Source organism: Thalassophryne amazonica, chromosome 4, assembly GCF_902500255.1.
Source record: "Thalassophryne amazonica chromosome 4, fThaAma1.1, whole genome shotgun sequence".
In the NCBI taxonomy this organism is placed as follows: Eukaryota; Metazoa; Chordata; class Actinopteri; order Batrachoidiformes; family Batrachoididae; genus Thalassophryne; species Thalassophryne amazonica.
The window spans coordinates 64,974,291-65,046,379 of record NC_047106.1 but is presented as its reverse complement, the minus strand read 5'-3'; positions in this window follow the sequence as shown (position 1 = coordinate 65,046,379).

Sequence of the window (72,089 nt, the reverse complement as noted above, 5' to 3'; positions counted from 1 at the left end):
AGCTTTTTGGAGAACACAGGGATATTATAACAACAGTGAACAATGGACATTGATAATTAAATTCCTGACTCACACGCCATTCCAGCAGGGGGCAGTAAATCATCTACATATTTAAAGCCAAGTGTCGTGTGTGTACACGTATGTTGGCAGTTTCCTCGCTTGTGAGGATAGTGGGAAGGCCTTTTTTTTTTCTTTTTTTTTTTTTTTTTTCTTTTTTTTCTACAAGCCCTCTGGTGGCTGAAAAGTCCGATGCGGGGTGCACAAGACCTGTTACACTTGGGGCAAATGAACACTTGAGTAGGCTGGGCTTGTGCTGCTGCCCGCTCTTTCTGTCTTTGACGCTTCTGGCGTGAGGCCTCACTTCTTTCTGCCTCAAACTTCAGGCTGGCGGATTTGATGCTGGAACGCCAGCTGAGTCTATCTGTAGCTAGATGCTGCCATGACTGATGCTGAATGCCTGCAAGGGAGAGCTGTTTCTTCAGCTGGTCCTTATAGCACTTTTTGGGGGCCCCTTGGTTTCGTCTCCCTTCCTTGAGCTCGCCAAAGAGAATTAATTTTGGCATGCATGTATCATCCATCCTGGCTACGTGACCTGCCCAGCGAAGCTGTTGTTTGAGTATAATAGACTCCATGCTGGGCAATTTGAGTCTGGTAAGCATGTCCTCATTTGAGACGTAGTCCTGCCACTTGATCCCGAAGATGTTTTGGAGACAACGCTGATGAAAGCGTTCCAGTAATCTGATCTGCTGGCGATACAGAACCCAAGTTTCAGCTCCATACAGGAGGGTAGGGACCACAATGGCTCTGTAGACCTGCACTTTTATGGAAAGGCGCAGTGCATGATTCTGCCAGACTTTCTTAGAGAGTCGACCAGAAGAACTGCTGGCCTTGGCAAGGCGACTGTCTAGGTCCTTGGCAACAGATGCGTCGTTTGAGATAACACTTCTGAGATACGTGAAGTGCTCTACTGCATTCAGGCTGGTACCCTCGATGTTGATTTGGGGTGGGGTATATGCTGTATGGGGGACCGGTTGATATAGCACTTCTGTCTTTCTCAGGCTGATGGTGAGGCCGAAGGCTCTTGCTGCTTCAGCAAAACAGTTGACAATGTGCTGCAAGGCTTGCTCCGTATGGGCGGCGAGGGTGCAGTCATCTGCGAAGAGCAGCTCCATGATTAGCTGTTCTGTGATCTTAGTGTGGGACAGAAGGCGCCGCAAGTTAAACAGACTTCCGTCGGTTCTGAAGCGGATATAGATGCCGTCTGTCAAGTCTTCTTTGGCCTCACGAAGCATCATGCTGAAGAAGCTGGAGAACAGAGTGGGCGCAAGGATGCAAACTTGTTTGACGCCATTTGAGATGGGTAAGCTGTGTACACGTATACGTGCGTTTGTATCACCAGTTATCCATCTTTATGATGAAGTGGTATAGAGGAGGATTTTCTTAAAAAAGAAGATCTGAAAGTTTAGCTACAAATTGCCAGAAAGTACATCTGAGATGCAAGCCTGGATTTGATCTGTTTTGGTGAAAGAAAATCCTTTTCTGCTCTACTCCACTGTGAAGCTAAGAATAGTGATGCAAAATGCAAAGCCTGCACTGTGCACAATTTCTCCAATCACAGCCACATAAGCCCATAACTTCTCCTGGGTTGTCTGGGTGTCTTGGTGGCTTTCCTCAGTATTCTCCTTCTTGCACAGTTTTTGAGAACTGTCTACTCCATGCAGATTTACCATAAAGTGCCATATTGTTTGTATATCTTTGTAATTAATGTAAATAAAGTCCAAGACATATTCAGTGGTAGCTTCACCATCAGAGAGCCTCGTCCACAACTATCACAAAAGACTCCAAGTTGTCGTTGATGTTAAAGGGGGCAACACACGGTATTAAGAAAAGGAGTATGAAAACTATTGATCAGGATCATTTGGGTAGTTTGTGTTGTCATTATGACTTCAAAAGAATAAACACAGTTGTTTGACAATAAATGGCTTCACTCAACCAATAACCATGAGTGAAACAAAGTTTTTGTGTTATCATTCATATTCTTTGAAAAATGGCCAAAAAAAATACTATCTGCCATTGTATGTAAACGTTTGTGCACGACTGTACCTAAATATTCACACCCTTTGCTCAATATTTTTTGATCAACCTTTGGCTGTAATTACAGCCTCAAATCTATTTGAATATGATGCCACAAGCTTGGCGCACCTATCTTTAGGCAGTTTTGCCCATTCCTCTTTGCAGCACCTTTTAAGGTCCATCCAGTTGGATGGGGAGCTGGATTCAGTCAGATTCAGGTCTGGGCTCTGAATGGGCCATTTAAGGACAATCACAGAGTTGTTCTGAAGCCACTCCCTTGATATCTTAGTTGTGTGCTTAGGGTCATTGTCCTGCCGTAAGATGAACCATGGCCCCACTCTGAGGTCAAGAGCACCCTGGAGCAGGTTTTCATCCAGGGTGTCTGTTTCTTTCAATTCTGACTAGTCCCCCCAGTTCCTCACATCCTCACAGCATGATGCTGCTACCACCATGCGTCACTATAGGGATGGTGCTTTGTTTCCTCCAAACATCACAAGTGGCATTTACACCAATGAGTTCAGTCTTTGTTTCATCATGGTCAGAGTCCTTCAGATGACTTTTGGCAAACTCCCGGTCGGATTGCCATGCGCTTTTTACTAAGGAGTGCCTTCAGTTTGGCAACTCCACCATACAGGCCTGATTGGTGGATTGCTGCAGAGATGGTTGTCCTTCTGGAATGTTGTCCTCTCTCTACAGAGGAATGCTGGAGCTCTGACAGAGTGACCACTGGGTTCTTGGTCACCTCCCTGACTAGTCCCTTCTCTCCAATTTCTCAGTTTAGACAGGTGGCCAGCTCTTGGAAGTGTGCTGGTGGATCTGAATTTCTTCTATTTACAGATGATGGAGATCACTGTCCTCATTGGGACCTTCAAAGCAGCAGAAATGTTTCTGTACCATTCCCCAGATTTGTGCCTCAAGACAATCCTGTTTTGGAGGTCTTGGTTTCTGTTCTGTCATACACTTTTTGCTTCAATGCTTGATATGAGAAGGAGCAATGAAAGAAAAATAGCTGTTTCCAGACAAAGTAGTAAAGTTAAGAAATGTTGTCATTTTTAAACGTATGTTTGACTGTAACAGCATTAGTTTCCTAACAGGAATGTTTGTTATTGTCTGACAGGTTGAGCAATTTACAGTTTAGTCAAGACTTTGCCCTGATTCTTTTTTACGCTAAGGTTGTAAACATTTATATGACTTACAAGGAAGTGTTGCAATGACCCAGATATTGCTTCACTTTACCACATCAAAGATGTAACATCAATACTTTGATCAAAAGAGTATACCTTGCTTATTTTGGAGTACCACTTGGTGACCAGGACAAAATTGGGCACCTCACCAACTTTGCACAATTTGCGTAGAAACTCTGAGATCTCGGTCTCAAGCAAAGAATACTAAGCTCAAATTTGGTGTGCCAAATGTTTTGAGAGAACCAAAAACGCATTTAGATGACTGCTACTTCTGCATTGTAAATGTCAAGGGATTTAAAAAGGAAAAACAAACAGCACTTGCAGTACCCTAAATTACCATCTGCTATATGACCCCACAGTGATGAAATACCCGTACCCATTTTCACCAAGCTCCCAGGTATTGATGAGGACGAGTTTACTTTTTCCATGTCTTCATCCACTTCTGAAGATGAAGAAGAGGATATAGTGCATGAGGCATGGGATGCAGATCAAGTTTATTTGTATAGCCAATCCTACTACTGATCATTTTAAAGTGACAGTGTTACTTTTTCATGTATTTGTTGCATGCTTTTGGTTTGAAGCTGCAAATTTAATTCAGTGAGAAAGACAAAAAACTAAGAAAAAATTTGTTTTTTCAGTGGTGCCTTACCTGTGATGAGCATAATGCTCCAGATTATATTTTTTCAATATATTTCACTTGTTTAATATTTGTATACTGTGGTCAATAATGCTCAAAACGGTGCAAGCATAAATGTAGTTTTGGAAATGCCTTTTAAGGCAGTAGCTACCTTCCATTACAAACATTATTCCATATATGGATACTTAAATGCAATGTAATTTTTTTTTTTAACTTTCAGGAAAAAAATGTAAATAAAAAATAAGTTTTAATATTTCAAAAATGTGAAGAGATTGGCAAAAACTAACACTGGATTCAGAGCCACTAAATTACCCAAAATCTGTTGAAAAACCCATGCAAGAAAAATTGTTTTGGCCAGTGTTATCATTATTATTTTTATTTATTTATTTTTTTATTACTTGTATTTTGTAATTTGATTAAGTGGACCACAATGGAAATGATTTTCACTTTGTGTCATCCATGTATTTTTAAAATATTACGTACTTACTAATTAAATGACGTACACACGCATGCACTCTTAATATATATATGATTTACCACCCCCACCTGGAATGGTATGTGATTATAACATTGTTTAGTGTTGTTAGCTCATACACATAGTTTCTCCAAATAATATTAGTCCTATCAACTTTCTGTTTTGGCAGCGTTCATCCTTAACCCTAAATACATAGGCATAACAAATGGCAAATATCAGCTCTCCCCAGTTTGTCTGTGATCAAAGTCATACTCATGCACACTCACAGAACTTTTTTCCATTTCTGCATTCTGCTGCAAGCAGGTGCTTTTCATTTTATGCACCCACAGAGATGTGGCAGAGGACTACACTTTTCACTCATGGTAATGACAACGTGACAACACTCATGGTAATGGCAACATGATACTTAACTAATAGAACTGTTCAAAAAGTCAAATGTTACAAAATCTTTTGGGCCACATGTTGTTCTTGTTCCACTAATAAATTAAAAGATCTGTGCCAAATTTGATTGTAATTGGACTGTTATGGTTAGAGGTGCGGATGGAACTAAACCATTGCAGGCAATGGACCCAAATGCAGGGAGGTGGACACAGAACAGAGTTGTTGTTGTTGTTGTCCACTCAGCTGCTCTCATTTCATTCAGGGTCGCCACAGCGGATACAGCCAGACCAACATTGGCATTTGGCACAAATTTTACACCGGATGCCCTTCCTGACACAAGTCCAGTGTAACCTGGAGAAACACACACAGCTGCTGGTGCTCCTAAGAGGTCTCCCATCCAAGTACTAACCAGGCCCCACACTGCTTAGATTCTGAGATCAGATGGGATAAGGCTTAGACAGAGCAGACTGGCTGCATACACAGAACAGAGTACAAAGGAAAATATTTTTATTTATAATAAATAAAGCAAAGATGTTGTGCTGGGGTGCCTGCAGTGTGGAAAGATGGCCTGCCTCCTGTCGGTGACCTGAGGGAGCTGCAGGATCCCGAGCCAGTTCTGAAGGATAATATCAGCTAAGTTTTCAAGGTTCAGGACCAGGTTGAACGCTTGCCTCCACAACCAGGAACTATGGGGAATAAAGACACACAGAGTGAGTGAATGCACTTGTAACGCTGGAGCCTCAAAACAGTCACAGTTCATAAAAGGCTTAACACAGGTTGTTTCAGAGATCAGGAATTAAAGTTCTCCTCTTAAGAAATAAAGTTGACTGTTAAGGAATTGTTCATAAGTTGTATCCAAAGGTCAGAGATCAATTGTTGCGCATGGTAACGCAGTTCCAATTAAGCAGGACTTGATACAGCTGGGTTCTGAATTGTTTGATAGAGTTCATGCAGTTCTTAGGGAGAGTTCTTAGCACAGTTCTTTATCATAGCACAGTCAGAAACAGTTTTGAGTGAGAACAGGATCTCACTGAAGTGAGGAGGAACTTAACTGCCGTGTAGTCGAGACGTGCTCTGCGCCGATAGCCAAGGAGTTCCAAAGTGACATTGCTGTGCAGCTAGTCAGGGCCACGATCCAGGTCCGCTTGGGAGCCATACCGGAATCATCTGGATCATCAGGAAAAGGCAGTTCGCTCTAATACAGGAATTAGAGGGGAGGCCAGGTTACCTGAGCCTAAGCTGCAGTACGTTCCACGGTCTTAAGCGTACAGCTGGAAGACGCAGTCAAGGTCACAGGGCGGCATTCAGGTTTGATCCTCTTGAAGACGTCCTTGATTAAAGGCGGCTGTGGAAGCTGGCGAGGCAAAATGAGGCAAGCAAGCCAAACAAGTATCTGGAAATACATGAACAGAAAGTCAGGGTTTAAATAGTCCATCAATAATCAGCCCAGTCTCACTTTTTTTTTTTTTCGTGCTCCGGTCACGAAATGGGTCAAGTTTTGGTGACAGGGTTTTTAACTCACTATTACTAACCCTACTCCTACCCCCAACCTTAACCATAACCTAATCCTACTCCTTTCCCCAACCATAACCACCTCAACCCCGCCCCCCCCCGCTTCACTTTGAATTTTGTGCAGTCATCACAGAATGAATGCTACCATGACAAAAATTAGGTACTTTTTGTCACAATATCATGAACCAATACATTAATGTATATTTCGTGCTGCTGAATCACAACTTGCCGTGAGACCAGGTTGCAATAATCAGTCACTCATCCGATCTAGGTGTGAATCAAAACTGAGGGCGTCATCTGGTGGAGAAAGCAACACATGACACTGGCAAAACAGTGTCAAAACCAGGATCAGAGGGAAAATGTGTCACTCTGGGGGACATCTAAATCTTATATGATTGATGTAGCACCATGGCCTCGATTAGACTTGATTAAATAAAATATATTAATCCTGTCTCAACCACAAAAACCCACTTGAGACAGAGACTGCGTTTCCACCCCAGTTGACAAATTCCTAAGTCAAATTAATTTTGGACAAGTTAATTAAAATTACTGTCATGTCTGAAGTTTTATTAAGTGAAAATATCAGATATATGTTTTAGTTTTAAAGTAATGTGCTAATTTTTAAGGTTTTGTGAGCACATCCTGTGACCCACAATGCATTTTGGGTAGGATGATGTAATCTCAGTACATCACGACAGGACAAATGCATTTCAGACACTCTGTTCAGGCTCCACGGAAAACAGCATTAAACTCTAGTGTCTAAAACTCTCTTGAATATATTCTCTGCATTTATAGATGTTGGTTTTATTTGCGTTTGTTAAATTCCACGCATTTTAAATGTAGCAGACAGGGATTACTGTATCTGGAATTTTGTTTTCAAGGCCTCTACTGCCATCTACTGGTCAGTAGTGTTCACTAAGCATGTGGGAACCAGTAGATAGCAGTGTTCTATTTATTTTGACCCCGGTTATGTCAGATGATTGTCAAATCAACTTTTTGGCTTTGCAAATGGCTTTTTTTTGTGTGCAATGAATGTATACATTATACAAGTTTCACTTTTTTAATGGAATTACAACCTTATTTCTTTTTCAAATTCTCCCATTTTTTGCATCCAGCCTTATTTCCTTTAGAAATTTCCTTGACAAATAATATCAGTCTATTAGGACGTCAGGTGATGTGTTACACATATACATGTGTGTGTATATATTTTCCAACTGATTCCCATTGATGAAACTTTTCATTTTCTGCCTGAAAGCTTATTAGATGAGTGTGTTCAGGGCTCCGTTTGTTTACAAAATACACACACGTTACAGACCTTGAAATCCAACAGCAGGGATTGATATTATCCAAAGATTTATGAACATACAAATTAACATGCTTACGCTTTATCATGATTTTCTCCATTGTGAGATATAAAAGTGTCTTATCGTATCGTTTGTGTGTATATGCATTATAATGCAGCGCACGAACGACGTTACGATATTCTTCAGAACGACAACATATGCAACATGCATCCAGCAGCATACACGTTGCTGTCTTAGACAACTGCCTAAAGTTTTTTGGCAAGTTATAACTTTCTAAACAGCGTAATTTGTAATGAAAGCCGCTTCATTTGTGCGGCTCTTTCGGCACCATGTTTGTTTTTTCAGAGACAGCAGTAAGCTCCCCCTACCCCTCCGAATGGAGGGATTTGTAGCCCTTCGCCTTCCCCTCCGCCTCGCTCCAAAAAGAGAGACTCAGCCAGTGTTTAGCAGAGGCACTTTTACCCAGAATCCTTTGCGATCTGCCTGTTTGTTACAAAACCTCAGAATTAGTGCATTATTCAACATTAAAAGATATATGTTATATTTTAACTTTGTACAAATGACATAATTGACATTAATGGAGTTATTCTATCAGTATTAATGTTATTTATAATCAAAACCATAAGTCAGCATGACTTTATTTTTTAAGACCTGCGCCTGACCGGAGTGTTGTACGAGGTCTGTCCATCAAGTAACGGTCCTTCTTATTTTTTTCCAAAAACTATATGGCTTTCATTCATATGTTTTTATGTCAGACATGCTTGAACCTTCATGCGCATGCGTGAGTTTTTCCACGCCTGTTGGTGATGTCATTCGCCTGTGAGCACGCCTTGTGGAAGGAGTGGTCCCGCCCCCTCGTCGGATTTTCATTGTCTGGAATGGTGGAATGAAAAGAACTTTTTTTCCATCAGAATTTTTTCAGAAGCTGTTAGAGACTGGCACCTGGAAACCATTCGAAAAATTTATCTGGCTTTCGGTGAAAATTTTACGGGCTTCACAGAGAATAAGGACTTTAACTACAGCTTTAAGGACCCCTTTAAGGTCGGTCGGTGAGCCGCGCTCTGAGCTGTGACAATGAGGCACAAACCACTGGATTTCTTATATATATTGTAAATAAATTGTAAATGTTTCTACTGTGGTTTATTTTGTGTACAGAAGGAAACTCTTGGTCAACTGCATTGTGAGAATTCATGATTTTCAGATCAGAGATTGATGGAATTAAATCAGGACTAATTAATTCATTTGAGATTGATAAATTAATGTTTAAATTATAGTACTTATGCTATATAAAAAGAATAAGTGGTGCCCCATTAATGCTTAAATAATAAGTATTAAACCCTAAATTAATTATTTTGGTGACCCGTTATTTTGGGGCCTAATCCAATCTAATTCAGTTTCAATTTAATTCAACCGGGGGCTGTCCCGGTTGTGTCCATGGCGGCAGCGCCCTCTGGTGGTGGGCCAGCAGTACCTCCTCTTCTGGCGGCCCACACAACACAGTTTGGGAGTTTAATTACTTATTCACTCCAACTAAATGCTCCATATTGGGTCCCCATTGTGAGGCCTGACTATATGTAAAGCAAAGTATCTCCAATCAATAAAATAAAAATGCTACATATATTTTGGTGTGGCCGTGTGGAGACAAAGATTTAACCAAAATCACTACATATTTATTGGTGCTCCATGTGAGCGTGATTCAGTAAATAAATTAATAAATTTAATCCAATAAATTTATTAATATCGTTACATCTTCTGTTGCCCCATATGGAGGCTTTATTATTAAAACTGTTATATTGAGTTCAAATTTGGTTTGCACCTATAAAACCCCAAGTGGAACAAAAACAACATGTGGCTCGAAGTCTCCAATACCTTTTATTTTTTTCATATGAACAACCCTATTACCGAAACCAATTGAACTACAAAACACCATAAATTAATAACACTAACAGCACTGGTAAACTAACATGAACTACAATAACATTTAAAACCTCAGAACCCTGAACTCTCATGGTGCATTGCAGCACAATGTCCATTGTTCACCCTTGTTGCTAATATCGGTAATTCTCCAAAAATATGAGTCCTATCAACTTTTCATTTTTGCAGCTTTCATCCTCGACCCAAAATGCATAAGCATACCAAACGGCAAATCTCAGCTCCCACCAGTTTCTCCATGATCAAAGCCACACACACACATGCACACACACACACAGAGGCCACTTGGCTATTACAATATAAATAAGTAAAGCAATATTCTCCAGTTTCACTTCAGTATCTTGCATGTTATTGAAATAATCACATTGGAGGCAGAATTTTTCAGCCATCCTTGTGAAAGTGTCGTGACACGGACCCACAACAGGGGGCGTTAATGAACGGACAATGGATAAGCCAAAAAGTAACAATTTAATGTTGTGAATCACACAACGATGTACAGACAATAACAATACAGTGACTGTCAATCATACACCAGGTGACGTGTGGGCAGGCTCGACGATAGAAGACGCCTGGCGAGAGAAAAGCCGGATCCACACAGCTTCCACCGCCAACGTAGCTGAAGAACACCGGAGCCGCCAAGCCCTGCGCCCCAGGTGGCCGCCGTCTTCAGCAGTCAGACCCGGTACTGCTGGCAGAGAACAGAGACAGTCCAGATGAGTGTGAGGTCGCACACTCAGTAATCCCACAGTCTGTATTCAGTAAAGGAGGGAGAACCTCCACCTCCAATCACACACTCGTGCAGCTCCTGAGATAACCACTTATCTGGGTGGGGTGTGAGGCGAAGCCGTCGCAGTCCACACCAAACGCCAACTCCACAGACAGGGTATCCATCCCAGGAAAACGGCTGCAAAAAGAGATCAGACTAATACTCGAATTTGAGGTTTAGCAGAGAATTACCTGATTGGTAGTTGATTTCTCGGCGAGGAGGTGGAGTTGCAGTCCGGCCTTTATGGTGATGGTGACGAGATGAATGAGTGACAGCTGGTGCTGATGACGAGTAACGGCTGTCACTCCCGGTTGCAATGATGCCCTCTCATGCTTGAAGCCCGCACTCCAAGCAGGGCGCCATCTGGTGGTGGTGGGCCAGCAGTACCTCCTCTTCAGCGGCCCACACAACAGGACCCCCCCCCAACGGGCGCCTCCTGGCGCCCGACCAGGCTTGTCCGGGTGCCGGGCGTAGAAATCAGCCAGGAGGGCCGGGTCCAGGATGAAGCTCCTCTTCACCCAGAGCATTCTTCGGGTCCATATCTTTCCCAGTCCACCAAATACTGGAACCCCCGGCCCTTTCAACGAACGTCCAGGAGTCGGCGCACAGTCCAAGCTGGCTCCCCGTCGATGATCCGGGCAGGTGGCGGCGCCGGTCCGGGGGCACAGAGGGGAGAGGTGTGGCAGGGTTTGAGTCTGGAGACATGGAATACTGGATGTATCTGCAGTGAAGCTGAAGCTGCCAGCTGTGGCAGATGAAACTTGGCTATTATGAGCGTACTCGATCCAGGCCAGATGGTCACTCCAGGCCGTCGGGTGCGTGGAGGTCATGCAGCAGAGGGCCTGCTCCAGTTCCTGGTTAGTCCGCTCTGCCTGCCCATTCGTCTGGGGGTGGTACCCAGACGAGAGACTGACGGTGGCCCCCAGTTCCCTGCAGAAACTCCTCCAGACCTGGGAGGAGAACTGAGGACCACGATCCGAGACAATGTCTGATGGAATCCCATGCAGACGCACGACGTGGTGGACCAGGAGGTCTGCAGTCTCCTGGGCCGTCGGGAGCTTCGGGAGGGCCACGAAGTGGGCCGCCTTGGAGAACCAGTCCACTATCGTTAAGATGGTGATGTTGCCCTGGGACGGCGGGAGGCCCGTGACAAAGTCCAGGCCGATATGAGACCAGGGGCGACGAGGCACAGGCAGAGGCTGGAGGAGGCCTTGGGCCTTGTGATGGTCGGCTTTGCCCCTGGCACAGGTGGTGCAGGCCTGGACATACTCCCGGACGTCGGCTTCCATAGACGCCCACCAGAAGCGCTGCCGGACCACTGCCACTGTCCTTCGCACCCCTGGGTGACAGGAGAGCTTGGAACCGTGACAGAAGTCAAGGACCGCAGCCCTGGCCTCTGGTGGGACGTACAGTTTGTCCTTCGGACCTGTCCCCGGGTCCGGGCTCCGTGTCAGGGCCTCTCGGACGGTCTTCTCCACGTCCCAGGTAAGGGCGGCCACGACAGTGGACTTGGGGATGATGGTTTCAGGGGGGTCTGACAGCTCGGTCTTGACCTCCTCTTCGTGCACCCGGGACAGGGCGTCAGATCATTGGTTCTTTGTCCCGGGGCGGTAGGTGATCCGGAAGTCAAAACGCCCGAAGAACAGCGACCAGCGGGCTTGCCTGGGGTTCAGACGCTTCGCGGTCCGGATGTACTCCAGGTTCCGATGGTCCGTGAAAACCGTAAATGGTACCGATGCTCCCTCCAACAGGTGTCTCCACTCCTCAAGAGCCTCCTTCACCGCAAGAAGTTCCCGATTGCCGACGTCATATTTCCGTTCAGCTGGGGTCAACCTGCGGGAAAAGTAGGCACATGGATGGAGAACCTTGTCGGACTCCCCACTCTGGGACAGCACGGCTCCTATCCCTGAGTCAGAGGCATCCACTTCAACAACAAACTGGCGCTTGGGATCGGGCTGCACCAGAACCAGTGCAGTCGAGAACCGGCATTTCAACTCCCTAAACGTGGCTTCGCACCGATCCGACCAGGTGAAGGGGACTTTTGTGGAGGTCAGGGCTGTCAGGGGGCTAACTACCTGACTGTAGCCCTTGATGAACCTCCAGTAGAAATTTGCAAAACCGAGGAACTGTTGTAGTTTCCTACGGTTCGTTGGTTGGGGCCAATCTCTCACCGCCGCAACCTTGGCCGGATCAGGGGCGACGGAGTTGGAGGAGATGATGAACCCCAAGAAGGACAAAGAAGTGCGGTTGAACTCACACTTCTCGCCCTTCACAAACAGCAGGTTCTCCAACAACCGCTGTAGGACCTGACGTACATGCTTGACATGGGTCTCAGGATCCGGAGAAAAGATGAGTATATCGTCTAGATATACGAAGACAAACCAATGCAGGAAGTCCTGCAAGACATCATTAACCAATGCTTGGAACGTCGCAGGCGCTTTGGTGAGGCCGAACGGCATGACCAGGTACTCAAAGTGACCTAACGGGGTGTTAAATGCCGTCTTCCACCCGTCTCCCTCCCGGATCCGAACCAGGTGATAAGCATTCCTAAGATCCAATTTCGTGAAAATTTGGGCTCCATGCAGGGGCGTGAACACTGAATCCAACAGAGGTAACGGGTATCGGTTGCGAACCGTGATCTCGTTCAGCCCTCTGTAATCAATGCATGGACGGAGTCCGCCGTCCTTCTTGCCCACAAAAAAGAAACCAGCACCCATCGGGAAGGTGGAGTTCTGGATCAACCCGGCAGCTAACGAGTCCCGGATGTAGGTCTCCATTGATTCGCGTTCCGGATGTGAGAGGTTGTACAGCCTGCTGGACGGGTACTCAGCGCCCGGTATCAAATCAATGGCACAATCGTACGGATGGTGCGGGGGCAGCGTGAGTGCCAGATCCTTACTGAAGACGTCAGCAAGGTCGTGGTACTCGGCCGGCACCGCCGGCAGATTGGGGGGGACTAAAACCTCCTCCTTAGCAGTCACACCGGGTGGAACCAAGGATCCTAAACACTCCCGGTGGCAGATTTCGCTCCACTGAACCACAACCCCAGACGGCCAATCAATCCGGGGATTGTGTTTTAACACCCATGGAAAACCCAAAATCACTTGGGAGGTAAAAGGTGTTACATAAAACACAATCTCCTCCCTGTGATTCCCAGACACCACCAATGTCACTGGCTGTGTCTGGTGTGTGATTATTGGAAGAAGGGTGCCATCTAGCGCCCGCACCGACAATGGTGACAGTAAGGCCACTAGAGGGAGCCCAACCTCCTTTGCCCATCTGCTATCCAGCAGATTCCCCTCCGACCTCGTGTCGACCAGTGCTGGGGCGTGAAGGGTTAAATCCCCACTCAGGATCGTGACTGGGATTCGTGCAGATCGTCGGGGTTTCCCCACGTGGGTGTTGTGACTCACCCTTAGCCCAGTCTCTAAGGACGAGTGCTGTTGTTTTGACCGTTTGGGGCATTCTCTCTGTATGTGCTCGGTAGAGCTGTAGAGAAAACACTCTCCACGGATCAGCCTCCTTTGTCTCTGATCTGATCGTTTTTTGGCCCTGCTCGTTTCCATAGCAATGTCAGCAGGGGGAGCTGTTGTCACGTGGAGAGCCCTGGCAGTGGAGCGTGGGGAAGTCGGCTTCCTTTCGGACCCGGGAGGAAGAGGGACGGCTTGTGCCTGGCCACGCCCCTCGTCTCGTTCCCGTCGGTGTTCCGTTAATCGGTTGTCTAACTGTATAACCAGGTCGATAAGCCCATCTAAATCCAGTGGCTCGTCCTTCGCCACCAGGTGCTCCTTAAGGACCAGAGACTGTCCGTTTACAAAGGCGGCGCGGAGCGCAACAGCATTCCAGCCGGCTCGCGCTGCCACGATGCGGAAGTCGACTGCATACTTCACTGCGCTCCGACGCCCCTGCCGTATCGACAGCAGCACACTTGAAGCGGTCTCGCCTCTATGAGGGTGGTCGAACACCTGTCGGAACTCCCTCACAAACTCAGTATAAACCGTTAGGAGCCGTGAATTCTGCTCCCAAAGCGCCGTAGCCCAGGCGCGTGCCTCTCCTCGAAGCAAATTGATCACATAAGCCACCCGGCTGGCGTCTGCTGCGTACATCAATCAATCAATCAATTTTTTTTTATATAGCGCCAAATCGCTATATAAAATAGCGCTGTGAAAAGACGAGCGAGCACTGCATCAAGAAGTCCGCGCACGTCTCCACACAGCCTCCGTACGGCTCCGGAGGACTTATGTATGCTTCAGGGGAAGGTGGGGGGGTTCGTTGAACGACCAGCGGAATGTCTGTTTCTGGCACACGGTCAGCAGGAGGAGGTGCTGCAGCAGCGCCCTGAGCACGCGCTTCCACCTGGGCGGTGAGAGCCTCCATCCTACGATTGAGAACACTGCTCTGCTCGGTAATTAAGTCCAACCGAGCGGTAAAGGCGGTTAAGATGTGCTGCAGCTCACCCAACACGCCTCCTGCTGGCGCCTGTGCACCTCGCTCTTCCATTGGCTGTTCAAGCGATGGTTGACGCCCCTCGGGATCCATGACGCTGGCCGAGAAATCCTGTTGTGAAAGTGTCGTGACACATACCCACAACAGGGGGCGTTAATGAACGGACAATGGATAAGCCAAAAAGTAACAATTTAATGTTGTGAATCACACAACGATGTACAGACAATAACAATACAGTGACTGTCAATCATACACCAGGTGACGTGTGGGCAGGCTCGACGATAGAAGACGCCTGGCGAGAGAAAAGCCGGATCCACACAGCTTCCACCGCCAAAGAAGCTGAAGAACACCGGAGCCGCCAAGCCCTGCACCCCAGGTGGCCGCCGTCTTCAGCAGTCAGACCCGGTACTGCTGGCAGAGAACAGAGACAGTCCAGATGAGTGTGAGGTCGCACACTCAGTAATCCCACAGTCTGTATTCAGTAAAGGAGGGAGAACCTTCACCTCCAATCACACACTCGTGCAGCTCCTGAGATAACCACTTATCTGGGTGGGGTGTGAGGCGAAGCCGTCGCAGTCCACACCAAACGCCAACTCCACAGACAGGGTATCCATCCCAGGAAAACGGCTGCAAAAAGAGATCAGACTAATACTCGAATTTGAGGTTTAGCAGAGAATTACCTGATTGGTAGTTGATTTCTCGGCGAGGAGGTGGAGTTGCAGTCCGGCCTTTATGGTGATGGTGATGAGATGAATGAGTGACAGCTGGTGCTGAGCATGAGTGACAGCTGTCACTCCCTCCGGCGCCCTCTCGTGCTTGAAGCCCGCACTCCAAGCAGGGCGTCATCTGGTGGTGGTGGGCCAGCAATACCTCCTCTTCAGCGGCCCACACAACAATCCTTTGTGTATAAAATGCTCACAGTGCATTGGGGTTCTGCCTGATGTCCAGTACCTTGAGACTGTACAATGTGGGAAAAAAACAATGGCCAAAGGCTAGTCAGAATCAGAGCCATTATCCAGGATAAAACATGATGAATGCAGAAATACCTCAAGTAGCTGGTGCCTGGGGTGGAAAAAATACTCAGTGAGTACATCAAACAGCAGAAGACAGAAGGTTGTGAAGTACAGAAGAGGAGACATCATGGAAGTCCATGCTGATCCATCGGATATACCACCTGCAGTTAGAAGGGGTATCGAACATCAATAGATCCTACCAATGGCTGAAAAAGGCCGGGCTGAAAGAGATCAGAGAGCTTCTGATCATGGCATGACAAGAACAGGCCTTAAGCACCAGGATCATCTGCAAACCCAAGGCCAGTAAACCGTCCCTTACTCACAAATTCTTTCAAATCCAGGCAAGCACTGAATAGTCGGGGCTCAGAAACATCCCTGACATACCCCAGACTAAAAAAAAAAGTCAGAGACTCTGTCTCCACCTTGCGCAATACTGAGACTGTCGGAGTATCTCCCAAAAATGATAACCAACATCATAATGGAGATCCAACAAGAGTCAAACTGTCTGTAGTCAAAGGCTATATAACAATAAAAAAGACAAGTTGGAGAGATATCTAAGAAAGTGGAGAAAAGTAGGTTGAACGTGTTTGAACATGTAATGAGAAAAGTTGATTATTGGTAAAAAAAAAAAAAAAAAGATCAGAATGTAAGTGAAGAGGAAGCACTGAATGCAAAAGTGGATTTGGATAGAGTGTAAAGAAAAACAATCATAAAATTAGGGGTGAATGAGGAAAAGCTGTAGAACTGGGATACTTTGTTATAATTATCAACTTCATATAAAAGTGTAAACAATGAAAGTGAAGAAAAAGAAGTTTAATATGCTCTACTTCTAAATAAGAATCTACCAACACTCACTGTTGAGGTGTGTACACTTTTATTTTTTTCTGATCACATTAAACCACACTTTGGTAAGTGTTCAACCAGCATGTGTGTTGATTTGCTTCCATGTTTCATCCCACTCCATATTAGTGTGACTACACAACACAAACTGCAGGGAAATGGGGGTCGATGAACATGCACCCCTACAAATGTCTGTTACACATAAATCAAAAGAAATCAATGCCAGATTGAGGATTGTGGCCTCTATTGTGCAAATGAAGACAGGCTGCGGAATAAGATAATAAATCCCTGCCATGTTATTTCAGCTTTTGATAAATGGGGCAACACCATGAGTAATGGGGGTTGAAGGAGGGGTATAAGTAGGAGCATGGGGTATACATCTCACTAAGAATAGCTCGAATAAAACATGAATGCCTTTGATACGCCAACACAGTCCTCCAGTTTATACATATTGGATGGAACACTGACACTTTCTTCTCTCATGTTAGTAGGTAAAACCTCTGCGAAGACCATTACAGTTTCAGTTGTCTACTCCTCAGTTTATTGATTAGCTTGTTAGGTAGCCATATTATCTAAAACCTAATTAGCCAATTTTAAATTAAACCAGTTGAGGGAATATTGCATGGGCCAAAAAAAAAAAAAAGAATAATTTACATTTCCAGATTAAATCTTGTCTGGATTAAGGATGGGCAGCACAGGGGCCTGTGGTTAGCACTGTTGTCTTACAGCAAGAAGGTTGTGGGATCACTTCCCAGCTGGTGTCTTCTGTCTGTTTTCATGTTGTTCACATGGGTTCCCTCCGGGTGTTCCAGATTCCTCCTACATTCAAAGACATGCATGTCAGGTGAACTGGAAACTCTAAACTGCCCATAGGTGTGTGTGTGTGCACGTGTGAATGTGTCTGTCTGTCTATATGTGCCCCTGTCACAGACTGGCTTCCTGTCCAGGGTGTACCCTGCCTCACGCCATATGTCTGCTGGGATAGGCTCCAACCCCACCATTACCCTTAATTGGAGTAACCTGGTATAGAAGATGGATGGATGAAGGATCAAGGGAAACATCACCAATTTAAAAGCACGGCAATCAGCATGCATGCTCAGCAATAATAATCAAAGGTCAGAAACATGACCAAAAGTTAGCAATCAGGATCCAAGTTCAGAATGAAAAGTGAGCAAGAATAAAAATTTATGAGTAAGGTGTAAAGGTCAGCAATCACAATCAGAAGTCAGAAACAAAGTTCAGCAACACTAAACATAGTCAGATACAGTGAGGAAAATAAGTATTTGAACACCCTGTGATTTTACAAGTTCTCCCACTTAGAAATCTTGGAAGGGTCTGAAATTTTCATCAATTTTCATCCACTGTGAGAGACAATCTAAAAAAAAAAAAAAATCCGGAAATCACAATGTATGATTTTTTTAATAATTTATTTGTATGTTACTGCTGCAAATAAGTATTTGATCCCCTATCAACCAGCAAGAATTCTGGCTCACACAGACCTGTTAATTTTTCTTTAAGAAGCCCTCTTTACCTGTATTAATTGCACCTGTTTGAACTTGTTACCTGTAAAAAAGACACCTGTTCACACAATCAATCACACTCCAACCTGTCCACCATGACCAAGACCAAAGAGCTGTCTAAGGACACCAGGGACAAAACTGTAGACCTGCACAAGGCTGGGATGGACTACAGGCAAGCAGCTTGGTAGAAGACAACAACTGTTCTGATTATTTATTAGAAAGTGGAAGAAACACAAGATGACTGTCAATCTCCCTCAGTCTGGGATTCCATGCAAGATCTCACTTTGTGGGGTAAGGATGATTCTGAGAAAGCTCAGAACTACACAGGAGGACCTGGTCAATGACCTGAAGAGAGCTGGGACCACAGTCACAAAGATTACATTAGTAACACATGATGCTGTCATGGTTAAAATCCTGCAGGGCAGCAAGGTCCCCCTGCTCAAGCCAGCCCATGTCCAGGCCCATTTGAAGTTCACCAGTGACCATGTGGATGATCCAGAGGAGGCATGGGAGAAGGTCATGTGGTCAGATGAGATCAGAATAGAGCTTTTTGTAATCAACTCCACTTACCATGTTTAGAGGATGAGAACAACCCCAAGAAAACCATCCCAACCGTGAAGCATGGGGGTGGTCTTCTGCAAAGGGGACAGGACGACTGCACCGTATTGAAGAGAGGATGGATGGGGTCATGTATTGCAAGATTTTGGTAAATAACCTCCTTCCCTCAGTAAGAGCATTGAAGATGGGTCATGGCTGGGTCTTCCAGCATGACAATGACCCCAAACACACAGCCAGGGCAACTAAGGAGGGGCTCCGTAAGAAGCATTTCAATGTCCTGGAGTGGCCTGGCCAGTCTCCAGACCTGAACTCAATAGAAAATCTTTGGAGGGAGCTGAAACTCCAAACCTGAAAGATTTGGAGAAGATCTGTATGGAGGAGTGGACCAAAATCCCTGCTGCAGTGTGTGAAAACTTGGTGAAAACTACAGGAAATGTTTGACCTCTGTAATTGCAAACAAAGGCTACTGTACCAAATAGTAACACTGATTTTCACAGGTGTTGAAATACTTATTTGCAGCAGTAACATACAAATAAATTATTGAAAAATCATGCATTGTGATTTCCGGATTTTTTTTTTTTTTTTTTTTTTTTTTTAGATTATGTCTCTCACAGTGGACATGCACCTAAGATGAAAATTTCAGAACCCTCCATGATTTCTAAGTGGGAAAACTTGCAAAATCGCAGGGTGTTCAAATACTTATTTTCCTCACTGTATATGATCGACAATTAGTAATCAGGATCAGATATCATGATAAAAATGAGTGATCTGGAATAAAGATATTGATTAAGCATCAAATGTCATGATTTGGATCAAAGGTAAGCATTAAGGATCAAAATTCAGAGATTGTATGATAGAGCAGTGGTGAGGATCAATGCACAATGAATAGCATGAAATGTTGCTGATCAGGATCAAAAGTCATGATCATGAGTAAAGTTTTCCAATCAGGATTAAAGTTCAGGAATCAGGATCAAACACTGGCAAGATCATAATGCTACTGTCACGTGCCCGTGGCTCAAAGGACAGTGACAAGGAGGAGACACAAATGACAGGATTAGAAAAATAGAAGTATTTATTTACAATAGTTTAAGTCAATAAATTAAAAGGTGCAAAGATATGCAGCTGTGCAAAAAGGCGCTCTGTTACCGGTCGGCGCAGTGAGACGTCATAGAAAGAGAGAGGGAGAGAACAAAATTAATTAGTTGGGCCCACTTAAATAAGAGACAGGGACACCGGGCCAAGGTGCCCCTGATTATGGGCCCGCCCCGCTACAAGACAGCGGGGACCGTCACACCCTCCCCCTTCAAAAGGGAAGTCCACCTAAGGACTTTCCAAACCAATTGCAAACAGCACAATTCTCTCTTTTTTTTTAGTAGTACTACATTATATTTTTTTGTTGCACCAAAATTACATTATTTACAGCTTACCTATATTCAGCTATACATTTTTTTCCTTTACAAACTACTTTAAAATCTGATAGGACTAAGTTTTTTTCTTCTATTTTCCATTACCAAACAAGAGAAATTCTACCATTTGCAAGGAATCAAATTAGACTTAGCTATACAAGGCTAAAGATGACACCAATTGGTAAAGTCACAAGCTTAGCACACATGTCCTCTGCTGCACCTCCAGAGTTCCGGCGCCTGAAACTGGGGAGAGGCAGAAGAGAGACAGGCACAAAATTTAAGGCAACTTTGCTTTTTCCTTTTTTAAACTGGCGCACGTGACAAAGCATCAACAAGTTATCAGAACCTTTAATATGACGAATGTCTAAACTAAACGCCTGTAGAAACAGCGCCCATCGAATTAGACGTTGATTTGGACTTTTCAGTTAACTGACAAACGTGACAACTTTTAATGTATTTTGACACATCACGTTTTAACCTAGGCCAGAAAAAATAACGCAGCACTCTATCACACGTTTTCTTCACACCTAAGTGACCAGAGTCATCATGGGCAACTCTGAGCACATCATCATGAAACATCTCAGGAACAACTATCTGAAAAATGGGATCACCAACGAAGTCACCATGACATGGGACCCACTTGCGCACCAACAGACCCTCCTGCATGAAGTACCCATGAGCAACACTGGAAGAACATTTTCAAACAAAACTGAAAGAGTTGGATCAGACTTTTGATGCTGACTCCATTCCTTCACAGAGACAGATGCGGGGAGCTCGGGCAACAAGACTGAGCGCTCAAGCACATCCGACTCAGACGCACGAAATTGAGCGTGCGTCACGACACAAGCCGGAAACACCTCTGGACACTGCTCTTCAAATGGAGATGATGAGCGTGGCTCAGGGGTCACCACGGGCAAAGGAGACCTCGGCCACACCGCACTACCATCCAAATCATTGCCTAAAATCAGTGAAACCCCAGGAAGCGGCAGAGCGGGGCGCACGCCTACAATCACCAGACCATTAATAAACCCACATTCTAACATAATTGTGTGCCTCGGCACAGAGACCACACCCAGCTCCATCCCATACATAAGGACAGAGTCACCCATTTCTGTAGCAGAGAAGAATGGAAGCACAGAAGCCACTATAAATGAGTGTTTAGCCCCTGTGTCACGCAGCATCTTAATATGAACACGCTGCTCGCTCCCCACAATGGACACATACGCATCATGGATAAAAGGAGCAAAAGCTTTATCGAACTTTTTCCTGGACTTATTGTTTGAAGCTAACAGAGCAGGAGCTGAAGGTACGTACATTTTACGCCTGCTATTAGACTTGAGCACAGGACACTGAGACTTCCAGTGGCCCATTGCCTGACAGTAATTACACCTGCTAGAATGCCCTCTGAATGAAGCAGAGCGACCCTGCGCAAAGGTCTGCGAGTAGGAGCAACTTTCACTGACTATAGGCTTGGTCCCAGATGGAAAGATTTCACCCATAGCCCCCTTGTGAGTCAGGACAAAGTCATCTGCCAGCTCAGCTGCCTTCAGAGCGGTGCTGGGTTTCTGTTCAGTAACATAAGTAGCTACATGCCGAGGAATACAGTTCTTAAACTGCTCCAAGATCATCAACTCTGACAAACCCTCAAAAGTGTCAATATTCAAAGCAGAACACCAACGATTAAATTGACAGGTTAAATCTCTAACGAATTCGACGTGAGTTTGACGTTCATTTTTCTCAAAATTCCTGAATTTCTGGCGATAAGCTTCTGGGACTAATTCATAGGATTTTAGAACCGCAGCCTTTATTTTGGCATAATCCAGACACTCTGCAGCGCTCAACGCAGAATAAGCCTCCTGGGCACGACCAGTAAACACGGACTGCAACAACAAAGCTCTATCACAATCCACCCAATTTTTAACATCTGCAATGCGCTCAAACAGAACGAAAAGAGTATCTGGATCTTTTTCATTAAACTTTGGCATTAGGTGCAGACTAGCACCCACGTCAAATGCGTTAGGAGCAGGCCTACAAACAGCAGAGGAAAATGATTCTTCACTCACCTCGCCTATAACCTTACCATCCCGAATCAAATTCAATTTATAGTGTTCCAGTTCCAATCTCATTTTTTCAGTCTCTTGTCTGACACGTTCCAATTGAACCTCTTTTTCAGCTTCAGTTCTCAGTCTCATTTGTTCCAATTGAAGTTCAGCATCTTTTCTGCTTTTCTCTTGTTCAATTTGCAGCAACATTAATTCCTTACACTGCTCAAAACTCAGTCCATCAAACGAAACAGACAGCTCGGGTTCAGAATTAACATATAAACCCGACTGTTGCTCTTCCCCTCTCAGGACACCTTTATTAAAGAGCGCAGCAGTGACTATATCTCTAACATCATCTTTGCGTGTATTATTTCCCACTGTAATGCCATAGTGTTTAGCTATCTGCAATAAATGTTTCTTTTGACAGTTTTCCAAAAAACTTTCAGAAGGAGTGGAAAAAAAATGCAAAACAGAAGCCATGGTTACAAAAAAAAGTAATGTGAACCAAACTGAATGCAAACTGTCAATCTCACATAACCGAGGCTGAGGGCCAGCGCGTCCCTCGGAGTCCCCCGCCCTGAGCTACTTAACCCAAATCTACCTGCTTAACCTAGTCTTCTTGCGGTCTCATATGGTGGGTATTTATGCGCTAAAACCCGATGGGTCTGAGCAGCGACCAGCAGGCTGGCAACCCCCAGAACACCACGGACGCGCTCCCAAGCCGAAGCTTGTAGCCACTTTCACCGCTGCCCTCACAAAACAAAAGCAGGCAAATCTCCTTATGAGAAAAGCCACTAAAGCCTAACGAAGGACTCCAAAACACCATGCAGCACGAGACAGCACTTACCTTCACCTTGGATCAAAAAAAAAAAAACACACACAATTTGGCTTCAAACCTCTCGCATGTCTCCACAAACAAACGAACGCGCAATCAGCAGGTGCGCACCAGATTCTAATCATGTAATCAGTGCGCGGCAAAGCCCCAACACAAAAAACAGGCCTAAAAACAAACTAACCAAATAAATTTACAAAAACTAAACACGCTGACTACAAAAATTAAACTTAAAGGACGAGCCCCCACTCTTGTCACATGCCCGTGGCTCAGAGGACAGCGACAAGGAGGAGACACAAATGAGAGGATTAGAAAAATAGAAGTATTTATTTACAATAGTTTAAGTCAATAAAGTAAAAGGTGCAAAGATATGCAGCTGTGCAAAAAGGCGCTCTGTTACCGGACGGCGCAGCGAGACATCCTAGAAAGAGAGAGGGAGAGAACAAAATGAATTAGTTGGGCCCACTTAAATAAGAGACAGGGACACCAGGCCAAGGTGCCCCTGATTATGGGCCCGCCCCGCTACAAGACAGCGGGGACCGTCACACTACACTCAGTAATCAGAACAAAAAAGGCAGTGGAATACCTCTTGCGAGTGCAGGGTAATTTTTGCTTTCTGGTGCATCACCTCAGAAAGTGCACAACTGTTACATTGAAGCACTAATGGCACATACCAGCTTACAGTCAGTTTACATGTACCTTTTAAAGATTGCTTTTTTTTCCGCCATTAGAGGAAACCTATCTGCTAATGCCTTTGATGTTGCTCAGTTATGCATTGCCCATCAGGATAGCCAGCTCTGCAGTTAGAAGAAGGCCAAAGACTGAGAGCTTTGCTATCAAAACCCAGCCAGGTTTAAGCCTCTGACAGATGTGGGATCAGTGTCAGTTGAAGCTATGCCAGAGGGCTGGATTGGTGCAGAGGGATGAAATGCCTAGACTCTTCTGGCCCCAGAATGTCTTTCTATGCTGGCCCCCAAGGTAAGTGATGACAGGAATACAAAAAGGAAAAGTTCCTTGTCATACATGCCACCAGCCACTCGTTCGTGTGTTCCACCATAAAGCTGACTGCAACTCCTGATTGTTATCTTTGAGTTTTTCCATGCTTCGGTTGCGTCATTCGCCTGTGGGAAGGATTTGAGTGAGCACTGCTCCACCCCTCTCGTCGTTGTTTTATTGCGAGGAAATGATGGAATGATTTGGGCTTTTTTTCCATCAGAATTTTTTCAGAAACTGTTAGAGACAGGAAGCTGGAAACCATTCGAAAAATTTATCTGGCTTTCGGTGAAAATTTTACAGGCTTCACAGAGAATGAGGAGTGTTACTACAGCTTTAAGGACGGCCCACAATGGTGCACGGTGTGCCACGCTCCGAGCCGCCATCGAGAGGCAGAAACCACCACATCATTTCTAAATGGATCGCTGTGTGGAGCCGGGACTGTCGTGTGCAATTTCTCTGGTTATCACAAGAGCTGGACATCAGTCATTTTCCAGCAGATTTCACTTTTAACAAGAGATTTTGTCATGGAAAGCCGCGCAGAGGCTTCGCGCGTCACGACCGATTCGCTGATGAAGCGAGACAAAGGAACACCTCCGTTTCGGAGTGTTAAAGGACAAGTTGGGACATGCCTATTTCGGCTTTCAGTGCTTACCAGTCGAGTGAGTATAAGAGAAATTGTGGAGAGCTGGGCATGTCCCAACTTGTCCTTTAACACTCCGAAACAGAGGTGTTCCTTTGTCTCGCTTCATCGGCGAATCGGTCATGATGCGCGAAGCCTCCGCACGGCTTTCCATGACAAAATCTCTTGTTAAAAGTGAAATCTGCCGGAAAATGACTGATGTCCAGCTCTTGCGATAACCAGAGAAATTGCACATGACGGTCCCGGCTCCACACAGCGATCCGTTTAGAAATGATGTGGTGGTTTCTGCCTCTCGATGGCGGCTCGGAGCACGGCGCGCTGTGCGCCATTGTGTGCCATCTTTAAAGCTGTAGTAACACTCCTTATTCTCTGTGAAGCCCGTAAAATTTTCACCGAAAGCCAGATAAATTTTTCGAATGGTTTCCACCTGCTTGTCTCTAACAGTTTCTGAAAAAATTCTGATGGAAAAAAAGCCCAAATCATTCCGCCATTCCGCTCACTCAAAGCCTGCCCACAGGCGAATGACGCAACCGACAGGCGTGGAAAAACTCACGCATGCGCACGAAGGTTCAAGCTTGGCTGACGTAAAAACATATGAATCAAATCCATATATTTTTTGCATAAAATAAAAAGGTCGGATACTTTTCTCACAGACCTCGTATATATATATATATATATATATATATATATATATATATATATATATATATATATATATATATATATATATATATATATAAAAAGATGTCTGAAATTCAGTTTGCGTTTATTAAATTCCACACATCTTAAATGTAGCAGACATGGATTATCTGGAATTTTGTTTTGGCAAGTTTTCTCTCTCTCTCTCTCTCTCTCTCTCTCTCTCTCTCTCTCTCTCTCTCTCTATATATATATATATATATATATATATATATATATATCACAACTTGTAGTTCCTAGGGTTTGTAAGAGTAGAATGGGAGGCAGAGCCTTCAGCTTTCAGGCTCCTCTCCTGTGGAACCAGCTCCCAATTCGGATCAGGGAGACAGACACCCTCTCTACTTTTAAGATTAGGCTTAAAACTTTCCTTTTGCTAAAGGTTATAGTTAGGGCTGGATCAGGTGACCCTGAACCATCCCTTAGTTATGCTGCTATAGACTTAGACTGCTGGGGGGTTCCCATGATGCACTGAGTGTTTCTTTCTCTTTTTGCTCTGTATGCACCACTCTGCATTTAATCATTAGTGATTGATCTCTGCTCCCCTCCACAGCATGTCTTTTTCCTGGTTCTCTCCCTCAGCCCCAACCAGTCCCAGCAGAAGACTGTCCCTCCCTGAGCCTGGTTCTGCTGGAGGTTTCTTCCTGTTAAAAGGGAGTTTTTCCTTCCCACTGTCGCCAAGTGCTTGCTCACAGGGGGTCGTTTAGACCGTTGGGGTTTTTACGTAATTATTGTATGGCCTTGCCTTACAATATAAAGCTCCTTGGGGCAACTGTTTGTTGTGATTTGGCGCTATATAAATAAAATTGATTGATTGATTGATTGATTGATCTTGAAGTCTGGGTTGTGCCAAAGTGGAGTGTCTATACAGATTTCCATTAGTGAGTTTGTAATTTCTAAAGTTTCCACCAGGCAGTCAGAGTGGAAGAAATCAACAGATTTTTAAAACATTTATGGTGTTTAACAGAAGTATTAATAAAGGGTACATCTGAGAGTTTGATGTTGTTACATTCTAACTTGTTGTGGGCTGGGGTGTTTGGCTGGCTTTGGTTTTGTTTTCTGTTTCTCCCACCAGGTGGTATGCGTTCAGGACTGAGTGGCTGACGTATGGCTGAGTATTAGGACCTCACCCTGAACACCTGAGGCTTGTTATCATGTGCAGGTCATCAGGACTCACAGCTGTGGTGTATCTGTCTTGATCAGAGCTTGCTGCACTTAAACCTTGAATGCACAGTGTGTGATTGCCAGAGACTCGACCTTGTGAGCAGACGTGTGAGATCGACGTCAGGAGCCACGTCAAACGCTGGGTCGGTGCTCCGACCGCGTCCGACACATAACATAACTGTTCTAATTCAATCCAGGAGCTGTGGACTGGATCAGGATGAATCCATTTAATCAAGTATTGTATCTGGTTAGAAAATTTGGTTCTTCCAGACCCCCTTGGGATTTATTTTTCTAAAGAGTAGCGAGACTAATTTTAGCTTTATTTATTTTTCCAGTAAAACTTTGAAATGGCCAAATCTAAAGACTGAAACCATTTGACTGTGGGTTTGAATGGAATCATTGAAAAGAGGTAATATTTTGATAGTTGCTATTTGTCCTAATAAGGAGATGGGGAGGTTGTTCCATCATTTCAGATCAATACAGATTTTGTCAGTGAGTGGGGTGAAGTTCAAATGGGCCAGCTCTCCTAATTTAGAAGAGATGTTTATGCCTAGGTGCTTAATATTGCCAGTGGGAAAGGTATAGTGTGGATCTTGGGGTGAAGGATTCCATGAATCCTTGGTTAAAGGAAGTAGCATTGATTTTGACCAATTAATAGAGTAATCTAGTAGTGATCAGTTTAAATATTTCTTGTAGTGATTTTGAGGGTTCTAGAAGATATAGTATGATATCATCAGCATATAAATTGATTTTGTGGTCAGACATTGAAGAGTTGATACCCTTGATATTAATGTTCTGACGTATTGCAGCCGCAAGTGGCAGCCTTGTCTAGTCACTCTTTACAATGTGAAACTTTTGGAGGTAATCTCATTAGTTGTGACTGTGGCCTTTGGTGAGTTATATAGAGTTGTGATTCAATGCTTTTTCCGCATCCAATGACACCACTATTGCCTTTGTATTACTACGCTGTGATTTGTCAATGAGATTGAGAAGTCTTCTGACGTAATTGGTAGAATGTCTACCCTTAATAAACCCAGTTTGGTCATTATGTAAGACACTAGCACATTTAGAATTTAGAAATTGTTTTGCTTCTTATCATATACACACTATTATCATTATTATAGTTTTATTATTACTTCTATTTTGTCATTTGATATTTAAATGGACCACAATGGAAATAGTTATTTTCCACTTTCCTGTGTCAACCATGTATTTACAATTATATAATGCACTTACATTGAACTTACTAAATAAAATCATGCACTCACGCTTTTAATATAATGATGATTTCCCTTCTCTGCTGGAATGGCATGTAGGTCTGGAATGTAGTTAGCAACATCCATTGTTCAGTATTGTTTGCTAATATCCATAGCTTCCCCAAAACTGTTACTCCTGTCAATGTTGCATTTTGACAGTGTTCATCCTTGAACAAAAATACATAAGCATACCAAACGGCAAATGTCAGCAGTCCACAGTTTCTCCATGATCGAAGTTACACGCACACACGTGCACATGGAGAGCTTTTTGTCTTTTCTGCATTCGGCAACAAACATGTGCTTCCAATTTTAGACATACACAAACAGAGATGGTGCTGGAAGCCATCAAATGCAATACACTTTTCAGTCATAATAATGGCAACATGAGACTTAACTAAACTGACTAAACCAATTGAATGACAGAAACACAATAAATCAAGAACACTAATAATGCTGTTAAACTAAAATGAACCATAATAGCACTTAAAACCCCAAAACCCCGAACTCCCATGGTGTATTACAGCATAGTGTCCATTGTTTACTGGTTAGCAAAAATTGCTAATTTCTCCAAAAATATTAGTGCTATCAACTTTGCATTTCCACAGCATTCATCCATGATCTAAAATACATTGGAATACCAAACAGCAAATGTCAGCTCTCCCTGGTTTCGGTGTGATCAAAGCCATACATACACATGCACGCACACACACAAAGACTACTTGGCTATTATATTACAGCTGCACCACGAGGTGGCAATGACTCATCTACCAGTACTTTTGAACCCACCTGTTAATAATGACCATTCACTCAGAATGCTTCTTCACCTAGACATCAGTCACCTATGGACATAATCGAAAAATTAAAAAAAATTGGCATTACAGTTGTCCCAGAATCCTTTGCACTCCTGTGACATCACTGTGCTGCCACCTCTATTAAGTTCAAATATCTCCTAATGAAATTTGAGCAGTTAAAATAAAGGGGGCACTTATTAAAATTAGATTAATGGTTTGTAGTCACAGCTGGAGATCAAGGTGCTGGTTGACTGTAAAATTTTAACATATATATATTATATACCTTTTCAACCGGGGGGCAGAATATGGTATGTCTGAGAAATTGCAAATTGGGGGAGGTGATGGTTAAGGTGTTGGGCTTGAGACCAGAAGATCCTCAGTTCAAATCTCTGCCTGACTGGAAAATCACTAAGGGCCCTTGGGCAAGGTCTTTAATCCCCTATTGCTCCCGGTGTGTAGTGAGCGCCTTGTATGGCAGCACCCTAACATCGGGGTGAATGTGAGGCATAACTGTAAAGCGCTTTGAGCATCTGATGCAGATGTAAAGCGCTATATAAATGCAGTCCATTTACCATTTATGTATTTCTCTGCACTCCAGCCTCATCTGTGCCCTGTGAGTGGGTGTTTTCTGAAGCTGGCAAAGTTGCATCAAACAAGTGTAACAGACTCAAATTCAAGACTTTGGAACAACTTCTTTTTTGAATAAAAATTTGTCAACAAAATAAAATCCCAGTCCACAAGCATCCTCATTCACAACATGTTCACTTAGATTTTCATGTTATGATACATTTATTTATTATTGAAGATTTTAAATATAACTGAAGATATGAAACGATACAAAATGACCTACAATGACTTAGATTATATTATTGTATATACTAGGCCATGAAATCAATGTCAGTTGAGAGCGTAAACACGGGTGGCTGTAAGGATTTTTTAGGTCCAGCAGGTGTCAGTAGTCAGTGACACGGTATCGACACAGTATCAATACAGTTTGGCAATGTGTTGAAACGCTTCATGACGCCTCATCGACCCATCACTACTGGATTCAGAAGTCAGTAAAACTGGGTATAATAAAAGTTCAGGCATGATTGGGGACACAGGTAGGCAGGCCAAGACAAGCAACAGCATCCGAAGCATTAGGCAGAGACAACATCAAAAACTGGCAGGCAGGTCAAAACACGGGTAGGCAAAAAACAGGACAGAAGTGCTCAGAAAAATAAGTGCTCAAAAGTGACTCAAGTCTCAACAGTCTCACAACCAGACAGGGTGAATGGTGTGAGTTAAACAGAGGGAGTGATTAGCAGGAAATGCAGGACAGGTGTATGTGGAAGGATCTAGAAAGGGGTGTGGCAAGCAGGAGAGAGGATGACAGGGAAATGCCCATCACCAAACAAGACAGCAGAAAAGAAAGATCCACCAAACCCCAAGCAAACATGGCAGTGACAGAAAATGGGCAGAAACAAGATAAAGAAAACCAAAAGACACTTCATACAAACCCCAATCATAAGAATTTCATTTTGTAGTTTGAGCGTGATAACTAAGATTCTCTTCAGTCAAATTTAGCCGATCATTAAATCAAATCTGTTGAAGTTATTTCATTTGCAAATTAACAACTCCATGCTATATTTTAGGACAGTATCTGTGTTGTGATTGTTGTTCCACAGAGATTTAATTTTTCCTCTCTGATGTGCCGAGCTCCTCCCGAGTTCGGTCACTTGGGAGGAGCTCGGTCACTCAGGAGGAGCTCGGAGTCAAGCCGCTGCTCCTCCACATCGAAAGGAGCCAGCTTTTCCGGATGCCCCCTGGACGCCTTGCTGGAGAGGTGTTCTGGGCACATCCCACTGGGAGGAGGCCCCGGGGAAGACCCAGGACATGCTGGAGGGACTTCATCTCTCGGCTGGCTTGGGAACACCTCAGGGTTCCCCCAGAGGAGCTGGGGGAGGTGTGTGTGGATCGGGAGGTCTGGGCGGCTTTGCTTGAGCTGCTGCCCCCGCAGCCCGACTCCGGATAAAGCGGAAGAAAATGGATGGATGGATGGATATTATTTTAATGTGTTCCTTTCATGAAGCTTTGGAAGCTCAAAGTGCAATGTCTTGAAAAGCAGATTTTTTTGGAATAATTGATATCTTTGCACTTCTCTTAATAGAATACAGTAGTACAGTCTGTGTGTGTATATATATATATATATATATATATATATATATATACAGTGGGGAAAATAAGTATTTTATTGCATGAAATAAGTATTTGAACCCCTAGAAAAACAGAACTTAACAATTGGTACAGAAACATTTGTCTGCCGTTACAGAGGTCAAATGTTTCCTGTAGTTCTTGACCAAGTTTTCACACACTGCAACAGGGATTTTGGTCCACTCCTCCATACAGATCTCCTCAAAATCTTTCAGGTTTGGGGTTTCAGCTCCCTCCAAAGATTTTCTATTGAGTTCAGGTCTGGAGACTGGCCAGGCCACTCCAGGACATTGAAATGCTTCTTACGGAGCCCCTCCTTAGTTGCCCTGGCTGTGTGTTTGGGGTCATTGTCATGCTGGAAGACCCAGCCATGACCCAGCTTCAATGCTCTTACTGAGGGAAGGAGGTTGTTTGCCAAAATCTCGCAATACATGACCCCATCCATCCTCCCTTCAACACGGTGCAGTCGTCCTGTCCCCTTTGCAGAAGAGCACCGCCAGAGTATGATGTTTCCACCCCCATGCTTCATTGAGTCCAAAAAGCTCTATTTTGGTCAAGTTAGGACAAGCCCAGCTCTCCACAATCCTCTGATACTTACTGGACTGGTAAGCATTGAAAGCCGAGATAGGCATGTCCCAACTTGTCCCATGACACGCCGAAACGGAGGTGTTCCTTTGTCTCGCTCAAACAGCGAATCGGTCGTTACGCACGAAGCCTCCGCGCGGCTTTCCATGACAAAATCTCTTAGTAAAAGTGAAATCTGCCGGAAAATGGCTGATGTCCAGCTCTTGTGATAACCAGAGAAAGTGCACACGACGGTCTCGTATCCACAGAGCCATCAGCTTAGAAATGATCTGGCGTTTTGTGCCTCGTCGTCGCAGCTCGGACTGCGGCGCGCCGAGTGTCCTTAAAGCCGTCCTTAAAGCTGTAGTAACAGTCCTTATTCTCTCTGAAGCCTGTAAAATTTTCACCGAAAGCCAGATAAATTTTTCAAATTGTTTCCAGGTGCCAGTCTCTAACAGCTTCTGAAAAAATTCTGATGGAAAAAAAGTCCAAATCATACCGCCATTTCCAGACAATGAAAATCCGACGAGGGGGCGGGACCACTCCTTCCACAAGGCGTGCTCACAGGCGAATGTCGTCACTGACAGGCGTGGAAAAACTCACGCATGCGCATGAGGGTTCAAGCTTGCCTGACGTAAAAACATAAGAATCAAATCCATATAGTTTTAAAAAAAATAAAAAAGGTCCGTTACTTTATTGACAGACCTCGTATATATACTCAACAAAAATATAAACGCAACACTTTTGGTTTTGCTCCCATTTTGTATGAGATGAACTCAAAGATCTAAAACTTTTTCCACATACACAATATCACCATTTCCCTCAAATATTATTCACAAACCAGTCTAAATCTGTGATAGTGAGCACTTCTCCTTTGCTGAGATAACCCATCCCACCTCACAGGTGTGCCATATCAAGATGCTGATTAGACACCATGATTAGTGCACAGGTGTGCCTTAGATGGCCCACAATAAAAAGCCACTCTGAAAGGTGCAGTTTTATCACACAGCACAATGCCACAGATGTTGCAAGATTTGAGGGAGCGTGCAATTGGCATGCTGACAGCAGGAATGTCAACCAGAGCTGTTGTTCGTGTATTGAATGTTCATTTCTCTACCATAAACCGTCTCCAAAGGCGTTTCAGAGAATTTGGCAGTACATCCAACCAGCCTGTTCATTAAGAACAAGGGGCCCCACAAACAACAGCGTTACTCCAGAGGGCTTGACTGTAGAATGCATCATGCAGTGGATGACTGGACAATGACACAAGCCTGTTCTGCCAAGCGAAAAAAAGGACTTTGTCATAAATATAAAATTCCACCATGACTGTGACACACAACACACTGTTTGTTTTCCAACGGTAAGTGCCTGCAGTCATACAGTCACATTCCCTTCAGCTCACATGAAAACATACAGTGAATTTAGAAACATTTTGACACTAGCCATATGCCGCAGGCAAACCTTTGACAGGGTGTTAAAACCAAGGAACTGAGACTGTGACATGTCAGATCATATGTTTTATTCTTTTGTCATTTTTATGTGACAACGTCCTGTGTCAGTCAACTTTTTTTGTTTTGTATTTCAAAACCATTGATTTTTAGTTCATGATGGCTTTCTCCAGAGTTAGTTTTTACCTCCATATTACTCTTCAGAATACCCACAGTTATTTCTAGTTTTGGAGTCAAGTTGTGGAAACGTGGCACATTTAATTCTGATGAATGTAATGGAAATTTCATTCGAATGTTTTCAGTGTTTTTCAGTAAAATTGGGTGGGACTCCTGTCTCATGCTAAATTGAACAGATGCCAGAGGAAGCTTTTTTAATCTAAACCTTTAAATCCATTTATCATTAAATCTTTTGCAAGGTTTTGTTACATCGCAGACATTTCTTATGTTTCCCATAGACTTTCAATACACTGAACCATTGTTATGTAAATGTCTCTGCCAAATGATTCTGATGATGCCAAGGGATTTATCATGGACTCTACAGTTTACATAATATATGGAGTCAGAGGGCACTTAATTACTTGGACACCATATGGTTCCTTGTGCACAGCATCAAACATCTCCCAGTCAGTTCCAAATAGCTCCATGTTCTTGGAAAGAATTTTTATATGTACAGTAGTCAGGCTTTGGGAGTAACGGAATACATGTAACAGCGTTACGCAATTAGGATACAAAAAAAAGGTAACTATTCCGCTACAGTTACAGAAAAAAAGATGTATTCAGATTACAGGTATATTTAGTAAAAATGGGGATTAGTTCGCAGGATTACAATTTTAATGCATTTTATGATATTATCTGTATACAATATATTTTTTTTTCCTTTGAAATGAAAACATCCCTTCATGGACAGCGACATGACGTCTCCTAACTGGGCAAAATATTGATGAAGTACTTGGATGTTAATGCTTTTTCAATGGAGATCCGTGACTGAACACACAGAAAAATGCTCGCAAAATACGTGTTAAAAAATGCCATTTTGACCTGGATATCGAGCCAGTAAAATTAAATTACATTAAATTATGTCATGAAAGTATTAAACTTACTCTGACACACACACATTCCCAAATATTAGTGTTGAAAGTTACACAGATCTGCGCTGTTCCAGCTGCTGAGCTGAGGCGTCCTGCTGCAGCTGCTGTTCAACGCAGCGCGGCTCCTAAAACCATTACAGTACATTTATATATATTATATTTTTACACAGTTATCCTTTATTGACTGAGTTTCATTCATGAAGTCAGTGGTGTGGGTACACATCTCTATGTGTGGGTGTGACTGAGCGGCACAGCGCGGGTCATTATAATGTCATTATTTTAAGGTGCCAATTTAAAAAAAATATCCCCAGTCTTATCGAACAATTTTAATCACTAACGACAAGTATTTTAACTACACATTGGTCGAGCAGTGGAAAATATCAACTCGACATAAGTGAAGAGTTAATGGTCCGTGTCATCGGGCGACACAGGTACCGCAAGAAACATACAGCTGTTTATCATCCAAATATCACAGACAAAGTGACAAGAAGAACCAGAACCACTTACTTATGGAAGGAAATATTGTCTCCCTTGTTCCTCCGCTTGTGGCTTTGCCAACATGCGCAGCTTTCCAGCATATTCCACCTGTTTCTTGAACGCCTATGCACGCAAATCAGTAACTTGCCTGGAATTAAAATGGCGACCACGCCTCCTTACTGACAGTATTTACTTAATGGTTTTCATTCAATAAGTGGACTGATATGTTAAACGTGGTGTGAATGCTATGTGAAAGGCTAAAGTAAGATAATTTTAGGTTTACTGAACAAGTAGTAGACTTTTTGCCTGAGTTTTCATTATCCTTCATTTGTTTGGCATTTTTTGTTGAAACTTTAGCAGGTGAACACTGGGTGTGTTTAAAACAATACTGTGGGTGCTCTTAATTCATAAAGTGAAGTAAAACAGAGCATGCCATGTAAAAGAAACAGTTTTATTTTTTCTTAATAAACTGTACTATGTGGTCAAGACTATTTATATTTAAGGATTCATTCAAAGGAGTTTATTGTCATATGCACATAGGAACATGTTCCCTGCAAATGAAATGTGTTTACTGCATTTAACCCATCCTAATTGCCAGTTAGGAGCAGAGGTCGCCTTTACGGCATCCGGGGACCCAGCTCTAGATGTATGTCCCTGCCCTGAGTCACGAGCAGGGCTGAGCAAACCTTGACCGGCTTCATAACACGCTTAACAAACAACAACACACATAAGCTGGTCCGGTACATAAACACACATAAAAGCACACACAAGGAAAGTATTGGGAAAAGAAAAAACCTCCATTGCTGCTGTGTTGAACACACACAGCACCACTGAAGCAAAAAAAAAAAAAACCCATAAGCACAGAAAACAGTCACAGAAAAACAGTAAATAATCACAGCAGACAACAGACGACAGTCGAGACTTGAATGTGTCCAGTGTTCAGACAGACAGCCCAGAGGCCGCCCTTGGCGCCATCAACAGGCCTTATCTGTCCATCCTGGGGGGGATCCCAGTCCTGAATCAGTCCACCAGAGTCCAAGGTCCCACAGTCAACATCACAGGACTGGGAGGGGGAAAGACAAGAGAGGCGGGGTAAGACGAGGAGCGAGGCATCAGGAGTGTTCCTTGGGGGGAGGATTTTATCTCAGCAGCCTTGAAGGGCAGCTGGTGTTTGGAAACCAAATAGATATCCAGATTAACAGACGCCTGGAAGATTCCACTGTCTGAAATTTCAGAGTGGCTCCCAAATATATCTGAATAGAGGAGAACAGATGTGGTCATTACTGACGATCAAAGCGGTTTCCCAGTGCAGCCATTCTCCCCGAGATGGATTCCAACGTGCGGTTAACACCCGCCGACTGAGCTGACACTGCCCTTCCAATCAAATCGATCATGTGGGGCAGCCTGGATGAGCCAATTAATGCCACCTCCACCTTCTTAATTTTCCGGTAAACCAGTGCTATGGCCGCTCCACACAGCAGAAACCCGGTCACCACAGCTCCAAATAAGTAAACATCTTCAACATCCTCCACAAACAACGTGTACAGGCACATGACTTGCCACCTCCGCCAGCTGTCCATCACGTAACCCGCCACATGTGTCCCGGCAGGACAGGTTGGGTCCTCCGCTCCCGAGTGTCTTGTAGAAAAAATAGTGTCAATTGCATTCAGAGACCACTTGATTAGATCCATTTTGCCGTTTCCAGAGGAGCAGGGCTGGCAGCCTCACAGACAAACATGCTACAGTAGCAGGAAAGTTGGGGAGGGAGGAGGAAAGAAAAATGCGACCGTCCGACCGTTAGTTTATTTGGTCTGTATTAGCATATTTGATATTGGAGTAATCCAGAAGTAATTGAAAGTAACAAAATTACATTAGTTTAACTCATTGAGTGCCAGCCATTTTCAAAGTTCAGAACATCCCAGTGCCACAATTTCTTCAGCATTTGAGTGTTTTTTCAAAACCCACAGAAAATTGAGTTCTATGTCCATGTCAACAACAAACATACCACAGAAAAGAAAAGAGAAGAAAAGAAATTGGCTCGATGACGTGTCTTTGGCGCGGGGCGTTACTATTGGTTTTGAGTCAATGGCATCCAGTGAGTTAATATTATGGTACTTTGATTACGTTACTGACTACATTTTTCAACAGGTAACTAGAAACTGTATCGGAATACATTTTTAAAGTAATCCTCCCAACCCTGACAGTAGTGTTCAGAATAATAGTAGTGCTATGTGACTAAAAAGATTAATCCAGGTTTTGAGTATATGTCTTATTGTTACATGGGAAACAAGGTACCAGTAGATTCAGTAGATTCTCACAAATCCAACAAGACCAAGCATTCATGATATGCACACTCTTTAGGCTATGAAACTGGACTATTAGTAAAAAAAGGTAGAAAAGGGGGTGTTCACAATAATAGTAGCATCTGCTGTTGATGATACAAACTCAAAACGGTTATGTTCAAACTGCTTTTTCAGCAATCCTGTAAATCAGTAAACTAGTATTTAGTTGTATAACCACAGTTTTTCATGATTTCTTCACATCTGCGAGGCATTAATTTTGTTGGTTTGGAACCAAGATTTTGCTCGTTTACTCGTGTGCTTGGGGTCATTGTCTTGTTGAAACACCCATTTCAAGGGCACGTCCTCTTCAGCATAAGGCAACATGACCTCTTCAAGTATTTTGACATATCCAAACTGATCCATGATACCTAATATGCGATATGCATAGGCCCAACACCATAGTAGGAGAAACATGCCCATATCATGTTAACTTAACTTTAACTAGTAATGACTTCATGACTTTCTTTGCTAACAAAATTTTAACTATTAGAGAAAAAATTACTCATAACCATCCCAAAGACATATCGTTATCTTTGGCTGCTTTCAGTGATGCCGGTATTTGGTTAGACTCTTTCTCTCCGATTGTTCTGTCTGAGTTATTTTCATTAGTTACTTCATCCAAACCATCAACATGTTTATTAGACCCCATTCCTACCAGGCTGCTCAAGGAAGCCCTACCATTATTTAATGCTTCGATCTTAAATATGATCAATCTATCTTTGTTAGTTGGCTATGTACCACAGGCTTTTAAGGTGGCAGTAATTAAACCATTACTTAAAAAGCCATCACTTGACCCAGCTATCTTAGCTAATTATAGGCCAATCTCCAACCTTCCTTTTCTCTCAAAAATTCTTCAAAGGGTAGTTGTAAAACAGCTAACTGATCATCTGCAGAGGAATGGTCTATTTGAAGAGTTTCAGTCAGGTTTTAGAATTCATCATAGTACAGAAACAGCATTAGTGAAGGTTACAAATGATCTTCTTATGGCCTCGGACAGTGGACTCATCTCTGTGCTTGTTCTGTTAGACCTCAGTGCTGCTTTTGATACTGTTGACCATAAAATTTTATTACAGAGATTAGAGCATGCCATAGGTATTAAAGGCACTGCGCTGCGGTGGTTTGAATCATATTTGTCTAATAGATTACAATTTGTTCATGTAAATGGGGAATCTTCTTCACAGACTAAAGTTAATTATGGAGTTCCACAAGGTTCTGTGCTAGGACCAATTTTATTCACTTTATACATGCTTTCCTTAGGCAGTATTATTAGACGGTATTGCTTAAATTTTCATTGTTACGCAGATGATACCCAGCTTTATCTATCCATGGAGCCAGAGGACACACCAATTAGCTAAACTGCAGGATTGTCTTACAGACATAAAGACATGGATGACCTCTAATTTCCTGCTTTTAAACTCAGATAAAACTGAAGTTATTGTACTTGGCCCCACAAATCTTAGAAACATGGTGTCTAACCAGATCCTTACTCTGGATGGCATTACCCTGACCTCTAGTAATACTGTGAGAAATCTTGGAGTCATTTTTGATCAGGATATGTCATTCAAAGCGCATATTAAACAAATATGTAGGACTGCTTTTTTGCATTTACGCAATATCTCTAAAATCAGAAAGGTCTTGTCTCAGAGTGATGCTGAAAAACTAATTCATGCATTATTTCCTCTAGGCTGGACTATTGTAATTCATTATTATCAGGTTGTCCTAAAAGTTCCCTAAAAAGCCTTCAGTTAATTCAAAATGCTGCAGCTAGAGTACTGACGGGGACTAGAAGGAGAGAGCATATCTCACCCATATTGGCCTCTCTTCATTGGCTTCCTGTTAATTCTAGAATAGAATTTAAAATTCTTCTTCTTACTTATAAGGTTTTGAATAATCAGGTCCCATCTTATCTTAGGGACCTCGTAGTACCATATCACCCCAATAGAGCACTTCGCTCTCAGACTGCAGGCTTACTTGTAGTTCCTAGGGTTTGTAAGAGTAGAATGGGAGGCAGAGCCTTCAGCTTTCAGGCTCCTCTCCTGTGGAACCAGCTCCCAATTCAGATCAGGGAGACAGACACCCTCTCTACTTTTAAGATTAGGCTTAAAACTTTCCTTTTTGCTAAAGCTTATAGTTAGGGCTGGATCAGGTGACCCTGAACCATCCCTTAGTTATGCTGCTATAGACGTAGACTGCTGGGGGGTTCCCATGATGCACTGTTTCTTTCTCTTTTTGCTCTGTATGCACCACTCTGCATTTAATCATTAGTGATCGATCTCTGCTCCCCTCCACAGCATGTCTTTTTCCTGGTTCTCTCCCTCAGCCCCAACCAGTCCCAGCAGAAGACTGCCCCTCCCTGAGCCTGGTTCTGCTGGAGGTTTCTTCCTGTTAAAAGGGAGTTTTTCCTTCCCACTGTAGCCAAGTGCTTGCTCACAGGGGGTCGTTTTGACCGTTGGGGTTTTACATAATTATTGTATGGCCTTGCCTTACAATATAAAGCGCCTTGGGGCAACTGTTTGTTGTGATTTGGCGCTATATAAAAAAATTGATTGATTGATTGATATCATGATTCTTACACCATCATGCTTCACTGTCTTCACTGTGAACTGTGGCTTGAATTCAGAGTTTGGGGGTCGTCTCACAAACTGTCTGTTTTTTTTGTTTTTTTTTTGTCCATTTTAAAGCATTGGACATCGTTGTAGATGAACAGCGTATAATTTTTTGCACCTGTGTATAAGTTTTAAATCAAACTATGCTGTTCTTCTGAACAATGTCTTGAACGTCCCATTTTCCTCAGGTTTTCAAAGAGATAGGCATGTTCAACAGGTGCTGGCTTCATGCCTAAATAGGGGACACCTGATTCACACCTGTTTGTTCCACAAAATTGACGAACTCACTGACTGAATGCCACACTACTATTATTGTGAACACCCACTTTTCTACTTTTTTTTTACTAATAGCCCAGTTTCATAGCCTTAAGAGTGTGAATATCATGAATGCTTGGTCTTGTTGGATTTGTGAGAATCTACTGAATCTACTGGTAGCTTGTTTCCCATGTAACAATAAGAAATACGAGGTCTGTCCATAAAGTATAGGTCCTTTTATTTTTTTCAAAAACTATATGGATTTCATTCATATGTTTTTACGTCAGACATGCTTGAACCCTCGTGCGCATGCGTGAGTTTTTCCACGCCTGTCGGTGATGTCATTCGCCTGTGAGCACTCCTTGTGGGAGGAGTCGTCCAGCCCCTCGTCGGAATTCCTTTGTCTGAGAAGTTGCTGAGAGACTGGCGCTTTGTTTGATCAAAATTTTTTCTAAACCTGTGAGACACATCGAAGTGGACATGGTTCGAAAAATTAAGCTGGTTTTCAGTGAAAATTTTAACGGCTGATGAGAGATTTTGAGGTGACACTGTCGCTTTAAGGACTTCCCACAGTGCGAGACGTCGCACAGCGCTCTCAGGCGCCGTCATCAGCCTGTTTCAAGCTGAAAACCTCCACATTTCAAGCTCTATTGATCCAGGACGTCGTGAGAGAACAGAGAAGTTTCAGAAGAAGTCGGTTTCAGCATTTTATCCGGATATTCCACTGTTAAAGGAGATTTTTTTAATGAAAGACGTGCGGACGGGTCCGCGCGTCGGCTCACAGCCGCCGCGACGCTCCGCCACAGGAAAAACACCTCTGTTGGAAGCCTTAAGGACAAGTTGGAACATGTCCAGCTGTTAAACAATTTCTCATATACTCACTCCACTGAAAGCCATCAAAAGCCACCTGGATTTTACAAATGGTTATCAACACGGAGGTGTTTTTCCTGTGCCGCCGCTCCGCGCCGGCTGCGTCCCGACGCGCGGACCCGTCTGCACGTCTTTCATTAAAAAAATCTCCTTTAACAGTGGAATATCCGGATAAAATGCTGAAACCGACTTCTTCTGAAACTTCTCTGTTCTCTCACGACGTCCTGGATCAATAGAGCCTGAAATGTGTAGGTTTTCAGCTTGAAACAGGCTGATGACGCCGCCTGAGAGTGCTGCACGACGTCTCGCACCGTGGGAAGTCCTTAAAGCGACAGTGTCACCTCAAAATCTCTCATCAGCCGTTAAAATTTTCACTGAAAACCAGCTTAATTTTTCGAACCATGTCCACTTCGATGTGTCTCACAGGTTTAGAAAAAATTTTGATCAAACAAAGCGCCAGTCTCTCAGCAACTTCTGAGACAAAGGAATTTCGACGAGGGGCTGGACGACTCCTCCCACAAGGAGTGCTCACAGGCGAATGACGTCACCGACAGGCGTGGAAAAACTCACGCATGCGCACGAGGGTTCATGCATGTCTGACGTAAAAACATATGAATGAAATCCATATAGTTTTTGAAAAAAATAAAAAGGACCTATACTTTATGGACAGCCCTCATATACTCAAAACCTGGATTAGGCTTTTTAGTCACATAGCACTACTATTATTCTGAACACTACTGTATATGTTTAAGTTGTCTGACTATAAATTAGTCTGATACAATAATAATAATAATCATAGCCACAAACGTTCAGCCCTATTATAACAAACTACTGTATGGGGCACAATTTAAAATATGCAGTGTCAGTGCCATTTTAGCACGATAATGCATGGTGAATCAGCAGTGTTAGGACAGTAAAACTAAGTAGAAATCACAATTTAGCCAAACTATGACCTAGGCCAGTGATTCTCAACCGGGGTGCCGCGGCACCCTAGGGTGCCGTGATCGATCGTCAGGGGTGCCGTGGGCAATTATCAAATATCTCCATTATTGGGTGTATGTGCTGTAATAGTGTGGCATATGGTGTAATGCTCTTTTATTCCAGTAGATGGCAGCAAAGCGCGCAGTAGCGCTGAGCCGTGTGCCGACAAGGAGGCGTGATCGCCATTTTAATTCCGGGCAAGTTAGTGATTTGTGTGCATAGAAGTTCACTTAGTCTCGTCAAGAAACAGGTGGAATATACCGGAAAGCTGCGCATGTTGGCAAAGTCACAAATGGAGGAACAAGGGAGACAATATTTAATCCATAAGTAAGTGGGTTTGGTTCTTCTTGTCACTTTGTCCGTGATATTTGGATGATAAACAGCTGTATGTCTCCTGCCGTACCTGTGTCGCCCGATGACACGGATCATTAATTTCACTTACGTCTAGTTGATATTTTCCACTGCTAGACCAATGTCTAGTTAAAATTCTTGTCGTTAGTGACTAAAAATTGTTCGACAAGACTGGGGAGTTTTTTTTTTTGCACCTTAAAATAATGAGATTAATGACCCGCGCTGTGCTGCCACACACACAGAAATGTTCACACACACACCGCTGACTTCATGAATGAAACTCGGTCAATAAAGGATAATTGTGTAAAAATATAATATGTATATAAATGTATTTTAATGGTTTTAGGAGCCGCGCTGCGTTGAACAGCAGCTGCAGCTCAACCGAGCAGCGCAGCTTATCAGCGCAGATCCGTGTAACTTTCAACACTAATATTTGTGAATGTGTGTGTGTCAGAGTAAGTTTAATACTTTCCTGACATAATTTAATGTAATTTAATTTTACTGGCTCGATATCCAGGACAAAATGGCATTTTAACACGTATTTTGCAAGCATTTTTCTGAGTGTGTTCAGTCGTGAATCTCCATTGAAAATGCATTAACATCCGGGTACTTCGTCAATATTTTGCCTGGTTAGGAGACGTCATGTCGCTGTCCATGAAGGGACATTTTCGTTTAATGTGCAGCATTGGGACTGCTCTCTCTAGTTCTCATATACAGCTCCATGACTATAGTATACTATGTTACGTCATATCTGTACCGCACGTGTTGCTAACGTGCTAACGCACCGTGTAGAGACAGTCGAGTTAGTAGTGTGTGACACGTGACACATGACAGTGGTGTGCCGCAGGATTTTGTAAATATAAAAAGGGTGCCGCAGCTCAAAAAAGGTTGAAAATCACTAACCTAGGCAATTAAGAAATGAGGCTAATGATAAAGAAATATTTTAAAACCATACCAAAGCACAAACTGACTTTTGCTGGCATTGTGCAGTGACAGAAAATGTGGAACCAGAGACTAAAATGTGTATAATGTTCAAGCAATCAGATCATGAAGTACATCTACCATAAATTTTGCTTTGCTGACATGTTCTGTGGGATCACATCAGGAAAGTGTCACACACACTTACTTCCATATGATTATTCAACAACTTGCTCCTGAATTTTAACCTTCTACTCCTTCCACACTGATGAAGATATTCACCCCATTAAAATCGAAATAAAATAACTTATATACTGTAAATTAGCCTTCAAATATTCTGAATGAGAGTTACAAATATGTCCCTTCGGCTGCTCCCTTGTTTGCACTCAGGGCCGCCATCCAAGGTGGATCTGCATGTTGAATTGGCACAGGTTTTACGCCGGATGCCCTTCCTGACGCAACTCCACATTACATGGAGAAATGTGGCAGGGGTGGAATTTGAACCCGGAACCTTCTGCGAGTTACAAATATGAATGGTTAAAATTATGCACACATCTTTTTGGCAGCTGTCTTACTCCATACCTATGGAGATAAAACAGTCTGATTATGGAGAGACATTCAAGTCCAGACTTAAGATGCATTTATTCCCGCTTTTGTATAGCTAGCATACTAGCATAGTATGGTACTATAATTCCTATTGTTTTAAATTTATTTCATTAGTAACAGAACAGGTCTCAGCATCAACTTTATCTAAATTTTTGGTCTGTTAGTAAAGCTTAAGGCTAGTGGGCGGCGATCATCTTAGTATTTTCTCTGCTTTCCTGTTTATTTATTCCTGATGAATTATATCTTAGGTGCAGTGGTGGGCACAGCTAACCAAAAAGTTAGCTTCAATAACTGGTAATCAACTAACTGAAAAGTTATCTTTTTAACGCTAAACAGATAAACTGCCTAAAAGCTTATTGGAAGCAGTGGTGGGCACAGATAACCAAAAAAATTTACTTTGATAACAGATAATCAGATAACTGAAAAGTTATCTTTGATAAAGATAAAACAGTAAACCACCCAAAATGTATCGGAAGTTACAGATAACTGATAAATTCCAGTATTGTCTCTGGTACAATTGCAACTACTAACAAGCTGATTTTGAGTTTTAACACCATCACCGCTTTTGGTAGCATCAAAAGTGACAACAGACCCAAACAATGAGCCAGCACCTCTGTCTTTGAACATCTTGCCCCTGCTGGAAGCTCATGTTTACTACATGGCTTCCAGCACAGAAGCAAGCTGAGAGTCTCAAGTCTCTAATCTCAAGTCTCTAATCAATCACAATGCTGCCATCAGGCGGAGGTCTTGGAAAATAAAGCAATGCTGAGTTATGGTTTGGTATACAAATAAAATGAATTTGGATAGAATAACTCCACTAATGTCAATTCTGTCATTTGTACAAAGTTAAAATATAACATATATCTTTTAATATTGAATAGTTTACAGATAAATGTGCTTTAGATATATATTTTTTTATTTGTAAAAACAGGCATTTTCAAAAACAAAAGCCAAGTTGTAATTAGATAACTGTCTGATATAACTGGTGTCAAAAATAAACAGAACACTGCCATGTTCTACTGGTGCCAGACATTCAGTACTTAAGCTGGGTTTACACTGTGCAAGTTTTGGCCCTTTTTCAGCTGTTTTTTCATTCGTGCAAGAATTTTTTGGATCACACTGAGTTTCAGGTTAATCGCGCGTCCAGCATTGTTTAGTATACATGGAGTAACGAGCTGCATGTAACATCTCACAACCACCTCGATTGGCGATTGTATGGTCAGATGAAAATCAAACCTGTTTGATATTCTGGTCAGCCGTCGTGACGGTATCCTGCTGCTGAAGAGCTACAACCATCCAAACTCTAGCACTGTGCATGTGCAAACACCACAGACCTGTCTTGTAATGTTTTTTGTTTTTTTTTTTAAACTTTGATGTCTCCCATTGAGAGTTTTTGTAAAAAATAAGAAATGTAAATTATATTTGAAAAAAAAAAGCTTCTGTTTATGTTTTGCTTCTGGAAACATGAGTCCGACGTGTGGTTTTTGAACGTACAATATGTGTGAGGATGTAAATCGGGCGCTCTGAACTTTTACACTGTGCGGTTCTGTGGTACAGTTTGAGCTGAAACAGAGTACAGTGATTGAAAATATCAGCCCAGCTTCAGTTTGAATACTGCCATGAACACTACTGGCCAGTAGATGGCAGTACAGACCATCAAAACCTGCCAAAACAAAATTCCAGATAATCCATGTCTGCTACATTTAAGATGTGTGGAATTTAATAAACACAAACACAATAATAATGTCTATAAACCCAGAGAACATATTCATGAGAGTTTTAGGCACTAGAGTTTAATGCTGTTGTCCGTGAAGCCTGATCAGAGTGTCTGAAATGCGTTTCTCATGTCATGAATGTACTGAGATTACCCTATCATACCCATAATGCACCTGGACACAGCATGTCCACACTAAAACCTTAAAGACTAGCGCATTACTTTAAAACTAAAACATATATCTGATATTTTTACTTTATAAAACTTCAGACGTGACGTTAATTTAAATAACTTGTCAGAAATTAGTTTGGTTAAAATTTTAACCATAAGTTAAAACTATCTGCCTCTGGATGACTTGGGTGCTATTGCCAGCGTATTAGTATGTGGTAAAAAAAAGATTTATTATTTTCTTTTCTATGACCAGTTCTCCTTTCCCTGCAGAGGATAGAGCAGTTTATTCTGGAACCAGCTCTCCTCTGTTTGTAGAGAATAGAACTGCGCATCTACAATGAAAAAACTACGTCTGCAAAAATGTTAGCAGTCTTAAAATTATCAGACCAAAACTAATTGGAAGATAATTGGTCCGATGATGGTTTTCAAAGTTTTCTGAAAAGCTAATCCGATAATGACAACATTATCTTTGATAATTAGTGGTTAGTGGATTAGCGGCGCTGTGCCCAGCACTGCTTAGGTGTAGTTTTTACGGGAAACTGATTTTGCTCCTTTTCTCTCTGTCAGAGGTACAGATAGCAGGATGGCTACAGAACATAGGATGATGAACTGACAGACTGCACACTGCAGTCACTCGTCACCTTTGTAAAAACCTTGTAACTGTTACAATGGCCTAAGCAGCGGGTCACCCCTCTGAGTCTGGTCTGCTTGAGGTTTCTTCCACATGTTCTTCCACCGCGTCATGTCTGTTCCACATGACACGGTGTCCTGCGGTGTACTGTCCACAAGATGTGCATGCGGGCCGGCAGGACAGGCGCCAGCAGATGTGGGCATGAATGAGACGAGCGAACTGCTTCTCATTCATGTCATTTCATGACTGTATGTCAGTGACCATGGGTCATCTGCAGAGGAATAGATAGATCATATTTATATTGGCCGCTTGATAAGAGCGATTTAATACAATGCAATGTTTTTATATGGTGTGTCGTTTTTATTTATTTATTTTTTTTAATATGTCCATATGCTTCCTGATGTAAGGCAGTGTTCAACACCTTTTACAGGACAGTAATGGTAGGTCACTTGGTAAAGATTGTGATTGTGATTTTGGAAGGTGCAGGTTCGAATCCTGTGGGTGACATGTATTTTTTTTGTGTGTGTGTGTGTAACCACATCGCGCAGCTGCTGGGGAAAAGTTGCTGTGTTTCCGCGTACACGGAACCATTGCAGCATGTATTTTTTTTTTCTTCACACCAGCTGCACAATATGTAACCACATCATGGAGCTGGTGTGAAGAAGTTGACACTATGTTCCTCCAAATATAAGCAACATCTTAATGGCCAAAGTGCTCTTGTCTCATCTCATCTGACCAAAGGACACACTTCCAGTATACAGAATCATTGTCCAGATTTCCCTTTGCATACTTCAATCTGGCTTGAAAGTGTTTCTACTGCAGAAGTGGAGTTTTTCTTAGTATGCAACCTCACAGTCCATTCCTGTTCAGGACTCTACTGACTGTCTTCTTTGAGACTACAATAGCCAACTTTACTAAGTCAAGAGCAAATTGACGCTGCCACACACACCCACACCCACCCACACAAAATCCACTCCACTGTAAGCCATCTGGATGCATGAAGACCTGTTCACATGAAACACTGATGTGATTTTTGGCCGGACTGAGGAACTACTTTTTTTTTTTTTTTTTTAATGGAAGTCTGAAGTCAGTGCACATCATCACTGGACTACACGTTACAGTGGAACACCAAAATGTAAGTCCCTTTTCTGTTGTTTATAAATTAATAAAATATCAAATGACAAGGATCTGTTTTAGCTGTTATATAAAACAAAAAAATGAATGTTTTTACATTCTTTCAATAGAACAAATATTTAATTTGGTAAAAGCTGCAACAAACCATTCAACGAGGCGAAGCCGAGTATGTTCCTGCTTTCACCTCATGAAATATTCATACTATTGAACTCAAACATATTATATATATATATATATATATATATATATATATATATATATATATAGGCCTCTACTGGTGGTTGGCTCTCACTGCGGTATTGTATCACTTCCTGTTCCGGAGCACAGCGGTGTTTTGCTGTATCTGTTAGCTGTTTAATCTGTGCAGTTAGATTGATCTAGATAACTAGATAACGATTTGTTTCACAGTGTAATCTTCACGTACCTTAACTAAAGCACTCCCTCTGCTGAATCACCTCTAAATTATTTACACATGATTCACTTCGTCTGTTTTTAGGAATCCACTAGCTTAGCACGGCTACTAGCTCTTAGCCGGTTTAGCATGGCAGCTTCTCCTGTCTCTCCCGCACTTTTCTGCTCTGGGTGTGAAATGTTTAGTTATTCCTCGGCCTCCTTTAGCAGTAATGGTACTTGTAATAAGTGTAGCTTATTTGTAGCTTTGGAGGCCAGGCTGGGCGAATTGGAGACTCGGCTCCGCACCTTGGAAAATCCTACAGCTAGCCAGGCCCCTGTAGTCGGTGCGGACTAAGGTAGCTTAGCCGCCATTAGTTCCCCTCCGGCAGATCCCGAGCAGCCGGGAAAGCAGGCCGACTGGGTGACTGTGAGGAGGAAGCATAGCCCTAAACAGAAGCCCCGTGTACACCGCCAACCCGTTCACATTTCTAACCGTTTTTCCCCACTTGGTGACACACCCGCCGAGGATCAAACTCTGGTTATTGGCGACTCTGTTTTGAGAAATGTGAAGATAGCAACACCAGCAACCATAGTCAGTTGTCTTCCGGGGGCCAGAGCAGGGGACATTGAAGGAAATTTGAAACTGCTGGCTAAGGCTAAGCATAAATTTGGTAAGATTGTAATTCACGTCGGCAGTAATGACACCCGGTTACTCCAATCGGAGGTCACTAAAATTAACATTGAATCGGCTTTGCAAAAACAATGTCGGACTCTGTAGTTTTCTCTGGCCCCTCCCCAATCAGACCGGGAGTGACATGTTTAGCCGCATGTTCTCCTTGAATTGCTGGCTGTCTGAGTGGTGTCCAAAAAATGAGGTGGGCTTCATAGATAATTGGCAAAGCTTCTGGGGAAAACCTGGTCTTGTTAGGAGAGACGGCATCCATCCCACCTTGGATGGAGCAGCTCTCATTTCTAGAAATCTGGCCAAATTTATTAAATCCTCCAAACCGTGACTGGGTTGGAGGACCAGGGTTGAGACCAGGAAGCAGAGTTGTAGTCTTACACACCTCTCTGCAGCTTCTCTCCCCCTGCCATCCCCTCATTACCCCATCCCCGTAGAGACGGTGCCTGCTCCCAGACCACCAATAACCAGTAAAAATCTATTTAAGCATAAAAATTCAAAAAGAAAAAATAATATAGCACCTTCAACTGCACCACAGACTAAAACAGTTAAATGTGGTCTATTAAACATTAGATCTCTCTCTTCTAAGTCCCTGTTAGCAAATGATATAATAATTGATCAACATATTGATTTATTCTGCCTTACAGAAACCTGGTTACAGCAGGATGAATATGTTAGTTTAAATGAGTCAACACCCCCGAGTCACACTAACTGCCAGAACGCTCGTAGCATGGGCCGAGGCGGAGGATTAGCAGCAATCTTACATTCCAGCTTATTAATTAATCAAAAACCCAGACAGAGCTTTAATTCATTTGAAAGCTTGACTCTTAGTCTTGTCCATCCAAATTGGAAGTCCCAAAAAACAGTTTTATTTGTTATTATCTATCGTCCACCTGGTCGTTACTGTGAGTTTCTCTGTGAATTTTCAGACCTTTTGTCTGACTTATTGCTTGGCTCAGATAAGATAACTATAGTGGGCGATTTTAACATCCACACAGATGCTGAGAATGACAGCCTCAACACTGCATTTAATCTATTATTAGACTCAATTGGCTTTGCTCAAAATGAGTCCACTCACCACTTTAATCATATCTTAGATCTTGTTCTGACATATGGTATGGAAATTGAAGACTTAACAGTATTCCCTGAAAACTCCCTTCTGTCTGATCATTTCTTAATAACATTTACATTTACTCTGATGGACTACCCAGCAGTGGGGAATACGTTTCATTACACTAGAAGTCTTTCAGAAAGCGCTGTAACTAGGTTTAAGGATATGATTCCTTCTTTATGTTCTCTAATGCCATATACCAACACAGGGCAGAGTAGCTTCCTAAACTCTGTAAGTGAGATAGAGTATCTCGTCAGTAGTTTTACATCCTCATTGAAGACAACACTGGATGCTGTAGCTCCTCTGAAAAAGAGAGCCTTAAATCAGAAGTGCCTGACTCCGTGGTATAACTCACAAACTCACAGCTTAAAGCAGATAACCCGTAAGTTGGAGAGGAAATGGCGTCTCACTAATTTAGAAGATCTTCACTTAGCCTGGAAAAAGAGTCTGTTGCTCTATAAAAAAAGCCCTCCATAAAGCTAGGACATCTTACTACTCATCACTAATTGAAGAAAATAAGAACAACCCCAGGTTTCTTTTCAGCACTGTAGCCAGGCTGACAAAGAGTCAGAGCTCTATTGAACCGAGTATTCCTTTAACTTTAACTAGTAATGACTTCATGACTTTCTTTGCTAATAAAATTTTAACTATTAGAGAAAAAATTACTCATAACCATCCCAAAGACGTATCGTTATCTTTGGCTGCTTTCAGTGATGCCGGTATTTGGTTACACTCTTTCTCTCCGATTGTTCTGTCTGAGTTATTTTCATTAGTTACTTCCTCCAAACCATCAACATGTCTATTAGACCCCATTACTATCAGGCTGCTCAAGGAAGCCCTACCATTAATTAATGCTTCGATCTTAAATATGATCAATCTATCTTTATTAGTTGGCTATGTACCACAGGCTTTTAAGGTGGCAGTAATTAAACCATTACTTAAAAAGCCATCACTTGACCCAGCTATCTTAGCTAATTATAGGCCAATCTCCAACCTTCCTTTTTTCTCAAAAATTCTTGAAAGGGTAGTTGTAAAACAGCTAACTGATCATCTGCAGAGGAATGGTCCATTTGAAGAGTTTCAGTCAGGTTTTAGAATTCATCATAGTACAGAAACAGCATTAGTGAAGGTTACAAATGATCTTCTTATGGCCTCAGACAGTGGACTCATTTCTGTGCTTGTTCTGTTAGACCTCAGTGCTGCTTTTGATACTGTTGACCATAAAACTTTATTACAGAGATTAGAGCATGCCATAGGTATTAAAGGCACTGCGCTGCAGTGGTTTGAATCATATTTATCTAATAGATTACAATTTGTTCATGTAAATGGTGAATCTTCTTCACAGACTAAGGTTAATTATGGAGTTCCACAAGGTTCTGTGCTAGGACCAATTTTATTCACTTTATACATGTTTCCCTTAGGCAGTATTATTAGACGGCATTGCTTAAATTTTCATTGTTAAGCAGATGATAGCCAGCTTTATCTATCCATGAAGCCAGAGGACACATACCAATTAGCGAAACTGCAGGATTGTCTTACAGACATAAAGACATGGATGACCTCTAATTTCCTGCTTTTAAACTCAGATAAAACTGAAGTTATTGTACTTGGCCCCACAAATCTTAGAAACATGGTTTCTAACCAGATCCTTACTCTGGATGGCATTACCCTGACCTCTAGTAATACTGTGAGAAATCTTGGAGTCATTTTTGATCAGGATATGTCATTCAATGCGCATATTAAACAAATATGTAGGACTGCTTTTTTTTGCATTTGCACAATATCTCTAAAATTAGAAAGGTCTTGTCTCAGAGTGATGCTGAAAAACTAATTCATGCATTTATTTCCTCTAGGCTGGACTATTGTAATTCATTATTATCAGGCTGTCCTAAAAGTTCCCTGAAAAGCCTTCAGTTAATTCAAAATGCTGCAGCTAGAGTACTGACAGGGACTGGAAGGAGAGAGCATATCTCACCCATATTTGCCTCTCTTCATTGGCTTCCTGTTAATTCTAGAATAGAATTTAAAATTCTTCTTCTTACTTCTTCTTTCCACAGACAAACTGAAGTGGTTTTACTCACCCCAGTGGAGGAGGCATGGCCACACCCCTCAGTCTGCTGCCTGTGTGGGAGGTAGTTGAACAGAGAAGAACAGCTTGCCAGGCACTTGAAGTGAGCCACTGGGTTATTCCACAGAGAAACTATGGAAGCATATCTGGAATTGGTTAATTTACCCTTTTAATACAAAACATGAACCTAAAAGTGAAAGCGTACCAGTCAGGCATTTGTTGTTGAATCACTGTCCCTATTACACATTCAAATTAAAACAGACATTGCCACCACCTTATAACAAAAGTTGACATTTTATATGTATTAGTGGAAAATGATGAGATGGCTGCCAAAGAGAGACACTGCATACAAAGATTTCAGCTCTGTACAGAGTGAGGTTTTATGCAGTTTGTGCCAAACACAAACAAGCTGAAAATGGGCAAAATATTGAAGGGAGTGTGGCTTCATGCATCGCACAACAGAAAAAAAAAGAAAAAAAAAAAACCAACAACAAAAAAACAAAAAATTTAAACAGTATGTAACACGTATAACATGTAACATGTAACGCAGGGAATTAATCTCAGCGAGAATGGCAAGAGATCCAATCCAATTCATAAATGTTTAATGAAAAAAGAAAGTTTACATTTACACATTGTCAGACACTGTTAAAGTGGCTAACAGCAGCTCTCTGCTGCTCACAGATTAAAGATACCGTACCAAACCTTGAAGACAAATAGGAAACAACTGTGACGTCTGTGTATGTGACACCCCTAATATGTAATGGACATTGTGCTGTAATGCACCATGGGAGGGGTTTTTGGGGTTTTAAATGTTATTGCAGTTCATATGAGTTTAACAGTGTTGTTAGTGTTATTGAATGATTGTGTTTTTGTAGTTCAACTGGTTTAGTCAATTTCATTAAGTGTTATGTTGCTGTTACCATGAATGACTTAAGAGTCATGCTCCCGATACCATTAGTGAAAAGTTCTAATGTCTTCCATCACAGTATCTGTCAAGTTAAAAGCACCGGCTTACAGCAGAATGCAAAAAAAAAAAAAAAGCTCTCTGTGCATGCGTGCATGCAATTTTGATCATGCACAAATCTGGGAGAGCTGACATTTGGCATGTTTATGTATTCTGGGTGAAGGATGAATGGTGCCAAAATGAAACATTGATAGGTCTAATATTTTTAGAGGCGCTACGTACATATATTAGCGAACAATGCTGAACAATGGACATTGCAATTTACATTCTGGACTGCAGCAGGGGATGGTAAATCATCTATACATTAAAGCATGATTGTGTGCATGCCTGTCTGATTTTATTTTGAAAGTTCAATGTAAGTACATAATATATTTGTGAATACCTTAATACATGGATGATAAAAGTGAAAAGACATTTCCATTATGGTCCATTTAAAAATCAAACGACAAAGTAGAAGTAATAATAATAATAAGAAGAAGAATTACTGTTGTTGCTATTAATTATTATTATTACTAGTGTGTATATGATGACAATAACCTAAGCAATTGTTAAATACATTATGATAGCAAATTAACCTTAGAAAAAACAAAGAACAAAAAAGATAAAGGGTTGAGTTCTTCTAAAAACTGTTGAGGTCTATGGTTCTAAAGACATTCTGGAGTCACACATCATTCCAACTCATTATAATTTCAATTGGTTTCCATTTATAAGTTGCCTCAAGGTGCTTCACACAAGCAAGGTCTAACTTTACAATCCCCTAGAGCAAGCACACAGGGAACAGTGGTAAGGAAAAACTCCCTCTCATGATTTGAGGGAGAAACCTCAAACAGACCAAACTCAAAGGGGTGACCCTGTGCTTCGGCCATGCTTTCAACAAAATTGACAAAAACAAATGTACAGGAAATTTTGGGTATCCATGCCAGTGCACAGGATGGGAGGCTTGAGGAAAAGCACACCACCCCTCTGGATGGAGCCGCACTTCAGAGAGAAAAAAACAGAATCAGGCATCCTTAATATAACTGTGGCAAAGCAGTGTGATTTTAATTCTGATTGAAAGAGAATTATAATTTGGAGAAAGAAGACTGGGGAGATGGCCCCGGGACCATTCAAATTTAAATAATCCCAAAAGGCTACGCTTGGTTCATACTTTGTGTGTTATCAAAAATGTAGTTTTATTTACACAGCTTAAAGGAGACTTACAATTATATACAATATATTCCCAAACTTGCTTTAACTGTGCAAATCACGAATCGCACAGTTCACCTGTGATGGTTCCTTATCTCCGTCTCAACCAGTTTCCTAATATTGCACTTTCCCAGTGCTTTTATGTTGCACCTTCCAATCAGGATGAGCAATTCACCTGCGACCCTGATTCACGTGAACTAAACAAAAAATGAAGGCAAAGAACAGAACTAAAGAAAACCGCCTATTCCACAAACCAAATAAACCATAAAATAACCAGGCAAATATAAAAAAATAAACCAAAGAAAGCACAGACATAACAGTCAGGTGATGCGAATCTGGTCCCAGGTGTGTGTAACTAATGCACCAGAAGAGGGTGCAACACTTCTGAGCAGCAACACGCCCACAGCTGTTGAAAACCAGTCAAACCATTATGAACAAAACAACGGCCCCTTTAAGAGGGAGTGGCAGCTCAGCCGTGGTTCTTTGTGCCTAAATAAGAAACAAGAGTATAAATCAATGACCAATCACTGCATTAACTTCACCTGTATGGTTCACATCTTACCTGCCGGTGGAGGTACGCACATCTGCAGACAGCAGGAGGAGGAGGGGGAGAGAGCTACAATGGAATTGACGACGAGGTCCTGTAACCCAGGATCTGAAGCAGAATTTAACATCAGCCATAACCACCGCCCAAAGCCAAAGTGACAATGAACGGACTTACCACAGTAGAGACTCCCAGATCTACAGCAAGTGTCCAACCGCCCACACTCTCAACAACCAGGAAGGAATCCCCCACACAGACCAGACCTCTGCCCCGAAGCGCACAGCATTTGGCGTAGCACTTGCCAAAACAGAGTCGCACACGAGCGTGCAGCTCGTCGCCACCCGAAACCCACTCCAGGTGGTGTGTGTATGATGCGCAGAGTGTGCTCTCTGGCTTTCAAGGCCATGTTAGCGCCACACATCTACCTATAAGGTACAAAGCACACCAACATGCCACATTTACCCCCCCTTTTCTTTGTCGATGCCTCGACGACACAACTCAAGAATGACCTACTAAGTACCCCGGAAAAGATGAACATTACACGATTGTCCAGCAGTCACGATGACCTATGTTCATTCCTAGAATACAAGGTACTGGAAGCTTTACAGCAAGGGAACCCTCTACAACAAGCATTCTACAATAAGCTAACACTTCATTATCCCGAGCCTCATCCCACTCGAGATAACCAACATAAGGAATTTCGAATCATTAGCAGACCACATCTGCAACCGATATCAGGCCTGCAGACAATCTGTGCCCCATGACCCAAAATGCTTTCTAAACAAAAACTTTCTGAAACGGTAGACACCATGGACCAAGTGTCCAACAAACCAGGAAGCTCCATTCTACCCATGTCAATGTGAATAGTTAGACAAAACGACCCCAAGCCTGAGAATTCATCTACCATGGAGCCCACCAAAACTCCTGTAAAGCTCCTCAGTCTTGTGGTTGCCTGGAACAGAAAGCCCGCTGCACAATCACACATGTCAGCGCACAGTGATACAGTTGTATTCTGAGGGGCAGTTGCTTATTTTTCACTTTATACATTAATTGCACAGTTTTAAATGTAATCATACCATGAAGGTTTACTATTTCAGATTTAATAAACAATGAACTGGTGTGATCTCGATAACCTACATTGTGAATTGTTCTTAGTGTTCTTTTTTGAAGAATGAATAATGATTACAATGGAGTTTTATAATTATTGCACCAAACTTCAGCACAGTAAACCAATGAACAAAACAGAGTATGAAGTGCTTTGCAATCAAGAACATGCCTTACCTTATTTTGTACTGCAATCCTTTTTGACACTTTCTTTTGAATATGAGCTTTCCAATTTATTCTTCCATCAATAATTACACCTAAGAACTTATTTTCTTTGACATGCTCTATGATTACCCTTTGTATAATTAGCTGAATATGTATGTCTTTATTGTAATTCCCAAATCACATTATTTTAGTTTTGGACAAATTTAGTGATAATTTATTAATATCAAACCATCTCTATCATTCCAGTATGTAAATCGGGCAATAATTGCTGCAAATTTTCTTCTGAAAAAAACAGGTTTGTATCATCTGCAAACAGAACTGCCTTAAACACATCTGAAACTTTACATAAGTCATTAATGTACAAAATAAATTATTTTGGTCCCAACACAGACCCCTGAGGAAGCCCATAAACAATGTCCAGATAAGACCAGCAATCCTGAGTTTAACAAGCTGTTTAGCCAGGTAGCATAGACGTAAATCTACACTACCGGCCTAGCAATGCCTCGGTAAAGTGATAATAATGACAATTACTATTTCTAAAGGAATAGAAATGATTATCTGGATCCATCTCATAATCCATATCCTGTATATGTTGCTCAGTATACTGAAAAGATTGTAATTTCTCCAGAGAAGTAAAAATCAAATTAATCAGCTGTCATCATATCATAAAAAGAAAAGTCCACAAACCAACACCCCTCCCCCCAAAAAAGCAGTCAAATTAGGTCTCACTACATAATGTTAACACACATTATATAAAAGTCATTTTCCAGAATTGCTTATACCCAAGTTCATTTCACAGCACAACATAACCCTAAATAAACAAACAATACCCATCACTTAAATTTTCCCTTGTCCGCAAGCTCTCTTACCACTATGATTTTAGCTTCCTCCGGAGAGCCGTTTAACTTAATCATCACTTAACAGTTCCTCGTCCAAGTCGCTTGTATTTTTTGTTGTTTCTGGAGGATTCTGGCTTGTTTAGCTATATCTTTTTTTTTTTTTTTTTTGTCAGGTGTTCATTAACATACACATCAGTTCCTTTCAGCTTTTTAGACTAGTGGTGTCCAAACTATTCCAGAAAGGGCCAAGAGGATGCAGGTTTTCCTTGCAGCCAATGATTCCAGCAGGTGATTTCACTGATGAACTCATCCCACCTGCTCAAAAAGATGTTAATCAGTGAAATCACCTGCTGAAGTCAGTGGCTGCAAGGAAAACCTGCACTCTCTCAGGCCTTTCTGGAATAGTTTGGACACCAGTGTTTTAGACTGTCGCAACAATTCATTCTTAACTTACACTTACAGGCCTGTTGCACTTACGCCTGTGGTCATGAAGTGCTTTGAAAGACTGGTCTCTCAGCACATGAGAGCCTGTCTGTCTCCATCTCTGGACCCCCACCAGTATGCCTACAGGGCAAACCACTCCACAAAGGATGCTATCACCACAGCTCTCCACACTGTGCTGAGCCACCTGGCGCACCAGGGGAGCTATGTGAGGATGCTCTTCCTAGACTTCAGCTCAGCCTTCAACCACATCATCCGGGAGATCCTGGTCCAGAAACTGATACATGTGGGCATCTCCACCCCCATTTGCCAGTGGCTCAAGGACTTCCTCACAAGCCGCCCACAGTCCGCGAAACTTGGCCCCCACCTTTCCTTCACCATCACACTCAGCACCGGTTTCCCTCAAGGCTGTGTACTGAGCCCCCTCCTGTTCACCCTTTACACACACGACTACTCTCCGACCCACCCCACAAACACCATCATAAAGTTTGCAGATGATACCACCGTGATTGGGCTCATCTCAGGGGGGGATGAGACCAACTACAGAGATGAGGTAAATCGACTGACAGCGTGGTGTTCAGCTAACAACCTGCTGCTGAACACCACAAAAACAAAAGAAATAATCCTGGACTTCAGGAAGAACAGGGCTGACCCAGCCCCACGCTACATCCAAGGGGACTGTGTGGAAAGGGTCAGCTCCATCAGGTTCCTGGGAGTGCAGCTGTCTAACAGCCTCTCCTGGACTGCCAACACCACAGTGGTGGTGAAGAAAGCCCAGCAGCAACTCCACTTCCTGAGGAAAAACAGTTGCCCCAAGGCGCTTTATATTGTAAGGCAAGGCCATACAATAATTATGTAAAACCCCAACGGTCAAAACGACCCCCTGTGAGCAAGCACTTGGCTACAGTGGGAAGGAAAAACTCCCTTTTAACAGGAAGAAACCTCCAGCAGAACCAGGCTCAGGGAGGGGCAGTCTTCTGCTGGGACTGGTTGGGGCTGAGGGAGAGAACCAGGAAAAAGACATGCTGTGGAGGGGAGCAGAGATCGATCACTAATGATTAAATGCAGAGTGGTGCATACAGAGCAAAAAGAGAAAGAAACAATGCATCATGGGAACCCCCCAGCAGTCTACGTCTATAGCAGCATAACTAAGGGATGGTTCAGGGTCACCTGATCCAGCCCTAACTATAAGCTTTAGCAAAAAGGAAAGTTTTAAGCCTAATCTTAAAAGTAGAGAGGGTGTCTGTCTCCCTGATCTGAATTGGGAGCTGGTTCCACAGGAGAGGAGCCTGAAAGCTGAAGGCTCTGCCTCCCATTCTACTCTTACAAACCCTAGGAACTACAAGTAAGCCTGCAGTCTGAGAGCGAAGCGCTCTATTGGGGTGATATGGTACTACGAGGTCCCTAAGATAAGATGGGACCTGATTATTCAAAACCTTATAAGTAAGAAGAAGAATTTTAAATTATATTCTAGAATTAACAGGAAGCCAATGAAGAGAGGCCAATATGGGTGAGATATGCTCTCTCCTTCTAGTCGCCGTCAGTACTCTAGCTGCAGCATTTTGAATTAACTGAAGGCTTTTTAGGGAACTTTTAGGACAACCTGATAATAATGAATTACAATAGTCCAGCCTAGAGGAAATAAATGCATGAATTAGTTTTTCAGCATCACTCTGAGACAAGACCTTTCTGATTTTAGAGATATTGCGTAAATGCAAAAAAGCAGTCCTACATATTTGTTTAATATGCGCTTTGAATGACATATCCTGATCAAAAATGACTCCAAGATTTCTCACAGTATTACTAGAGCTCAGGGTAATGCCATCCAGAGTAAGGATCTGGTTAGACACCATGTTTCTAAGATTTGTGGGGCCAAGTACAATAACTTCAGTTTTATCTGAGTTTAAAAGCAGGAAATTAGAGGTCATCCATGTCTTTATGTCTGTAAGACAATCCTGCAGTTTAGCTAATTGGTGTGTGTCCTCTGGCTTCATGGATAGATAAAGCTGGGTATCATCTGCGTAACAATGAAAATTTAAGCAATACCGTCTAATAATACTGCCTAAGGGAAGCATGTATAAAGTGAATAAAATTGGTCCTAGCACAGAACCTTGTGGAACTCCATAATTAACTTTAGTCTGTGAAGAAGATTCCCCATTTACATGAACAAATTGTAATCTATTAGACAAATATGATTCAAACCACCGCAGCGCAGTGCCTTTAATACCTATGGCATGCTCTAATCTCTGTAATAAAATTTTATGGTCAACAGTATCAAAAGCAGCACTGAGGTCTAACAGAACAAGCACAGAGATGAGTCCACTGTCCGAGGCCATAAGAAGATCATTTGTAACCTTCACTAATGCTGTTTCTGTACTATGATGAATTCTAAAACCTGACTGAAACTCTTCAAATAGACCATTCCTCTGCAGATGATCAGTTAGCTGTTTTACAACTACCCTTTCAAGAATTTTTGAGAGAAAAGGAAGGTTGGAGATTGGCCTATAATTAGCTAAGATAGCTGGGTCAAGTGATGGCTTTTTAAGTAATGGTTTAATTACTGCCACCTTAAAAGCCTGTGGTACATAGCCAACTAACAAAGATAGATTGATCATATTTAAGATCGAAGCATTAAATAATGGTAGGGCTTCCTTGAGCAGCCTGGTAGGAATGGGGTCTAATAAACATGTTGATGGTTTGGAGGAAGTAACTAATGAAAATAACTCAGAACAATCGGAGAGAAAGAGTCTAACCAAATACCGGCATCACTGAAAGCAGCCAAAGATAACGATACGTCTTTGGGATGGTTATGAGTAATTTTTTCTCTAATAGTTAAAATTTTGTTAGCAAAGAAAGTCATGAAGTCATTACTAGTTAAAGTTAATGGAATACTCAGCTCAATTGAGCTCTGACTCTTTGTCAGCCTGGCTACAGTGCTGAAAAGAAACCTGGGGTTGTTCTTATTTTCTTCAATTAGTGATGAGTAGAAAGATGTCCTAGCTTTACGGAGGGCTTTTTTATAGAGCAACAGACTCTTTTTCCAGGCTAAGTAAAGATCTTCTAAATTAGTGAGACGCCATTTCCTCTCCAACTTACTGGTTATCTGCTTTAAGCTACGAGTTTGTGAGTTATACCACGGAGTCAGGCACTTCTGATTTAAAGCTCTCTTTTTCAGAGGAGCTACAGCATCCAAAGTTGTCTTCAATGAGGATGTAAAACTATTGATGAGATACTCTATCTCACTTACAGAGTTTAGGTAGCTACTCTGCACTGTGTTGGTATATGGCATTAGAGAACATAAAGAAGGAATCATATCCTTAAACCTAGTTACAGCGCTTTCTGAAAGACTTCTAGTGTAATGAAACGTATTCCCCACTGCTGGGTAGTCCATCAGAGTAAATGTAAATGTTATTAAGAAATGATCAGACAGAAGGGAGTTTTCAGGGAATACTGTTAAGTCTTCTATTTCCATACCATAAGTCATTTTGGAGCGCCTTGGGGCAACTGTTTGTTGTGATTTGGCGCTATACAAGAAAAAAGTTGATTGATTGATTGATTGAGAACAAGATCTAAGATATGATTAAAGTGGTGAGTGGACTCATTTACTTTTTGAGCAAAGCCAATAGAGTCTAATAATAGATTAAATGCAGTGTTGAGGCTGTCATTCTCAGCATCTGTGTGGATGTTAAAATCGCCCACTATAATTATCTTATCTGAGCTAAGCACTAAGTCAGACAAAAGGTCTGAAAATTCACAGAGAAACTCACAGTAACGACCAGGTGGACGATAGATAATAACAAATAAAACTGGTTTTTGGGACTTCCAATTTGGATGGACAAGACTAAGAGTCAAGCTTTCAAATGAATTAAAGCTCTGTCTGGGTTTTTGATTAATTAATAAGCTGGAATGGAAGATTGCTGCTAATCCTCCGCCCCGGCCCGTGCTACGAGCATTCTGACAGTTAGTGTGACTCGGGGGTGTTGACTCATCTAAACTAACATATTCATCCTGCTGTAACCAGGTTTCTGTAAGGCAGAATAAATCAATATGTTGATCAATTATTATATCATTTACCAACAGGGACTTAAAAGAGAGAGACCTAATGTTTAATAGACCACATTTAACTGTTTTAGTCTGTGGTGCAGTTGAAGGTGCTATATTATTTTTTCTTTTTGAATTTTTATGCTTAAATAGATTTTTGCTGGTTATTGGTAGTCTGGGAGCAGGCACCGTCTCTACGGGGATGGGGTAATGAGGGGATGGCAGGGGGAGAGAAGCTGCAGAGAGGTGTGTAAGACTACAACTCTGCTTCCTGGTCCCAACCCTGGATAGTCACGGTTTGGAGGATTTAAGAAAATTGGCCAGATTTCTAGAAATGAGAGCTGCTCCATCCAAAGTGGGATGGATGCCGTCTCTCCTAACAAGACCAGGTTTTCCCCAGAAGCTTTGCCAATTATCTATGAAGCCCTCCTCATTTTTTGGACACCACTCAGACAGCCAGCAATTCAAGGAGAACATGCGGCTAAACATGTCACTCCCGGTCTGATTGGGGAGGGGCCCAGAGAAAACTACAGAGTCCGACATTGTTTTTGCAAAGTTACACACCGATTTAATGTTAATTTTAGTGACCTCCGATTGGCGTAACCGGGTGTCATTACTGCCGACGTGAATTACAATCTTACCAAATTTACGCTTAGCCTTAGCCAGCAGTTTCAAATTTCCTTCAATGTCGCCTGCTCTGGCCCCCGGAAGACAATTGACTATGGTTGCTGGTGTCGCTAACTTCACATTTCTCAAAACAGAGTCGCCAATAACCAGAGTTTGATCCTCGGCGGGTGTGTCGTCGAGTGGGGAAAAACGGTTAGAGATGTGAACGGGTTGGCGGTGTACACGGGGCTTCTGTTTAGGGCTACGCTTCCTCCTCACAGTCACCCAGTCGGCCTGCTTTCCCGGCTGCCCGGGATCTGCTGGAAGGGAACTAACGGTGGCTAAGCTGCCTTGGTCCGCACCGACTACAGGGGCCTGGCTAGCTGTAGAATTTTCCACGGTGCGGAGCCGAGTCTCCAATTCGCCCAGCCTGGCCTCCAAAGCTACGAATAAGCTACACTTATTACAAGTACCGTTACTGCTAAAGGAGGCCGAGGAATAACTAAACATTTCACACCCAGAGCAGAAAAGTGCGGGAGAGACAGGAGAAGCCGCCATGCTAAATCGGCTAAGAGCTAGTAGCTATGCTAAGCTAGCGGATTCCTAAAAACACGCAAAGTGAATAATGTGTAAATAATTTAGAGGTGATTCAGCAGAAGGAGTGCTTTAGTTAAGGTACGTAAAGATTACACTGGGAAACAAATCGTAATCTAGATAACTAGATCAATCTAACTGCGCACATTAAACAGCTAACAGATACAGCAAAACACCGCTGTGCTCCGGAACAGGAAGTGATACAATACCGCAGCGAGAGCCAAACCATGTGCAATATGATTCCACAGTTGTATATAATTCTCATTTTACATTTTACTTGGTCCAAATTTCATTTCATTTTACCTTATGTTTATATTAGTTGTACATATACTCTGAATAATTTACTGTTAAATTTCACTATCTTTTATTTTGGCTAAAAATTACTCACACCACGGAAGGCACCTTTTGGAGTTGCACTCAAATCTCGCTGTAAAGTATACTCAACAAAAATATAAACGCAACACTTTTGGTTTTGCTCCCATTTTGTATGAGATGAACTCAAAGATCTAAAACTTTTTCCACATACACAATATCACCATTTCCCTCAAATATTGTTCACAAACCAGTCGAAATCTGTGATAGTGAGCACTTCTCCTTTGCTGAGATAATCCATCCCACCTCACAGGTGTGCCATACCAAGATGCTGATTAGACACCATGATTAGTGCACAGGTGTGCCTTAGACTGCCCACAATAAAAGGCTACTCTGAAAGGTGCAGTTTTGTTTTGTTGGGGGGGGGGGGGGGGTACCAGTCAGTATCTGGTGTGACCACCATTTGCCTCATGCAGTGCAACACATCTCCTTCGCATCATCCGTGAAGAGAACACCTCTCCAACGTGCCAAACGCCAGCGAATGTGAGCATTTGCCCACTCAAGTCGGTTACGACGACGAACTGGAGTCAGGTTGAGACCCCGATGAGGACGACGAGCATGCAGATGAGCTTCCCTGAGACGATTTCTGACAGTTTGTGCAGAACTTCTTTGGTTATGCAAACTGATTGTTTCAGCAGCTGTCCGAGTGGCTGGTCTCAGATGATCTTGGAGGTGAACATGCTGGATGTGGAGGTCCTGGGCTGGTGTGGTTACACATGGTCTGCGGTTGTGAGGCTGGTTGGATGTACTGCCAATTTCTCTGAAACACATTTGGAGACGGCTTATGGTAGAGAAATGAACATTCAATACACGAGCAACAGCTCTGGTTGACATTCCTGCTGTTAGCATGCCAATTGCACGCTCCCTCAAATCTTGCGACATCTGTGGCATTGTGCTGTGTGATAAAACTGCACCTTTCAGAGTGGCCTTTTATTGTGGGCAGTCTAAGGCACACCTGTGCACTAATCATGGTGTCTAATCAGCATCTTTGTATGGCACACCTGTGAGGTGGGATGGATTATCTCAGCAAAGGAGAAGTGCTCACTATCACAGATTTAGACTGGTTTGTGAACAATATTTGAGGGAAATGGTGATATTGTGTATGTGGAAAAAGTTTTAGATCTTTGAGTTCATCTCATACAAAGTGGGAGCAAAACCAAAAGTGTTGCGTTTATATTTTTGTTGAGTAAATTACAATGACAATAAAGGCAATTCTGATTCTTCTTAACTTTTGTGTTCACAAACCGAATAATAATGTCTGGCTTGGACTTGATGTCTTTCCTTGGAAGTAAATGACAGTCTGCAATGTCCCTGTTGTTAATATGGATGTTATTTGAAGAAAATAAAAAAAAGCGACCGGGTTTCTCCTGGTGTTTCCTCCATAGCACCAGTGCTACTGGCTGCTACCCTGGCATATGACCAATGTATAATATTCAATCCTGTTACAATTACATCATCCAATCTGGTATATTGCGCTAGATCCTCCACCCATTTTTCCAGAAGTCTGATATTGTTATCTTTCCTGTATCATTTCCTCAGCTCATACACCCCCTTCAACAGCCCCAGTAATTCAGTCTGGTTTGTTAACAACTGCACAAGTTCTTCAGACATAAAATTAAGTGACTGCTTAAATCTCTTCCAATTCCTCTCCAGTTACTGCCTTCTTAGGTGGCATGATAATAGCTTATGCAAACTTATGCAAGTGGGCTAGGCAGCTTAGCGGGCTAACAATTAGCCTGGCCTTGGGTTGATGGCTTCCTGCATTCTAACTGTAACCGTGAAGTAGCAGTGTCTCCTGCGGTGGTCCCAGAAGTAGCTGCCCCTGTAGCGGTGGGCTCGGAGATAGCTGTCGCTGTGGACTCTTGCCGCAAGCTGGGTAGGCCACCAGCTTCGCCGTAGGGCTGTACTGGGCCTCTGACTCCACCAGGGTTGGGTTGGGCCTTCGATTCGGCAATGACTTGAGTGGCCACGTTCGAGGTGGTCTCCTACACGAACCGGGATGCATCCACGAATCTGCCACGAGGCCAAGCTGGGCTTCCGACACTCACCGGGCTGCTGTGGGCAGGGTGTATCAGCCATGCCGCTGCCGAAAGGCCGAACTAGGCCTCCGATGCTGTCAGGGCTATCGCGGGCTGGGTTGCCGGCCACCAAGGGACCACGGGCCCGGGATGTGCCTGTGACTCCGACACGGACCTGGATGGCGGACCCAGCATCAGCTCACTCCCTGCTCCACTCCACCTTTTACAGATCACAGTCCATACATTTGAAGCCTCCTGACAGCAGGACTAGGGACTGTATATGTTCCATCCATGTTTCTGTGTAGGCTCTCAGTTGTCCAGGTGGTTTCCATAGTAGAGAAGCTTGAATCTTCGACTGGACTGGGTTGCTTGACGCGAGGACATTTCGCTTCAAATCGCAGAAGCTTCCTCAACTAAAATTCTTGCTCTGGAAGTCTGACTTCTGTCTGACTCTTGTAGAGACGAATAAACAGAAGCCAACAAAAGCTGGAGTTTTAAACCTAACCAGACCTCTCCTACTGAGAGGCAGACTGCTGTAGGCTAGTGACTATTGTTAGTGGCTATTGTTAGTGGCTATTGTTAGTGGCTATTAGTGGCTATTGTTTAGTCACTAGCCTATAGCAGTCTGCCTCTCAGTAGGAGAGGTCTGGTTAGGTTTAAAACTCCAGCTTTTGTTGGCTTCTGTTTATTCATCTCTACAAGAGTCAGACAGAAGTCAGACTTCCAGAGCAAGAATTTTAGCTGAGGAAGCTTCTGCGATTTGAAGCGAAATGTCCTCGCGTCAAGCAACCCAGTCAAGATTCAAGCTTCTCTACTCCGTCCATGTTATGTAGCATCCGCAACAGTTTAAAGAATGTCTCTGCTTACTCCATTTAAGGGTCATGGGGAGCTGGAGTGTAACCTTGATTAGTGGGCATTGAGCTGTGAACAGGTTTAACATACAGAGGTTTTCCTTATCAAGCTGTGTGAGACAGGACAGCCAATGTTATTGTAAGTGACTGAAATTTACATGTGAACAAGTTAGAGTGGGTCACCGGTGGTGGTGTGACTTGGTGATTGATATCAGGCTGGATGGTCAGAAATTTTGGACACAAAATGCACGGCTCGAACAGACAGCTCTGGTTGTAGAAAGGCTTTAGTCTGGTGGATAGCAATGGTTGGTACACAAGAAGGCAGTCAAGGACAAGCAGCAGTACAATAATCATCAGGCTTGAGGCGTGGTCAAAGCAACAGACAGGAGGTCAGGATCACAAGAGGCAGGAAGGACTACGGAATGCAGGAACAGAGCTGGAAAGTGTCACAAGGCACAACAATCTGGCGAGGGACTAACACTACTGCAGCAGATAAGAGAATATTTAGAGTGGAATCCTGCAAATAGTGATAAAAGCATCAAATTCGGCAGAAATACTCCTCAGACAATCCTCTTTTGAAAAAAACGATTGGCCACTTGAATTTTCAGTTGGCGTTCAGGTAGAGGTCAATTGAAGAATTACACAGGAGTCAAAATTAAAAGATGCTCCAATCATATTGAAACTTATGCCACATTACTTGCCTGATCATAAAGATTCCAAAAAGGTATGGTTTGGATGGTCTATAACTGAATTCTATGGAGTTACGGGATTAAAAACAGCAAGAGTGGTGACAAAGGTCAGTGCTGGTTTGTACAGGGTTCAAAAGTTAAAGTTCCTCCAATTTTGGTAAAAAAAAAAGTGATGCAAATTACTAGTTGAGTTAACACAGTTTTAAAAAGGAATAGTTTGGACCATGTATCATCCTTACTTATCACGTTACGGGGTAACATATGTCACATGTCATAGAATCCAATAGATGTAGACCTTGTTTGACCTTTACTTTGAAGACCAAGCATTCATCCACTGGTTATGTTGTCAAAAAAAAAGAAAGGGGGGAATGCTTTATATTAACTGCATGCTATAAAACAGTAGTAAAGGATTTATAAAGTGTAAGTGTAAATGCTTAAATAACTACTTGTAAAACATTTAAAATGGTAAAATGGACTGCATTTATATAGTGCTTTTCTATCTGCATCAGATGCTCAAAGTGCTTTACAATTATGCCTCACATTCACCCCAATGTCAGGGTGCTGCCATACAAGGCTACACACTGGGAGCAATAGGAGATTAAAAACCTTGCCAAAGGGCCCTTAATGATTTTCCAGTCAGGCGGGGATTTGAACCCATGAGCTTCTGGACTCATGTCCAACACCTTAACCACAAGACCAACACCTCCCCAAAGCATTTACAAAGCATTCTTATTAGCTACTCAATGGTAAGAGCAAAAATAGATGGCTTAATAATTATTAATAGCAAAATATGTAATGTCTTTATAAAACATTTATAAATTATTTTTTATTTCTCTATAAACCATTTAAGAAAAGTTGATCATTAATAGTTCATCATTTACAAATGTAAAATCAGACCCTATTCATTAGGGATAAAATACTTCACAAATCATATTTTTGTCTTTACATTTTTTTCCTCACAAATTATTAAGCCTTTAATAAGCATTAATAAACCATTAGTTGATGCTAAATGTATCAGTTATACCATTTGTAAAGATTGCATTAACTACTTTTCCTTATTCCTCAATACTTTATGTAATATTTGTTAATAATGTACAAAGCTCAATTCTCTTTCCCCATCATTATACATATGCAGTTGTAAAAACTTTATTTAAAAATTCTTCTTTCAATGTATGAATAAGCCTTAACTGAGCATTAGTAATATTAGTAATATATATTAGTAATAATATTGTGGTGATTAAATTTGTTTTATAACTCATTTCTATATGCTAAATATATATATATTAATCAATCTCAAACAGATGACCAATTCACGTTTATATGTCCATTTATAAATGCCTATCAATGCGTTAGTAAACTTAAAAATTCTATTCAAATTCTATTCAAGCCTTTACAAGCTGTTAGTAAAGTATTTGGTGAGCAAGAAATTTTCGAACACAGTATTTCTCAACAACTGATTTTATTTTGGATGTTTATATTATTTTGCACACACACAGATACAGTGATAAAAATAAGTATTTGAACACCCTGCGGTTTTGCAAGTTCTCCCACTTAGAAATCATGGAGGGGTCTGAAATTTTCATCTTAGGTGCATGTCCACTGTAAGAGACAATCTAAAAAAATAAAAAAAATCTGAAATCACAATGTATGATTTTTTTTTAATAATTTATTTGTAAGTTACTGCTGCAAATACGTATTTGAACACCTGTGAAAATCAATGTTAATATTTAGTACAGTAGCCTTTGTTTTCAATTACAGAGGTCAAATGTTTCCTGTCGTTTTTCGTCAGGTTTGCACACACTGCAACAGGGGTTTTGGTCCACTCCACCATACAGATCTTCTCTAGATCTTTCAGGTTTTGAGTTTCAGCTCCCTCCAAAGATTTTCTATTCAGTTCAGGTCTGGAGACTGGCCAGGCCACTCCAGGACCTTGAAATGCTTCTTCCAGAGCCCCTCCTTAGTTGCCCTGGCTGTGTGTTTGGGATCATTGTCATGCTGGAAGACCCAGACATGACCCATCTTCAATGCTCTTACAGAGGGAAGGAGGTTGTTTTCCAAAATCTCACAATACATGACCACATCCATCCTCCCTTCAATACGGTGCAGTCATCCTGTCCCCTTTGCAGAAGAGTACCCCCAGAGTGTTTCTTCCACTTTCTAATAAATAATCATAACAGTTGTTGTCTTCTACCAAGCTGCTTGCCTGTTGTCCTGTAGTCCATCCCAGCCTTGTGCAGGTCTACAGTTTTGTCACTGGTGTCCTTAGACAGCTCTTTGGTCATGGCTATGGTGGACAGGTTGGAGTGTGATTGACTGAGTGTGTGAACAGGTGTCTTTTATACAGGTAACACGTTCAAACAGGTGCAATTAATACAAGTAAAGAGTGCAGAATAAGAGGGCTTCTTAAAGAAAAATTAACAGGTCTGTGTGAGACAGAATTCTTGCTGGTTGGTAGGTGTTCAAATACTTATTTGCAGCAGTCACATACAAATAAATTATTAAAAAATGATACATTGTGATTTCTGGATTTTTTTTTTTTTTTTAGATTATGTCTCTCACAGTAGACATGCACCTAAGATGAAAATTTCAGACCCCTCCATGATTTCTAAGTGGGAGAACTTGCAAAACCGCAGGGTGTTCAAATACTTATTTTCCTGTGTATATATATATATATATAAAATCAGGGGTGGTGGCCAAGTGGTTATTGCGCTTGGTTTCAGTTCAGAAGGCTCCAGGTTCAAATCCCACCCCTGCCACATTTCTCCATGTAATGTGGAGTTGCGTCAGGAAGGGCATCCGGCGTAAAACCTGTGCCAATTCAACATGCAGATCCACCTTGGATTTGCTGTGGCGACCCCGAGTGCAAAAGGGACTTACTATATATATATATATATATATATATAAAAATCAAGAAACTAACTACCAAGGTCAAAATTATTAGCCCCCTTAAGAACTGACATTTTTGTTGAATTAGTCAAAAGTATTCCATTTATTAATCTTATTAGCTCAACCAATAATTTCCATCACATTTTACCAAAATTGGAGCATCTTTAACTTTTTGACCCCTGTACAAAATGAAACTGACCTTTGCTGTTTTTATCCCGTAACACTATAGAATTCAGTCACAGATTGTCCAAACTATACCTTTTTGGAATCTTTATGATCAGGCAAATAATGTGGAATATTTTTCAATATGATTGGAGCATCTTTTCATTTTGACCTCTGTGTAATTCTTCAATTGACCCCTACCTGACCACCGATTGAAAAGTCAAGTGGCCAATCGGTTTTATCAAAAGAGGAGTGTCTAAGGAGTATTTCTGACGAATTTGATGCTTTATCAACATTTGCATGATTGTTTCAGTTATCTGCTGCACTATATACCCAGTGAGCTTATATAAACCCAGGTGACGAGCAGCAAATCAGAAACAGATGTGCATGTAAGACACCAAAAAGGGCGTGGCCAAGGAGAGCAAAACACCCACCACCAAGAACCAAGAGACAGACACGAGAAATAGACACACCAGAGAAAACCCACAGAAAACCAAAGAAACAGAAATAAAAAATGGACTAGAAAATAAAACCAGATAACCAAAACAGAATTCAAACCCTGACAGGTGAATTATGCCCAAACGACTCCTTGTGTGTGCGCACTACAATATATATATATATATATATATATATATATATATATATATATATATATATATATATATATATATATATATATATATAAGAATCCACCCCTTTTTTGAAGAAAGTTGGTTAAACACACACCTGAAATTAAATTCAAATTGGCATTCCGATGTACATGATATTTGCCATGCTCATGTGTCGGCTAACCCCCTCTTCAGGCAGAATCTCGAGTGGAGATCCCTGGGCCCTCTGATGGGAGAACAGGTTACATATATTTAATACAGATGCGGAAACAGAACTGAGGACAATAGTCCACTGGCAGACAAGGTGTGCACGGTAACTATGTAAAATGTGTAAATCCTCTTCTTTGGTACTTGTGTAATAATCCACTTCAGAGTTCAGTTCTGTGCTAATGACTTGTTACCATTTTTGGGTCTAACCCCACTGTGGAAAGAAATGATCAAGCATTATACACAGTCCCTCGGTATGTCAGATCCGCTACATTATCCTCAGGCTGAATTATTATTCAGCGTTAACACTGCTGAGCTATTGTTCATTCCAAGTCCCTCACTGCTGTTATCAGCAGTCGCTCAGTGGTGCCACCACTGTCAAATTCCAAGAGCTGTGAAATCACTGGAAGTTCACAACAGAAGCAGCCGCCATGTTTATTTCATTACATTCCTTCACCTATGCTTGCCCATTTACTATGCACAGAAATGTTTGCCTCAAAGGCACCGATGGTAAAAACTCTCACTTCTGCTGTTGGTTATTTCGATTTGGGCACTTAGCATTCAGCAGAAAGTTAGGCAAGACTGAATTGTTGTACCTGTCATAAATATGTGCTTTTGTAGTTCTATAAGCCTTACAATTTGTAAGGTATATTACACGCACAGAGTACATAGATGTGGATGCCAAGTGAATTCATCTCCTGGAGAAGGTGACAAATGCTTTAAAGTAGAGGAGTTTTTTGTATGTATATATTTCTGTTGGCTTCAAAGAAAGCTGCTTTTTATTGTTTTCTATGTGACTTCCGTTCCAATTGTAGTTATCATTAATTTTTATCCATTTTCCTTTAGGATTTATTTTCTAAATTATTACAGTTTAACAGGTTCAGAGTTATTTCATTTCTGCGGTGATGTTTCCTCAAACCCTATGGCCTGACCTTGGGGACCCGAGTCTTTCCATGCCCACCCAAGTGAATGTAGCTGGACTGGACAAGCTCAGTCTGTATTGATAGACTCTTTAAGAGTTTATTGAAGGTCATTATATTTCATGCCCTTTAGCGGTGTGACACAATTTGACTGTGGTGTGTACGCTTTAAGTCTGATCAACATTTCTTTATAGTGTGGATGTTGAACTTCGCCCATTGGGATCACTGTTTCTGCACACATCAGCTTATGTTTTTTTTTTCTCTTCACTGTATAACCTGGCAACATAACAGATAAAATGGATGTGGAAGAAGTCAGGTGCTGCTGGTGCACACACCAATTGTGGATGGTTATAAGTCAGATACCAACAACAAGTTATAGCAAATTATTAGATTTGAATTGGCTGTCTTTCAGGGATCCACTGGTTATGCTGTCAAAAAAGGGGAACTCTTTATATTAACTGCACGCTATAAAACATTAGTAAAGCAGTTATAAAGTGTAAGCAAATGCTTAAATAACTACTTGTAAAACATTTAAAATGGTTAAACTTACTGCATTTATATAGCGCTTTTCCATCTGCATCAGATGCTCAAAGCGCTTTACAATTATGCCTCACATTCACCCCGATGTCAGGGTGCTGCCATACAAGGCGCTCACTACACACCAGGAGCAATAGGGGATTAAATACCTTGCCCAAGGGCCCTTAGTGATTTTCCAGTCAGGCGACCTTCTGGACTCAAGCCCAACACCTTAACCACCAGACCATCACCTCCCCAACCACTAGACCATCACCTCCCCAAAGCATTTCCAAAGCATTCTTATTAGCTACTCATTGGTAAGTTATATAGAAAAACATCATATACTTAACAAACAGCAGTATGGTTTCAGAAAAAAAATCGAACAACTTCTTTGGCTTTAATAGACTTTGTGGAACACATTACGAATGCAATAGAGAAGAAGCAATACACTGTTGGGTTTTTTTTTTTGACTTACAGAAAGCATTCGATACTGTTGATCATACTGTATTATTAGAAAAATTACAGATGTATGGTATTAGAGGACTGGCCTTTAACTGGATAGCTAGTTATTTACATAATAGATAGTGTGTTCACCTTGGTGAGATAAAATCAGAATTTTTGAGGATTACATGTGGAGTGCCCCAGGGGTCAGTTCTCAGGCCATTATTGTTTTTGCTGTATATTAATGATATAGGTTTGGTTTCTAAGTCTTTGAGTTGTATTTTGTTTGCTGATGATACAAGTGTGATTGGTAGTGGAGATAATTTGAGACAGCTCTTGGACTTGGTGGAGAGGGAACTGCAAAAATTTAAATACTGGTTTGACTCTAATAAATTATCACTTCATTTCGGTAAAACTAAATGCATTATATTGGGAAATAAGCCTAGAAATTTAAGCAGTAAATTATTGTTGAATGGTATTGAAATTGTATCTCAAACTAAATTTCTTAGAGTTTTTGTTGATGAGAAGTTCAGTTGGAAAACTCATATAAAACATAGAGTCCAAAATATCAAAAAATTATTGCTATCTAGTACAATACTTTCTCCCTCAACATCTGTTGGTTTCATTGTATCACTCATTACTTGTCTCTTATATGACTTACTGCATTGAAGTTTGGGGAAATACATATAAAAACAAATACTAATCCAATATTTCTGTTACAAAAAAAAAAGCTATAAGAGTGATAAGTAAAAAACCATATCATGAACCAACAAATTCACTGTTTGTTCGTCTTCAGTTTTTGAAATTTTATGACTTGGTTGATTATTTTACAATACAGATAATGTATAAAGTTAAAAATGGACTCTTGC